Here is a 72,089-nt window from a genome sequence, read left to right as displayed (position 1 = left end):
CAATTTTAAATATAGATAATAATTATTTTGGGGTAAACTTTTTGTGTTAAATTTTGCTCACGACTTAAGTTTTATAAATAGTGGTTCAAACCAATTTATCTCTTATGAGAATAAATATAACACTTAATGCTTATCGAACTCAACAAATTCAACTGGGATACTTGCAGATCGAAAAGGATCCAAGGGGGCTGGAAGGCGTTATACTCTTTACAAAACAAGTGCAGGAACGCAGAATTATGGGATTGGACGACCATGAAAACTTTGTTTGGTTTGCTGATCACTCCGGTGATTCTATACGGATGTGAAGTGTGGGGCGGTAGTATGTCCAAACAGAAATGGCGGCAAGTAGAAAGAATTCAAAAACACTTCATCACATGCAATCTTAAAGTCAAGACCACAGTTCCGTATGAAATCCTTTTGGCAAAGGTGGGTTCCATTCCATTAGAAGCCGTTGCATTGATCCGAATGCTAAGCTATTTAAAGAAAACCCAAGGTCTGGAAACACATCGTTGGCCCAAGTTGGTAATAGAGGAAAAATTTGTGAGGCGGAAAAGCACATGGATGAAACAAAATGAGAAATGGATGCAAAAATGGGATATCAACATCCAAACTTGCCCGGATAACATTAAAGAAATAAAGAAGTTTGTCAATGAAAAATTTCACAATATTCTGTGGACAAGACACATAGGGCGGAAAAAATCTTATTACGTTAAAAAATTTAATCCCCTTCTAGTCATGATGAAAAGGCCTATATAAGGGCACCTATTAACTGGAAAGCAAAAATGTTGATGGCACAAATTAGAACTAGTTCACATCAGCTGCGATGTGAAACTGGTAGATGGCAAGTTCCAAAGGAAGAGTAGGCAGACAGAACATATTTATTTTGCAATATAGGAACAGTTGAGACAGAGCAACACTTTGTTAAGGAATGCCTAGCTTACAACGACATCAGATCTGATTATACAAAAATTCTGCAGAACAAGGACTTCAACTTTTTATTTGAGGAAGATCAAGTGAAGAGAACAATGGATTTGATTATCAAAATTCAGAGAAGAAGAGACAAGTTAACCAAAAATTTGCAACTGACTAGTTTGGCTCCTGACTTGGGAGGGTGATTGCATGGGTCCCATAGACTACTTTAGTCTCGTGGAGGTCATTAAAATCTATCATATCATATCATATCATATTGGATTGGTGATGCTCACATCGAGACTTCTTGGGATCTCACTCATCCTAGTACTATTCTAGCTTAAGTGCACTTAGCTATGGAGTTTTCGCCATGGTTAAACCCACTCTGCTTGCAAACCCATTTGCAAAGGCACAACACTTGGTGAAGGTTTTGTAAATGGGGTTGCAAGCAAAGTGGGTTTGACCATGGAGGATAGTTTGTAGTTAAGCGCACTCAAGACAGAGTGGTATGTGGTATTGGGATGGGTGATCTCCCAAAAAGTCTCGGTGCTTCACCTCTGTGAGCATCACCTAGATCCAATGAGTGTTAAGTTTTAGTTACTACTTAACTTAAAACATTCACTAGGTCAAAAGTGTCTCACCTTAGGTCCCCATTAGCTCTAGGTCATGTCACACTTTAAAAATAATAATTTATTAAAATAATATTTTAATATTTTAAAAAAATGTAAATATATTGTTAAAATATCATATTAATTATTATATTTTATAATTAAAATGATGAATAGAAATTAATAATTCAAAAAACATAAATAAGAGCCATAGTTTCAAAAAGGGTCTGTCTAATTTACATTTTAGTATTCAATTTAAAAAAATTATTACATTTATTTATAAAAATATGTTTTCTATGATTAATTCTTTAAAGTTGTAACTAAAATATTAGATAGGATTCAATGTTTTTCCAAAAAATAGAATAAATATTAGATATAGAGTTTTAAAATATAATTATTAAATTTAAAATTTGATATCACTTATTAAAATTTAAGTTTTTCATAATAGTAAAATGAAAATTATGATCAAATTTTTAGACTAAAGTTAATAATTATTTAAAAATATTAATGAAAGATTTGTAATTTTAAATAGATAATTATCAAATTCTTATTAAAACTTGTTTAATTTATATTAAATAGAAATATATTATTAAAAACTATAAATATATAAATAATTATTAAAATTTACAATTTATAGAAGAAAGTAATAACTATATGTAAAACATAAATATTAAATTATAATTTTTTGATAGGTAATTAGCTAAAGTCTAGATTATTTATTATTGATTAATTATTATTGTTAAGATTTATTATTATTATTATTATTATTATGTGTTAATCTCTAGTAGATTTGAACCCAAGACCTCCTCGATGAAAGGCTTGTAATTCATCGATGCATTGTAGATCTTGTCTATTAAATTAGTATAATTATTTGTCTCATTTGAAGAGACTAATATTTTTCACTTCTTTTCAATAAGTTGTTAGGATTAACCATGGACATAAATAACAATTATACACAAATATAATGAATATCAAAATAATAGATCGTATATTAGAGAATACAAGACACAAAGATTTAACGTGGTTCACCCAATCTCTTGGTTGTGTCCACTAACAACAAGTCTGATATTATTATTATCTAGTGATTACAATCTGTAATCCCTTACAGGTCAATACCATCACAAAAAACTACAATCTCATCATACATTCTGAAATCTCTAACCATAAGCCATTTTATACAAGTTTTTTGCCACTTACAAAATTAGGTATAGAATAAGTCATCCAATAGAAAAATAATAGTCGACACCTTTACAATAGTCAACTCATTTTTGGCTTTAGGGACACTACCTTTGAGAACCCCTGTGGGGGTATTTCCCATCAACTCCACCCTATACTGTGACAGGGAGCGCACCTAGGGCTTTGCCCTAGAACCCCACAAGGGGCACTACCCCCAAACCCCCATAGTAATAATTTGGGGGAGAATTGTGCCAAATAAAGTGAAAAAATTAATCTTTGAGTGTGATTAGGCTCCACATCACAACATAAGTTTCTCTTTGATATTGGCACAAAAAATTATGTATTCATTTTAACCAATTTGAAGCTTATAACAAATTTAAATTGTATTTTTTTAGTATTTTCTACTATCAAATTTTTTAAAAATATTTTCAACCAATGAGAAAGAGAAATAGAATAAAATATTTTATAATATTTATTTAGAATTATTAGGGCCGAAAAGTCTTATTATATATATTTTAATATATGATAAAATATAGTGTTATTTTTAATGATACATTATTAATATGTAATATTATAAAAATAATTATTTTAAATTTAAACTCTTTAAAATGTTTTATTCATAAATGATATTTAATAAAAAGTAATCTTCTATAGATTTTAAACAATTAAATAATTATTAAAATAATAAATAATTAGTCATAAAAATTATATAAAGTGATGTATAAATTAAAAAACAATTCATAATTTTTAAGATTTTAGCTTTGACAAATATAATGCATGATTTTATTAGAAATTTGATTATTATGGATTTTGACAACTTTGATTTTGTTTAGAATCTTGAGGTAAGTCATTGGCCTCCTTATTACTCTTGAATCTAGCAGTGATCTGCTTTAGGTGTTGTTTTTTTTCCAAATAGTCCTCTTCAACTAGTCGTTATATTTTCTGAAACTTTCTCAATCTTCCCTACTCCCTTGTTTTTTTCTCATCGATAAAAGGCTAAAGCCAATATTTCATTAATCATTAATAAAAATTTACATGTTTCCTCCACTCAAATGGGCATTGGTAGGAAAGAACAGAGTCAAGAAAACCTTCAATCTTGCCCAGCGATATATGTCCACTAAAGATGCAAACAATAATATAGGGGCATACCCCTATTTACAAAATGAAATTGGAATAATTTTCCTTTGATTTACATAATATTTAACATCTCAACCTTCCTTCTATATGAACCTCTATTTTCCTTTTTATTATTTGTGTTAATTGCTTATTTTCCTTCTGAGTTCATTTGACATGCATACAATTATCTTTTGACCAAGATCATTGTTAGAATTAGTCAACAAAGTTTAAAAATTACTACTATATCTTAGTATAACTTACTAGTTGATGTATTGATAAAAAGGCTAGAAGTTTGAACAATACAAAGTAATAACTTGTTAATATTACAAGTGTATAGACTAATACGAAGAAAAATGTTATGTTCTGACAAGATCATTTTTTCTGTTATTTCTTGCAAGTCCACACACATTATCATCTAACCAAAATTGTTAGCTTTGGAATCATGAAATTTGTATAAATCTATTCGTCAGAGACATTTAACACTTTGTTGTTAAAAACATGTTTCCATGTTATACTTGACTTTTGTTAATCTTATATTTCTATTTGAATTCAATCTAAACTAACTTAGATAATAAAACTATAAGTGCACATCTTTGAGAAAATTCACATAAAGGTTATTTGTAATTTCTTATTCATAATTTGACTACATTGAATACAATTATCATCATGCAAAGCTTCCTTTTGTACCCAGCCTATAAAGATAGAGAATATTATTCTTTTGAAATAATTGATGTTGATGGAGGTTCTTTTTCCTCAACTGCTTCATCAACCTTCCTTGTTGACATCGTAGGAGCTCCAAAAAATAAAAACCCTAAAATATCTAGTAGGATATATGATGAAAAAATCCAAATCTTCACTTAAAGTTAACAACTTTTTCTATCATAGATTCAACTCACAAAATATGGACTCACATTGAGTCCTTAGTGACCTTTACTTTTAGCAAATCCCTTTGTATCTCCTAATCATGTATAATTAATGATTCAATGTTGATGTTAAATACAAGACTCATAAATTTACCTATAGCTTTGTTCCCCAACTTGAGTAAAGAACATTGAACTGTAATGATAGTTGAAAATTGGGCAAGCTAATTCACAACTATAAGGATGATTGAATTAGAAAATGAATTAGGGGTAGAATGCAAGGTGGCATCACCAAGAAAATAAATATTAGGTTATAGACCATAAAATAAAGAAAATTCTAAATTTAAATATTTCTACCAAAAAGTAAATATTCCAGTTTTTCTCAAAATCAAAAATATATTTTGTACTACAAATTTTGATGATCTGTTGATATAAGATGCAAGAGGGAAACAATGATTGTAGTCATCTGACCTATGAAAGATGTATAGCTATATCATCTACAACTCTATAAATTGAAATCTTGATTGGTAGCTTCTTCAAAAATGTTAGAAATTATAACTAACTAGGATATAACATTTGTTCCATATTCTTTTCCTTGGCTAGAAACATTCAGAGTATAAACAGCTTCAAATAGACCCAGAGAACCTCCATCTTCAATCTTGTAGTAAAACCAAGTCAAGGAGGCATTTAGCAAGCTTCACAACCTATTTTTTTTGCCACTAGGCAAGGATCCAACTCTACAGAGCTCTTGTTGATGAAGTAATTATTGAAACAAATAAATATTAATATTTAAATTTATAGTATACCCAACTTAGATTTTGAAATAATTTTATTATTCAATGAAATAATGTCCACGTATTCCCTTGATAAAATAATTAAAAAATAAATTATATGTTTCTTTTTTTACAAAATAAAACAAAATAAAAAATAATATACAAAACCTATTTTGATATCAAAAATTTTAATTTCTCTTTCTAATTTCAATGTTTAGAAGGACAAAATGGAAAGTGATTGTGTTATTTATGTATATGTTGCAAATAGTTGTGTTTAGATTTAAGAAGGCAAAAATATAAATGTGTTTGTAGACTATAGATGATATATAGGTTTGGTTAAAAGAAAGGGATTTGTAATTTATACATTCTAGAAAAATATAGAATAATGAAAGACAAATAATTTATAGTTCAAAAAAATTGACCTCTTTTATAGTTTTAAAACATTTTCTTGGAAATATGATGGAACAAAGATATCAAATTTTCACAATTCATATTATAAACTGATATTACTTTTGGATTTGATTGTTTTTAAGTTTTTACATCAAATTTTTAGATCATACTCAATGATACAAATCATTATGATGTAAATGAGTGTGATCTGAATCATTGATGAAAATATTAAACACCATCAAATCTAGAAGTAGTATCAATTTATGATATGATTGATATAAATAGATATTTTATTTAAAGGACTTGAAAATGATAGCCATATTTAATTCTTTCCTATAGGTGGTGGACTCACTATAATTTGTTTCTATTTGCAACATTATAAAATTATCCTCATCGTACTAAATTTGAAGATTTGATGACTTTGGTGAAACTTGGAAAATAGTTCAGTTGTTAATGCATAAGGAATATTAGATGAACATAATGATATATGGACATAAAGGTTCATAGAGCTCTTTGATCCTATAAAAAAAGATGTAATATTGAAGTCTTGCCATTGGTCCATGTCATTGATTAAATTCCTTTTGATAAACCTAGACATATGGTGTGTTGGTAGTTCCACCTAGTTCCAACTACTCTTCCTTAATTAGACTTATTATAAGTAGTTCCACAATTCACTCTCAAGGACTTCTCAAAGGAAAACCCAAAATGTATCTATACAATTTTACATATATTATCACATTTATCACCACAAGTTTATCTAATTTCTTTTGAATTGTGTCTTCTTAAAAGCATAAAGATTCACAATAACATAACCCATGAGAACACATTTATTACATTGATAGCTTCTCCATGGTATATGTAAACCTTCTCACAAGTTGAGAACATCTTGAGTGGGATATAACACTTTTAATATTTAAATTCTTTTATAAAATTTGGTCCAAATTTTATTCTATTAGTTATTTTTGTAGACACCCTATATTTGACTATGTGAATTAATTAGATCCAATTTTGTATTTATTTTGAGAAAAATTATATGCTTAATAACTTATTAAGCTACACTTAATTAATTCATTATATTATCCTTTATTATATAGAGGACCCCTAGTTTCTTAGTGATGGAAGAAAATTCTATTGGGTCGATAATTTGACATTTGAAAATTGCCCTTGAGTTTTAATATAGATATTTCCTCTTAGTTTCTTTCATCCTTGTTATATTTGGGTGAGCAGAAAGTCCAAACTTTTCTCCTTCCATGTCTAGTGTTCAAAGAGGATTCCTTGTTAAATGATATAAATATTGTCATATTGGATGAGCATGGAGAAGGAATACCATGGTCGTATGATATTGCCAAAATGTTTAAGTCAAGGGTAGAAGTGAAGAAGAAAGTCATTTTGTTGAATTTAAATGCACATATCTTGTGTCATAACCCTTTACTGGCATATGATTAATATAAATATATTCAAAATGTATATTATTCTAAATACAAATATATGTATTATTATTATTTTTAATATATTAATCAAATATTATTTGAGTAAATATTATTTATAATAATATTAATCAATATAATAAAATTGGTTAATAAATAATAAAATTGATACTATTATCATATGAAAAAAGGAAGAGCACCCCATGACATGGTGACTAAATAACAAAATGGATAAATAAAAGTGCAGGAAAATGATATGTAGCCACAATATTAGTGTTGATGAAGGTCAACTATGTATGTCACCATTGTCATGATTGATTAAAGGAAAGATGAAAGTTTATACATGATTAACCTATATAGATTGATAAATATGAAATGATAAGTAGCATTTAGGAGAAGGATTATATTGTTAGCACAATAAGGAGTACAAAGATTAGTTAAGATAGTGATGACATAGTGTATTGATTATCTACTTAAGGTTGCAAAGGATGGATACACTAGTTAAGTATAGAAGAAAAAGTTAGAAAAATTGAGTGTGCCAAGCTTGATCGAGTGGATAGTAGGTGCTGAGAAAATTTAGTGCAAGCCGAGAAGAAAATCAGTTGGACTCGAGTAAAGTGGAGATTAATTGTATGCCGAGTGAACTTAGTGTAATTTGAGTAAAATTTAGTTGATGCCGAGCACTAGTAAACTTTAATGTTTGTCAAGTTATCTAGTGGATGATGAGTGGAAGAATAGTATGGAAGCTAAGTGACAACATATTGATTTCAAGTGCCAGAATTCATGTTAAATTGTAGATTTGATGAATCTTAGCCAATAATTTTTCTTTCTTGAATTGTGTGAAGCATGTGGAAGATAACTATGATGAGTTGGTAGCATAGAATTCAAGGTAAACCATTTTGAGGGGAATTTATGGGAGAAGTTTCTAGAGGAACCAAATGGAAAAGTGGGTAGATTCATTGTATCCTACCTAATCCTACCTAACTCTAGAATGGATGATTGAGGTTGAGCGATAAAAGATCTTAAATTTCTATTTATAAAGATAGCTCATCAAAAAAAAAGGTTGTCATGTGCGAGAACCTAAGGAAGACAAGGAATCTAGGGTATTTACTTCATTCAATGGCCAAATAGAAGAGACTACTATTGGCATGTTAAGCAAGAAGGCTTAAGAGTATGATTGCTTGAAGGGTGAACAAGCTATCAGAGTTGAAGTGTGTGAAAGCCAATCATAATTGAGGACTAAAGCAGAGATCTATAATCTGCAAGTGAATTGTATTTTGTTATCAAATCAAGCCTTATTGTTACTCTCTAATCATCGTATTAGTATAGGGTAAATCCTTTGGATTAAGGTTGACCTAATAGTCATTTTTAAATTCTTTAATTGGGTGAAATTCCAAGTGAATGATTTAAAGTCCTCTAACAAGGCTCACTACTAACAGGGTGATTGAAGTCCTCTAACCAGGTCATGTTTAATAGTGTGTATTGTAACTTTTAATAGGGTTGGCCTTTCATAGGGAATCATTTCATAAGAGTTAGAATTAGTAGCATGTTACCAGTGGTTTTTCTCAAATTGGGTTTCCATGTAAAATCATTGTGTCAAATGTGTTATTGAATCTGTTACGTTTCATGTTTACATTTTTGCAAAGTTGTTTTGACAACAACCTACAAAGTTTAAGTACTGTATGATCTAATGAATGCATGCATGAAAATGTTTTATGGATATGGGTTCACTAAGTTGTGAAAAGTTTTATTTGTACACGTGGACCTTGGATAATTGATTCACCCCCCTTCTTAGTTATTCTAAAGAATTCCAACAATTGGTATCAAAGTTATCTTCTTAAGAGGACTAGTTTGAAGGTACTAAAAGAAAAAGATCAAGATGTCAAAAAGAGAGGTACCCAAGCTTAATAAGGATAAATTCCTTGCATGGAAAAGCTTAATGAAGTTACATCTAGGAGTTCTTGGAGATCATGTACAATCTATCATCATCACTAAGCATGTTGATCCTACTGGAGCCCTAACTCCTAGAGATCTAAAAAAGAAGAAAGAACACAACTAGGCAATGTTGGAGATTGCCTTTGCTGTAAGTTATTCAGTTTTTGATGATATCAAAGGTTGTGATAGTAAAAATAAGATGTGGGATACTCTTCACACCATTTATGGAGGATACACAAATGTTCTGAGAGCCAAATTTAAAAGTCTTAGAGGTAAGTTCGATGATATGAGAATACAAGAAGGTGAGAATGTTGCTGAATATTTCTCTAGAATAAAAGATGTTGCTAATTCTATAAGAGGATCTACTAGAAATATAGATGATGATATTACATTAAGTAAGTTTTTGAGAACATTGCTGCCCATCTATATTATTAGAGTTTCTGCCATACAAGAATTGAGATATATACTAGATTCTAATCTAACTTTGGAAGGTTTGGTAGGTAGTCTTACTACCTTTGATTTATCTAATTTTGATAATTTCAAATCTAAAAATGTTGAATCTTTTTTCAAAGCTAAGCTATCATTAAAGGAATCTAAAGAGAAGAAGAAAAAGCTAAAATATGTTTCTAGTGATAGTGAGACAGATGAGGAAGATGTAGAACAACTTGAAGCACTACTAGCAAGGAGATTTCACAGAGGCAAAGGAAAATTTCAAGGTAAGTTTCCTATTAGATGTTTTAATTACAATGAGGTTGGTGATATTGTTGCTAGATGTCTAGAGAAGAAGAACTGTAGAAGTGGAGACAAATACAAAAGTAAGAGAGATGAGGACAATAAATATTACAAAGATAAAGGCAAGAAGTCTTGCTACACTATAGAAGAGGAAACCAAAGATGGATCTGATGATCATGAAGATGAATGATTTTGATGAGGATAAGGCAACTGCACTGGTATCTTGTGTGAACAAGAATGACAGATGGATCATTGACAATGGGTGTTTATGTCACATGACTGGAGATAAAAGTAAGTTCATTACCCTGATCAAACTAGAGGTAATCTATTTTATCTTGATATGAATGATACTACTTGTCTTGTTATAGAATTTGATGATGTATGGTTATGGCACAAGAGGTTATGTCATGTTAAATTTGATAACTTGGTTAGTATAAGTAACATGAGAAGAGTCAAAGGTTTTCCTTAATTGGAGAAGCCTAACAATATCATTTGTAAACAATGTTAGTTAGGCAAGATGACAAAATCTAGTTTTAAGAGTAAGACTCACACCTCTAAACAAATTTTGGAGATTGTTCATATTGACTTATGTGGACCAATTGATGTGCAAAGCTACAAATGTGACAAGTACATTATGTTATTTTTTGATGATTATTCTAGGATGATGATAGTTATGTCTCTAAAATAGAAATCTGATGCTTTCCAAATGTTTAAGTGGTATGTAGCAAGAGTTGAGAAAGAAACAGGTAAAAGCCTGAAATGTCCAAGATTTGATAGAGGAGGAGAATTTACATCAAATGAGCTTGAGATGTATTGTAATGATAGAGGAATCAAAAGAGAAAGATCCGCACTTAGGACCCCTCCACAAAATGGAATTGCTAAAACGAGGAACACATCTGTAATAGACTGTGCTAGGACACTCATGATGGAGAAGAATGTTGCTTTGAAATATTAGAGAGAATCTATAAGTACAACTATCTATACCTTGAATCGTGTGCATGTCAAGAAAGGTACTCATTCAACACCTTTTGAATTATGGTATGGATAGTCACCCAATGTAAAATGTTTTAATGTATTTGGAAGCAAGTGCTATATTCTCAAAGATTTTAGAAATGGTAAATTAGATGCTAAAAGTGAAGAAGGTGTTGATCTCAGATTGGTTTTGACAAGTGAGTGTCAACACACTTAAACTATTTACTTAGTTTATGTCAAACTAGTAATACATGTTGAGCACAACATGTAAATGTTAGACCATGCTGAGTTGCAATGAGTGCCGAGTCACTCATGTGCCGAGTAGATAGACCATGCCAAGTGATTCAAGTGCCAATTAAATAATGGGTGCTGAGTAATGTAGGTGTTGAGTCAATAGTAAAAATACAATGTATGCCAAGCATTGGAGACTTCATATGCTAAGTGATATAGTTTGGACATATTTTTTGTAATGGCACAAACAACTATGTAAAGCATTTTAAAGCCAACTTAAGGATAGATTGTGATCTTTTGGAGATAAGGATGAATCTATATTTGGATTCCCTATGTAATTTCATGTAGCCAATTAGAAAATGGGAAGGTTTAAGCAGCAAAATAGATGAATCTCAGCGATAGATTCATACCTAACTCTAAACCAATAGAGTCTTCTTGAGGAGGATGAAGCCCTAAACTCTTTATAGTGTATGATGGGTGAATGATCAAATTAAAGAGTGAACAAGATAGTTTGTAGAGAATTCAAGGTGACTTAGAAGTAAGAGTGAATTGCAAAATCAATTAGAGAAGAACATAGGATAGAGAAGGATAGAACATTAGATACATTAGATTGTGAAGGATCAAATTGGATATTGTGTAGAGGTGATTTGTTATTAGGAAAGCTAGTGCCAATTGCAAGATCTATGCTGAGACATGTTAATAGGTGATTTCAGTTAAATTTATTAATAGAGTAGTCCTAACAGGCTGTATGAAAATTTTTAACAGGGTGCTTGCTTAATTGTAAGTTGAAGTCCTCTAACTAGGCACACTTCTAACAGGTTGTTGAAATCCTCTAATAAGGTGGGACTTAACAATCTTTGCAAGCCTTTAACAAGGCAAGCTTTTCATAGGGCAGACCATGATTCATGGTCAAACCATTGTACCCTTAATTGGATACACTTTATTGCTGTAGTACTAAAGATTTGTGGATGTCATTCCCACCCCAGTTTTACCTTCTCACTTGGAGGGTTTTTGGGCGATCATATCTGGTGTTATGTGTGTGATTGATTATATGTTTACATGATTTAGATGCATATGCTTTACATGTTATTTTAGTTTACACATTGAATGCATATGATGAATGAATGGTGAAAGTTTTATGAGTCCAAGTTTAAACTAATGATTCACCCTCCCCCCCAAGAAGTTTACTCTCTTCCCACTTGTAATTCCAACAATTTATATCGGACCCAAGTTTTCTAAAAGAGAATCTTTGCAGCTTACAGGAAAGATCTTGAAATGGAAGTCTACAAGTTGGGAAAGACTATATAGAACTAGGAGATTGAAATACATCTCATACTACATCACCTAAATGAGGCAAGAGAGGAACTAAAGAAATCCTTGAAGAGAAGGAAAGAGATTGCTATTGCAAAGAATGACACACTATACAAAGAGATAGACACCACCAAGCTATTTGTAGATGGTAACACCAATGAATTTGATGCAACAATTGTAGATCTAATGGAAAAGAATAGAATCCAAGCTAAGGAAATAAATAATCTCAAGCTAGAGCAAGAATCACAAGCTATACTACTATGTGAGGTGACTGAACAAAAGAAGAAAGCCATGGAAGAAAAAGCCATGATTGAAGAAGACAAAAGAATTTTGGCAAATAGATTAGAAGAGAAGTCAACAGAGTTAACCAAGATCTCCAACATGCAATTGGATACACTAAGTCAAATGATGAATGCCAACTATGAACTAAATGTAAAGGACATTGAGATAACTACATTGAAGTTGCAGAATGAACAATTACAGAGTGACTTGAAAAGAGAAAAGAAATTCGGTGAAAGTCTCAACAAGCCAAATAAAGCCATCAAATACTTTGAGAAATTACTGAGATCCCCCAGATCAAACAATGATACATCAAGATTAGGCTACACAAGCCTTGAAAAAGGAGAATCATCCAAAGTCACTGAAGGAACATCAAAGGAAATAACTCCAAACCCATAATTGTGGTAAGAAAGGACATACTGCTAATATGTGTAGAAGCAAGAATACAAATCAGAATGTCAAGCTCAAGGACATGACTCATTGTCACAAGTGTAACAAGCAAGGTCATCAGGCACATGAATGTAGAACTAGAACCATGCATAAAATATTTGAAGGATATTGCTACAACTGTCAAAACTATGGACATAGAGATTTTGAATGCAGATCCAAATCCATGTGGTCATCAAACAAGATAGCAAAGGTAAGAAGCCATGAAAACTTTATAATTGGGATTAAAATACAAACTACAACTATTAGTATTGTTAAGAATATGGACATATTCCTAAGAATTGTATTAGAACACACTTCAGTGGTAACTACAAAAGGTGGTTGAGTCAAACTACATATTTTAGCTATTTGAAGATTGGTCATATCAGTAAACATTGTCCAACTAGGTCAAAGGAACCAAGTTGTGAATTTGATAAAGGCAAAGGAAAGGTAGATGTTGAACACATTAGAGATGAGATGAACAAGACTTGGAAAAAGAAAGATGCTTGCAACACACCAAACAGAGAAGGGATCACTTCACCCAATGGGTTAGGTGATCACATATCATCAAATTAAACAATCAAGAGTTATGTGGGAATGATATTCAAATGTAATATCATACATCAGTTACAAAGGAGATAGCACTGAGAAGACCACATTAGCATGAATAAAGATGCAAGATATTGTTGTAAATTCAAGCTAAATCTTTGAATTTTTCATGATGCTATCGAGCACGAAAAGTTTCCTATGTATGCTGGGTGGAATGTTAGTTGATGTTGAGATGCCAGGCTATCTAGATGATGTCGAGCCTGTAGTAGTTGCCGAGTGATGGAAATATCAATAAATTCCAAGTGAATCTAAAAATGGTTGATGCCGAGCTTACAACTATGTAAGCAATAAGCATTAAATACAAGGTTTTCGAAGGGTCTATGATCAATTTTTGCTCATTATTCATCATTAAAATTTCAAGCAAGAGCGAGTAGAGAAACAGGTTATTCAAAAACTTGTTCAAGGAATTTGCAAAGAATTTGATAGCAATCTTACACCAATTCTTCAAGTTTCACAAGGTATTTATCACAAGTTGAGCTACACAGTTTAACTTTGTATAAACCGTAGTTTGATAGAATGATATCTAGTTCAAAGAATGTAGAAGGGAAAGAGGTTTTGAATGTTTAGCTTATCAATAATGAAGTGAAAAAACCTATATTTAAGGCCATACCTGACATAGCTTACAAATAGGATCCTTTTGGTGCTTTATCAATGACCCCGCCAGATGTTATTATAATGCAAGATGTTAGGACATGTTATAATTGTAAGACCGGTAGCATTGGGGACATAGAAATCAGAGAAGCATATGGTACATTATGTGAAAATGGTATTTTGAAGGAAGAGTATAAAATTATTGAGAAAAAGGGTTTAACGAGTGCCCTAGATTTTCTTAGTGCATTTAAAACTAAATGGATTAGAATTGTATTGAGTCGAATACATGATGGATCTTTATGGCTGGAGAGTGGACCAATTAAGATCACCAAAAGAGTAATTCATAAGGTTATTGGCTACCCAACCCTAGATCAGCCCAAGACTCCAAGGAGTGATTCCAAGGAAGTAATAGAGAAAAACACAGGAGAAAAATAGAATAAGAGAGGCATGACCATAGATACTATTATTGATCCACTACTAAACTTTGCTGTAAGGGTAATTTCTCATAAACTCTATCAATCAAGTAGATTGAATAGTGTACCTTGTATTGCTGTGGATGTTGGCTTCAAAATTGTGAAGAAAGATCATACTTATGATCTGGCTGAGCTTTAACTACAACAATTGATAGAAAATCTTGGAGCAATCAGGAAGACCAAGAGTGCTCAATGCAAATTTGGTTCAATACTTGTTTGTATATTCTTTTATGTGTAGAACACATTTTTTTGGTACTGTTGGATTGAAGACAAATAGGTCAATTGTAGTACAAATCAATGAGTTTATTAAATATATGGGAGAAAATTTTGAAACATTGATGACAAGTTATTTTGAAGATTTTAAGAAATCAATGAAGAAAAGAATGAGGATACCAATTTCTTTGGTTGAGAAACATTATAATGACATATGTTTTTTGGTTGATGCTGATTACAACTTTGTACAAGCTACCACACCAAGGGTTAGATGGTTAAGACCACTTGGGTATGAAATAAATGTTGATGAAGCTTCAATAACCATCACAACACTCCTAGCAGAGGAAGTAGACAAAAGTGAAAAGATATTTGGGAACTATGAAATGGTAAAATCAAAGATTACCATGGAGTTGAAGACTGCCTCCGCACTAAAGAAGAAAGATAAGCTAGTCAAGAAGCTAAAGGAAAAATCAGGTGAAGGTGCAGATGAGGAAGATGAGGAAGAAGATGAAGAGGATGAAGAGAAAAAATAAACACAAACACAAGAAACTCTTGCATTGGCTCAAGGCATGGGAGAGGATAAGGAAGAAGAGGAAACAAAAGGTGTCAAGGGAGAAGAAACCAAGGAAGCACCCACTCATGCCAAGCCAAAGAAGAGAAAGGCTAAGACATAGCTAGTGGCTAAGGAAAAGAAAACTATTAAACCAAGCCCAACCAAGCCAACAACACCTACCACTAGACCATGCACATGAAAAACAACATCTAATGCCAAGGAGAAGTCCAAGGAAATAGAGCAAGGTGGCCAAGTGAAAAAAAAACAAAGAAAAAAATATGTTGCACAACCTGATTTAGATGAAGAAAGGATTGAATCAGATGATATAAGCCAATTCAAAGTGGTAAGTCACAAACCACTCTCTGATCTTGAAAATTTGTGTGAAAATGTCAAGAATAATGCATATTTATCTAGTTTTAGACATGTAAATTTTGATGATTTGGGAAAAGAGGAGAAAAAGCTAGTGGAAGAAGCCTTATATGCTATGATGTCTAAATTTAAGAATACTCCACTAGAGTTTGCCAATGCTATACCAAAAGATTTATATGAAATTGTTGAGTAAAAGTGGCATTACTATTTAAATTTTGAAAAGAATATTAGGGAAACAACTTTAGCTCAAGTGACACTAGAGCTAACAGAGGGATAAATTTCTAGCTAAGGCTATCAAAAGATGTGATGTTAGGTTTAAACCTAAATATAGAGCTTTCAACATTCTTCAAAGTAATATTGAAGATGTGGTCAAGAAATCAACCCAAATATGGGCACTTATCTATGGGTTGACCACAATTAAATAAGGAGAAGTTGATCCCTCTAAAGGTAAATACGATGATGAAAAGGATGATGATGACAAACAATAAGATGATACTCTTGGGGAGGAAACTAAACAAAAAATTGAAGGCAAGGCAACAACTGAACAACAAGATGAACATAGTGTGCAGGACACAAAAGTGTTGGGTTCTAGTCCCCCATGTGACACAATCAATTCTACTCAAACTATTATTGTTAAGGATGTCTTTGATCTTTCAACTTAGAATGTCAATCCCCTAAGTATAGAAGACTTGAAGAAGATATTGGACCAATCTACATTGTAGGCCAAGTTATGTGATAATCCAATTTTGGTCAGTATAGATGAACTCCAAAAGGTAGTAACTAATGTCACAAGGGACAAGGTGAATCCAAAAGAACCACCTTCTATCATCCCTTCAGTTACTCAAGTACAACCTTAGACACATTAGACACATTTACTAAGGTTGATGCACTTTTGAAAATTGACATAGTTGAGCAGAAGCAAACTATAGAAAAAGAGAAAGATACTACTGGACATTATGAAGCATGACATATATATTCTTTTGCACCTAAAGCACAAGGACAAGGTACTAGTCATGTCATTGTAATAGAAAAGAGAAAATTTGAAGAACATGAGAAAACACCTGAGGTAAAGGAGCATGAAGCCATCCAAGCATTGGTAACTCTACCAACATCTAGCACTCCTCCTACACAAACTCTTCAAAAGATGAGCATGGAAGCCATACCATTGAAAATCTTAGTGTCAAGCTCGATATCTTCAAAATTTGAAAAGGTATTTCACTATGGAGATATCACTCTTGATGAAGAAATTGTCATACCAAAGTTTGATTATGATACAATGACATTAGATCAAATAGGCATTTTGCGATAAGCCTTAGAGAAGAAAAAGCATCAAGAAATGCTTAGGAGAGAAGATAGGAAAAAGCAAGCACTTCAAGATATAAAGGACATCTTTCTAGATGCATTTAGTGTGCCAACTCCTAAAGATACCAAGCCACTACTAGAACAACTACCAAATATAGTGGAAAAGGTCAATAATGAAGACATTGATACTAATGCTAAACTCTTAGAATGGTCTCAGAAGAAATTCTAGAGCAAGGTAAATGAAAAGATATCTAGTGATATAACACTCACTCAAGTTGATTCAAACAACATTAGACACATTTACTAAGGTTGATACACTTGTGAAAATTGACATAGTTGAGCAGAAGCAAACTATAGAAAAAGAGAAAGATACTACTGGACATTAGGAAGCAGGACATATATATTCTTTTGCACCTGAAGCACAAGGACAAGGTACTAGTCATGTCATTGTAATAGACAAGAGAAAATTTGAAGAACATGAGAAAACACCTAAGGTAAAGGAGCAGGAAGCCATCCAAGCATTGGTAACTCTACCAACATCTAGCACTCCTCCTACACAGACTCTTCAAAAGCTGAGCGTGGAAGCCATACCATTGAAAATCTTAGTGTCAAGCTCGATATCTTCAAAAGTTGAAAAGGTATTTCACTATGGAGATATCACTCTTGATGAAGAGATTGTCATACCAAAGTTTGATTATGATACAATGACATTAGATCAAATAGGCATTTTGTGATAAACCTTAGAGAAGAAAAAGCATCAAGAAATGCTTAGGAGGGAAGACAGGAAAAAGCAAGCACTTCAAGATATAAAGGACATCTTTCTAGATGCATTTAGTCTGCCAACTCCTAAAGAGACCAAGCCACTACTAGAAAAACTACCAGATATAGTGGAAAAGGTCAATAATGAAGACATTGATACTAATGCTAAACTCTTAGAATGTTCTAAGAAGAAATTCTAGAGCAAGGTAAATGAAAAGATATCTAGTGATATAACACTCACTCAAGTTGCATTAGCTACAAAGGTTGAGGATGTGAAGAAGGTACTTGAGAATATATTCTCATTGTACACTGAATTGTGTGACCCTACACTCTTCACCCAAGAAAATAGACATCATATTATGAGTCTAGAGAGAAATCTCAACATATCAGGTATAAGGTTACCTCAAAACCCTACTTAGAGTGAGAAGCATTTTCATACATTACTTCAGAAACAAAGTCAATTAGTTGTGTTAATAGTAGAATAGACTAGCATAAGATCCAAATTGACATGTATACAGGTGTCCCTTACCCCACACATGGAAATACTGAACAAGGAACTAGGTTATGTAGAAACTCTACTAAAGAAAGACCCCAATCTTTCTACCTTAGATGGGCTAGTGCACCTTGTTGCCGAGCTTTCTATCCAAATCAAGTCATTAAATGTTGGATGTGACAACTGGGATGTAGCTCTCAAAGTCATAATGGAAGTCCATAAATCCTTTTTGGACAAACACACTATACATGTATAGCCCATTTGACATAAGTGTCAAAAAGGGGGAGAGATAAAGAAAGGGGGAGAAATATAGAAAGGGAGATTAAGAAAAAGAAACATACACCATGGGGAGTATGAACAAAGGGGGAGCACAACATAAAAGAAGGGAACACAATAACAAAGAAGGAGCCTAGTAATAAATTTATATCATTGGGGTGATATACATTTTTGGAGACACATTTTTGAAAAAAGCAGTAAATAGATACAGATATCAGCTATGACAGAGCATATCAGATGAAAGAGTATCAAAAATAGAGCATTGAAGTAAAAAAGGAGCACAATACTTGGATATAAAATAGACACATTAACTTAGGGGGAGTTATAAATTTTGACTTATTTAGGTTATTGCAAAATTTTGAAATTTTGAAGTTTTGTATATAAACTGAGTCATGGATATGTTATGCTTAAGAAGTTAAGTAGAATATTGTATATTTAAGTGTTTTTGACACTCATGTCAAAGGGGGAGATTGTTGATCTTAGATTGGTTTTGACAAGTGAGTGTCAACGCAATTAAACCATTTACTTAGTTCATGCCAAACTGGTAATACATGTCGAGCACAACATGTAAATGTTAGACCATGCTGAGTTGCAATGAGTACCGAGTCACTCTAGTGCTAAGAAGATAGGCCATGTCGAGGATTCAGGTGCCAAGTAAACAATGGATGCCAAGTAATGTAGGTGTCAAGTCAGTAGCAGAAATACAATGTATGCTGGGCATCAAAGACTTCATATGCAGAGTGACATAGTTTGGACATATTTGTTTGTAATGGCACAAACAACTATGTAAACTATTTATAAAGCCAACTTAAAGATAGATTATGATCTTTTGGAGATAAGGATGAATCTATATTTGGATTCCCTATGTAATTACATGCAACCAATTAGAAAATGGAAAGGTTTAAGCTGAAAAATGGATAAATCTCAACTATAGATTCATACCTAACCCTAAGCCACTAGAGTCTTCTTAAGGAGGACAAAGCCCTAAACTATTTATAGTGTAAGATGGGTGAATGATCGAATTGAAGAGTGAACAAGATAGTTTGTAGAGTATTCAAGGTGACTTAGAAGTAAGAGTGAATTGTAGAATTAGTTAGAGAAGAACATAGGATAGAGAAGGATACAACATTGGATACATCAGATCATGAAGGATCAAATTGGACATTGTGTAGAGGTGATATGTTATTAGGCAAGCTAGTGCCAACCATAGGTTCTATGTTGAGATATTTTAATAGGTGATTTCAATTAAATCTCTTGACAGAGTAGTCCTAACAGGCTGTATGACATCCTTTAACAGGGTGCTTACTTAATTGTAAGTTGAAGTCCTCTAACTAGACACACTTTTAACAGAGTGTTGAAATCCTCTAACAAGGTGGGAGTTAATAGTATTTTTAAGCCTTTAACAGGGTAGACCATGATTCATGGTGAAACCATTGTAACCTTCATTGGATACACTTTATTGCTACAGTAGTGAAGATTTATGGGTGTCATTCCCACCCCATTTTTACCTTCTCACTTCGAGGGTTTCTAGGTTATCATATCTAGTGTTATGTGTGTGATTGATTATATGTTTACATGAATTAGATGCATATGCTTTACATGTTATTTTAGTTTACACATTGAATGCATATGATGAATGAATGGTGAAAGTTTTATGGGTCAAAGTTTAAACTACTGATTCACCCCCTCGCCCCTAGAAGTTTACTCTCTTCGCATTTGTAATTCCAATAGAAGGTATATTCCTTGGCTATTCCATAAGAAGTAAAGCTTATAAGTGTTTAAATACTAACACTATCAAAGTTGTGCAAAGTGTAAATGTGAAGTTTGATGAATATATGGAAGTACATAAGGATGAACCTATGAAGGAACCAGAGGAATACAAATCTTTTGTATACTTTTATGGAGGTATGCCTTGTAATGAAGATGTTGTAAATCAAGTTGCAAATCAACAATCAATTTTAGTGATTGCTAAGTCACAAACAATGAATGTTGAGTTGCATTCAGGAACCAAGCTACAATTAGATGCCAAGTTGCAAACTAAAGCTAAGACATTTGTTGATTCTAATATTAGTGTACTTAAAATAGATGTTCAATTACCTGATAGAGAAGTACATAGTGATTCAAAAGTTGAAAAACCTAATGTGGAAAATAGAGAAGAATCAAGATTGTTAAAATATGTCAAGAGACATCACCCTGTTGAACAAATTATTAGACATAAAGATGCTAGACCAATGAGAAGAAATAGGCTAAGAAGTGATACATGTTTTTTGAGCATGCATGAGCCTAAGATAGTGAAATATAGCTTAGACAATGCAGATTGGAGTAAAGCCATGAAATAAGAGATTGAATAGATCGAGAAAAATAAGACATGGACTCTAGTTCCTAGACCAGAAGATAAGAATGTGATTGGAACTAAGTGGGTGTATAGAAACAAGTTAGATGAGAATGATGAAGTCACAAGGAATAAGGAAAGATTAGTTTGCAAGGGGTATGCATAAGAAGAAGGGATAGACTATGGACAAACATTTTCCCCTATTGCAAGATTTGAAGGAGTAAGAACTCTACTTTCTTACTTTGCATACAAAGGTTTCAAAGTTTATCAAATGGATGTGAAATATGTATTTTTGAATAACATATTAAAAGAAGAGGTTTATATAGAACAACAAGAAGGATTTTTTGATGCTTACAACAAGAACATGGTATGTAGACTACACAAAGCTTTATATGGTTTGAAGAAAGCACCAAGAGCATGGTATGAAAGGCTTCACAATTATCTTGTGAAGATTGGATTTGAGAGGACTAATGATAATAGCAATCTATACTTGAAGACGGAAAAAGATAAAGGTATTTTACTAGCTAAAATTTTTGTTGATGATATTATATTTGGAGGACAAGATGGATTATGTAAGGCATTTGTATATCAAATGAAGAAAGAATTTGAGATGTATATATTTGGAGGGGTCAAGTTTTTTGTTGGTTTGCAAGTATATCAGATGCAATATAGTATATACTTCATTCAACCTAAGTATGTAAAGGAAATATTAAAAACTTTTGGATTGGAAGATTCCAAACTAGTTAGCACACCTATGGTGATAGGACACACGTTGTCAAAGAATGATGATTCACTTGATGTGAATAAAAAATTGTATAGGTCTATGATTGGAAAATCGTAATATGTAGTGCATAGAAGACATAACATTGCATTATTAGTTGGGATAGTTGCAAGATTCTTTGCTAGACCTAAGGAGAATCATTTGATGTCTGTTAAGAGAATTATGAGATATTTGAAAGGAACAAAAGACTATGGTTTATACTACAAAAAAAAAAAAAAGAAATTTGAGTTTAGAGCCTACATTGATGCTGATTCGGTTAGGAACATTGATGACAAAAAGAGCACTAGTGGAGGAACATTTTTCTTAGGAAAGAGGTTGGTTACCTGGATCAACAAATTTTTTTTTGCATATCTCAATCTACTACTAAAGTTGAATATGTTTTTGTTGTATTAAATTGTACAAACATTGTATGGATCAAACAACTACTCAAAGGTATGAGAATGTGCAATAAATATACCAAAGAGCCCTTTAATGCACACAAAGACTAAGCACATTGCAATCAAGTATCATTACTTGAGAGAGTTAGTTCAAGACAAAGAGGTGAAAATGGAATATATGAATACAAAAGAGTAGATAGCTAATATCTTCACAAAAGCATTACATAAAGATGCTCATGAGAATCTAAGAGGTAAAGTAGGGGTAATACCCCTATCCAAAGTTTCTTGAGAAGTACAAGTAGTACCCTACATCAACTAGAGCTGAATGTTGTATCTTACACATTGATGAAGTGGATCTTACTTTAGGAGCTACCTAAAGTAATCAAAGAGCTAGAATAGTTGATTAGTCACATCAAAGGTGATAGAGGGAGAAACTAAAATTGTTAACAAATGCATGTTGAGATGAGAAGTCTTTGGCATTATTATCAGAGGGAGAAATAACAGAGGGAGACAAACAAAATAGGGAGAAATAAATAATATCTACTCAAAGGGAGATAGTGTACCTAGTGTTTACTATAGAAGGGGAAATGACTGAAAGAAATACATCTACCTAGTAAGAGGGAGAAAATACCAAGGGAGATATAAGTCATAAGGAAGAGTTGATTGTCTCTTGATCAAAACATAATTTTGTATCCTACATAGAAGATGAAAGCTGTTGATAGAGGGGGAGATTTTAGTACAAGGATTTTTTTTTTTTGGTATTGTTGTTGGTATTGGTTTATCATCAATGCCAAAGATGGAGATTATTGAGAAAACATTGATACAAGTATGAGAATGTGTTTCAATCATTGTTTTGTCACTAATGTCAAACCTACTACTTGCTGGTAAGACAACTACTTAGTTGATTTTGAGTACTATCATTTGTTGGATTGATGAAGAGGTTTTGATAAAATGTGATAACAAGATAACCTAGAGGAAAGGTTGAGTTATGGTATGAAAAAAGAGTACAAAGATAAGTTAAGATAGTGATGACATAGTGTATTGATTATCTACTTAAGGCTGCAAAGGATGGATACACTAACTAAGTCTAGAAGAACTAGTTAGAAGAATTGAGTTTGCCAAGCATGACCAAGTGGATAGTAGGTTCTGAAAAAAGTCAATGCAAGTTGAGAAGAAAATTAATTGGAGCTGAGTAAAGTGGAGATTCAATGTATGCTAAGTGAACTTAGTGTAAGCTGAGTAAAGTTTAGTTGATGTCGAGCACTAAAAAAATTTATTGTTTACCACATTATCTAGTGGATGATGAGTGGAAGAACAGTATGGAAGCCAAGTGACAACATATTGATGTTGAGTGCTAGTATTCATGTTAAATTGTAGATTTGATGAATCTAAGCCAACTATTTTGTTTTCTTAAATTGTGTGAAGCGTGTGGAAGATAACTATGATAAGCTAGTGGCACAAAATTCAAGGTAAACTATTTAGAGGTGAATTCAAGGAAGAAGTTTCTAGAGGAACCAAAAGGAAAAGTGGGTAGATTCATTGTATCTTACCTAAGCCTACCTAACCCTAAAATGGACGATTGAGGTTGAATGATAAAAGATCTTAAATCTCTATTTATAGAGAGAGCTAGTCAAAAGAAAAGATTATCATGTACGAGAACCTAAGGAAGACAAAGAGTCTACGGTATTTGCTTCATTTAGTTGCCAAACAAAAGAGACTACTATTGGCATGTAAGGAAAGAAGGCTTAAGAGTATAAATGCTTGAAGGGTGAACAAGCTATCTAAGCTTAGGTGTGTGAAAGCCAAGTATAATGTAGGGCTAAAACAAAGATCTATAATCTACAAGTGAGTTGTATTTTGTTATCAGATCAAGTCTTACTATTATTCTCTAATAATTATATCAGTCTAGTGTAAATCCTTTGAATTAAGGTTGACCTAACAGTCATTTGTAAATGCTTTAATTGGGTGACATTCCAAGTGAATGATCTAAAGTCCTCTAACAAGGCTCACTCCTAATAGGTTTATTGAAATCCTCTAACCAGGTCACATTTAACAATGTGTATTGTAACCTTTAACAGGTTGGCCTTTCACAGGGCATCACTTCAAAAGAGTGAGAATTAGTAGCATGTTACTGGTGGTTTTTCCCAAATTGGGTTTCCACAAAAAATCATTGTGTGAAATGTGTTATTAAATCTATTATGTTTCATGATTACATTTCTACAAAGTTGTTTTGACAATAACTTAGAAAGTTTAAGTATTGTGTGATCTAATGGATGCATGCATGAAAATGTTTTATGAATATGGGCTCACTAAGCTATGAAATTTTTTATTTGTACATATGAACCTTGGATAATTGATTCACCTCCCTAGTTATTCTAAAGAATTCCAACTTTATATATATAATAAAAAGCACAATAATGATCTCAAAGTGTGTATGTGTGATCATCTATATTATACTATTATAGTTTGCTTTACTAATATTATGAATAATGTTAGAAGAATCATTTCAAATATAAAAGGTACAGTATATTTGAAATGATTCTTTTAACATTATTCATAATATTGGTAAAGCAAACTATAATGGTATAATATAAATGATAACACACACACACACACACACACACACACACACACACACACACACGCACACACGCACGCACGCACGCACGCACGCACACACGCACACACGCACGCACGCACGCACGCACGCATCGAGATCATTATGAAATTTGTTAAAGATATAATATATAGATTATGTTTTGGTTATTAATTCAATATTTAATATTTCATGAAGAGATCAATAGAGTTCCCTATGAAGAGAAGAGAGTGATCTTGAACTCTTTGGTGTTAGTATCACAGATTGGTGAAAATCCCATTTGGTTGACAGAATAGAGATGGAACTTATATACCAATGATAGGTGTAATTTTCCATTTGAATGACATGATAGAGATGAATCTTTAGTATTGGTATTAGAGATAGGCATAATTACCATTTGGTTAACACCATGTAGATGGATATAATCTCTATAATGTTGGTATGTGAGAGTTGTCTCCATCTGATAGACATGAATGAGATTGATATAATGGCCAAAATATTCTGACGATTCAACATATACATATATGTGATAAGGCCTTGGATAGGGAAATTTCTTTCAAGAAGAAACCTTAGGGGTTGAATTCTAAAAAAGACAATAGAATAACAAAAGATTTGGCAACCTAATTTTAAGACGTCCTTAAGATTTGGACTAGAAATTTGGGTATAGTATTATATTTAGATTTATCTTTTAAATTCTATTTATTTATTTTGGAAGTACTACTCATCCCAAGCTACCTCCAATAGAGAGGACATTACATCTTGGCTCAACATCAATACTAGGTGGCTTTTGGTCATGCATTACTTTTGTGGGTGATAGGAATTTAGATTTGGTATAGTTTGGTATGGGTAGAAAAAAATTCCAAAGTTATTAACTCCAAGGAATTCTATAAGGGTGACTCAGATTTGGTAATGTTTTTGAGGACCCTTTTTGGATATGAATTGGTTTCTCTTGTTACTATTTTCATTTTGAAACAATACAACCATATGGATTGGCATGTGCTTCACTATCAAAATCTCCCTCTAGTTAAGGATGTTTACATTTTTGGAAAATATGACCACTTTTCATAATGGGTTGGTGAATTTTTTTAATCACTTGTTAATATAGAGTGGTTAGTTTGGAGCTTGTGTTTGAATAGTGGTGCAAATGAGGGAATGAAATAACTAGGGCCAAGGGTACACCTAGCTATCCAAACCACCTTAAAAAGTAAACACAACAAAAGCAAACAACAGAGAACTACACCAAGGAGAGAGAGAACAAAATACTTTATTGATTCATCAAGTAAGCAACATACATGCCCAACTATAAGGCCTTCTAGGTTATGATCATAAATGAAATACAACTTCCTGATCCATAATCTAGCTTCAAATTCACATTTCTAGTCACATGTGCATTCCACCTTCAAAACCCTCTAAGTTCTACCTTTAACCTAAGCCTAAGCACTCTATTTATACTTGCCACAATGACTTACAAAAGATTCTATAACATTACATAATAGAAAGGCCAAATTCAAAATAGTCAATACTCATCCTTAAACAAGATCCTATCATTAAATTCATGATCAAAATTAAATACAAAAGTCAACTCCAACTAAGAACCAAAACATAGATAACTCAGCTAAAGAAGGAACCAAGCATCAACAAATTACAGGCCCACTTAGCACATGAAGGAACACTCAACCAATACTAGATAACTTGGCACACACTGGTTAACTTGCTAGCAATTGAAACTCAACAGCAATTGGAACTTGATAGCAACTGGAAACTTGAACTCAACAATAACTAGAAACTGAACAAAAAGTGCAAGATTACAAGGCAACCCAGGATCTTCCTGCATTAGAGATATAGGGTTGAAAGAAATGATTCTCCTAAATCATGCAAGTGTCACAACCTAAGCTAAATACAACTTATATTAAGAAATCCATGTAGCATCTTCAACTGGTCTATTCTTCCACTTCACCAAATACTCATAGTAATATTTTCATCTTATACTTTTACCAACTCTTTGATCCAATACCTTTTAAATTTCTTCGATCTACTTCTTAGGATAATAATTTGATACAACAACATCATCATTTGACTCATGATACTTATACAAATCAGCAACATTGAATATATGAGATATATCCATGTCATTATGTAACTCAACTTCATAAGCATTACCACTGTCAAATTTTCTCAAGATCTTACAAGGTCCAAACTTATTCATCTCCAACTAGCTATATGTTCTAATAGGAAATTTTTCTTTTTTTAAATGAACCATCACCTCATCACCAACTTCAAAAATATGATGTCTTTTAGACTTATCAACATTCTCCTTATACTTTTGATTACTTTTTTCCAACCTCAACCTTACTTCCTTATGCAAAGACTCCATGAAATCATAAAATTCTTCCCTTGTAAAACTTCTCTTTTCTTCACCAGCAACATCCCTCAAATCTAATATTCATCTAGGTTGTATCTTGTAACAATGCCAAAAGATATTTTCCCTATACTCCTATTCACAAAATTATTATATGCAAACTCAGCTTGTGCCAATATCATCTCCTAATTAGGTGGTTTGTCTCCAACTAAACATCTCAATAAATTACCCAAGTTTCTATTCACAACCTTTGTCTATCCATCTGTCTATGGATGGAATGTAGAACTAAGCTTCAACTCAGTACCCATCTTCTTCCACAAAGTCTTCCAAAAATAACCAATAAACTTACTGTCTCTATCAAAAATAATACCTCTTGGTAATCTATGCAATCTCACAATCTCTTTGAAGGAAAGTTTAGCAACATGCTCAACATTTGATGTCTTCTTATATGGTATGAAATGAGCCATCTTGGAAAATCTATCCACAACAACAAATATAGAATCATAGCCCTTCACTATCTTAGGAAATCTAGGAACAAAATCCATACTAATGTCACTCCAAGGTTTCTCAAGAATAACAATAGGTGTATACAAATCAGTATTCTGACTTACTCCTTTTGTAACTTGACAAACTCCACAACTTTTCACAAATTTATGAACATCCTTATACATTTGTGGCTAGTAATACTTATCCTTCAACAAACTCAATGTCTTATCAATTCCAAAATATCTAGCCAATCCACCACTATGCTTTTCCTCAATAAAATTTAACCTCATATAACTTCTAGGGATACATAACCAAATTACCTTAAACAACATACCTTCTTGAATGAAATATTCATTATACTTACTTATGTGATATGTTATATTTGGTGCTCTACACTCTCTCCACACCTAAGAAAAGTTAGGGTCAGTATCATACAACTCTTTCATTTCATCAAAACCAAGAACTTCAACCTTCATCTCTATCAATTAGAATGCCTTCTACTCAATGCATCAACAACTATATTAGTAACTCCACTCTTATGCTTGATAACAAATGTGAAACTTTGCAAGTACTCAACCGACTTTATATGTCTTTGATTCAATTTATGTTGACTTTCCAAGTATTGTAAAATTTTATGATTAGTATACAACACAAACTCGTTAGGAATCACATAATGTCTCCACTTCTTCAAGGCTTGAAAAATATCATAAAACTACTGATCATACAAAAAATTCTTCCCTTTAACATCATTCAACTTCTTAATAAAGAAAGAAACATGTTTACCTTCTTGACTCAACACAACTCCTATTATACTACCACTTGCATCACATTTAATTTGGAATACCTTATTGAAACTAGGCAAAGCCAATATAGGTAATTGAACAACCTTTTATTTCAAAGTCCCAAAATTGTTATCAGCTTCCTGTGTCCATTTGAATTCCTTTTTATCTCCTCTCATTGTCTCAATCATAGCATTACAAAAATAACTAAAATTCCTTATAAACTTGTTGTAAAAACTAGCCAAACCATAAAATGATCTTACGTCACCCACATTCTTAGGTGTATGCCATTCCAAAATTACTTTTACTTCTTAGAACCCATCTTAAAACCATTAGCTGAAATCCCAAATCCCAAATACACAATCTCTTCTTTCATAAAAGAACACGTTTACAGATTAATCATCAACTTCTCCTCTTTCAATCTCTAGAATACTTTTCTAACATGCTCAAGATGTTCTTCATTAGTCTTATTGAATGTCAAAATGTCATTTAAATAAATAATCACAAACTTACCCAAGAATCTCTTGAGAACTTCATTCATCAACCTCATGAAAGTACTAGGTGCATTAGTCAAACCAAAAGACATTACCAACCATTAATGCAAACCATCTTTTTTCTTGAAAGTAGTCTTCCATTCATCACCTTCTTTGATTCTGACATAACAATAGTCACTCTTAAATTAATCTTGGTAAAATACTTTGCTCTACTTAAACAATCCATTATGTCATCCATCCTTGGCATAAGAAACCTATATTTCACTATGATCTTGTTAATAGCTCTAGAATCAATACACATTCTCCATTCTCCATTCTTCTTAGGTCCTAATATGAAAGGTACAACACACGGTCTCAAAATTTCTCTAATCAAACCTTTCTATAAAAATTCATGCACTTGTTTATTAAGTTCTTCATTCTCTGTAGGTGTTAATCTATATGGTGCTTGATTTAGAAAACTAGCTCCAGGAATCAAATCCATACAATGACTTATACTCCTTATTGGAGGTAAACCATTAGATATATCCTCTACAACAACATCTTTACACAGATTCAACAAGTTTTCAATTTATACTAGTAATCAACCTTTACTAGTTTCTACCATCACTCAATCATTACTAGCTTCTATTGTCACTTGGTCATTACCAACTTCTGTTGTTACTCGGTCACTACTACCAAAACTTGGTCCTCTAGGAATTATAGCAAAATAAACTTGGTTCTTTTTCATTTCTTTTTCAAATTGTTTCCCATCGACCATGCAAATTTTCATAGTAGTACAATTAACCTCATCTAGACTTTCAATCAAAGGCAATAATATTTTCTTTTTCCCATTCACCCAAAGAGTATATTGATTCAATATTCCATCATGTATAGCATATCTATCATATTGCCAAGGTATACCCAACAAAATATGACAAAAATCCATAGGCATAATATTACACAAAATTTCATCAAAGTAATGTCCAATCTTGAACTTCACAATACATTGCTCACTTACCAATATCTTATGCCCATCCTTGATCCATGAAACATGATAGGGTTTATAATACTTTAGCCTTTGCAACTACAACTTTGTAACCAACTCTTCTGATGCCAAATTTGTAGAACTTCCATTGTCAATGATTACCTGAGAACATTTTCCAACCATCTTACATCTAGTTTTGAAAAGACTTCTCCTATGGATAGGTTCCTCATCACTTCCTTTATTACATAAGGTTGTTCTCAGCATCAGATTTTCTCCAGCCTCAGGTCCACTTGCTGAACCCTCAATGTTTCCTTGAATCAAATCATTTCTATTACCTTGCCCACTTTCAGAGGATCTACATTCAAAGGATATATGCCCTTCTTTACCACATCTAAAATAATTACCACAAAATCCACCTCTAGAATAAGAATTATCTCTTCCTCGATAAGAACTAGGATCTCCTCGGTAAGAATCACCACTTTTTGACCTAACCTTTCCTTTCTCATAATTCTTCCATTTAGATTCTCCCTTATCTTGCACAAAATTGTTAGATCTACCACCTTCTCCATAAGATCTACCTCTACCTCTCTAGAATCTACCACCTCTACCTCTTTTTCTTTGCTCATGCTTCTTCATCAAGATCTCCTCAAATTTCAAGGCATATTTGTATGCTTCTTCCACACTTTCCAATTTCATCATAAATTTGATATGTCAATCCATTTGTGTGTTGGCTCCTAATTTAACAGATTTGAAAATAACCAAGAAACTAGACCAATACATCTAAGGTTAGCAACTTCCTATAATGGATGCACTTGACTGCTAATCTTGGGCCAAGTATAAGGTTTATTCCTTCTTCTTCTTCAAGCTCTACAAGACTTGGATAGATGGACCTCGGATTCTTTATATGGTACTAGTGTAAAGGCATATAACTAAATCTCTATAACAGATAAAATCCCTTAATCTTCTATGTTTATGCAAGCATTCATGAGTGTGAAATAGCTAATAATAGAGCTCATGAACCTGATAAACTAAGTGAGGGAAAACTCTTTCAGTTCTTAAACATAAAGGTTAAGATATTCGATTGATAATTTGGATCTCAACATAACCTAGGTATGCAACAACAGAGGACATGCAATCTCTAAGCTGACCAGTCCCTTATCCATTGGGCATCAATTAAACCTTAACACATAGATGAATATCCTAATATACTTGTATATCCAGACATTTGATCTATCTATCTAACTTGTAAATAGACATCAATCTTGATAAAAACTATCATACTTATAGTGAAATCCTCTTGGTGTAACTTACAATCCTGTCAATGTAAACAAGCGTTTACATGGATATTTGTTCCACTAGCAATTTTATCCAGACATACAACCTTAAGGGATTACAAAAGAGTTTAAGTTCTTCATTCTCAAACACAAAAGATTGTAGATAATAGAGGAAGGATATGAGAATCAAAATGAAACTAAAAGAAATGAAGCTCTTGTATTAATTTCCTTGAAATCAATACATCATCTGTATATCAAAACTTAGAAAATATACAAAAAGATGACTATATAATATGAATGCTTCAAAAGAAAATTACACTAATGCTATTCATAATAGAAGAACACTAAGAATGGTATCACAACAGTTGGGAAATTCTCTAACTCTCGAACCTATCTGGTCTCACAATCCTAAGAAAATCTCAAAAAATTGGAACCCTTACAATGATCAAAGAGGAAGAATATATAGAAAATAAGATATTTTTGGGTTTGTAATATGAAATTGACATCTATCCCCCTATAAATGTCTTCAATCTGATGTTGTTGAAATTGAACTTCTTCATCTGCCTATAAGCAAAAACCATAAATGATGTAGAAAATATCTGATATATCTCATTAAAACAATTAGAAAAATATCTTATGAAGAAAATATTAGATACACATCAAATCTATGTTGAAGATTGAAATTTGATCTTGGCACGTCACTTTTGTCTTTGTCGTGAAATTTAAATGTATTGTTGCCAAAAGCATCATTTTGCAACCAACCACATTTAAAACCATCTAATCACCCTTAAATTTCTCAATGAAATCACATCTAATAAAAAATTGATTATATCTAATATCACTTTCATCTGAAAACATAAATTTGCATTTTTCATTGAGAAGCTCTTAGAATTACAAATCTGCATGTAGCTACTTTTGGTTAATACTTGTGCAAGAACTAATTGTAGAAATGGATAGTTCATTTCTTCCTGGTTCCAATGGTATGTTACATTGCACATTTTATACAAAAAAGTGCCCCTGAGATCAATTCAAATTTTTGGCTCCTAGGCCATGAATAGAGCTTTAGAATGGAAAAAATTTAAAAATGACTTAGTCAAAACTATATAAAATCTTAAATAATTCAAACCTTTCAACTTTGAAATTTATGTGCATTGAAAACTTCTTAGAATTTTGATTTTGATTTTATTCATCATTTCCCTTACTCAATGGATGCCAAGTGTTGAATTCTAATTTGACATCTTACCAGGCAGGCCCCACATTTAAACCATTTGAAATACTCAATTTTCATATCCCATAGCATCTAACATTTTCAATTTTGGCATTCTAACCATATGATTCTTACTTATTTCATGACATCGTAGCAGCCTTAATTTCTTCCTTTGATCTCTCAACAACTTCCCATTTTGAAGCATCACAAATGCTTGAAAATCACTCTACGATCTCTCGATGAAGGTTAGCATACCATCAAAGCTCATCAATGTTCTTGTCCTGATCTCTTGACATCCCTATCATACCATCGAAGACCTCCATTTTCCATGCCCCAATGTCATGAAAAAGTCCATTTTGTAACATCGTAGGCCTTTTAAACTCATCTCGTGATCACACAACAACCTGATGTCACAACAAAGCTTTCCTTGGCATAAAATTGCAATGTTTGAAACTCCTCCTCTTGACCTCCCAACATACTCCTAGAATTCACCACATGGCACTATTTGTTTGGGCATGTTTAATCAAAATTTACACTATCCTTTCCTCCATCTAGCATAGGCGGGCTTGCTTGAGCAACAAGCTTGATGTCTTACAAGACATGTGTCTTTGAAGACACTTATTAGCTATGTCTCTTGGCTTATAAACAAAAAAAGTAACCATTGTATTCCCTATGTGGGATAAAAGGAAATGGATTCCTCTCTACCATATTGCAGCCTCTTCTTCACATGGATGTGGGCCTCTTTCCACTGGGAATATTCTACCATGGATGTGGATAGGTGGATCTTTATGCAACAAATTTCAATATAAGCTACAACTTTCATCTTTTTTTTAGACATGAATGCCCCCTTTCATTTTTCTTGCTGCCACCTCCCTCCTTTGTGTGAACTACCTAGTATCCCTATTTCTTTGGTGTGGATTTCTTTGCCTTCAATGTGGAGACCCTGCATTTATGCAATAGCTTCCTTTCATATTGTCGCCTGAAGCTATGCTCTAATGTGGGTGTTCTTCTTTCATGGCATGGAGATGGCTATAAGCTATGGCTCTCTCTTCATGCATGTGCATGGTCTTCTCCTTTATTTTTGTGAGCTACTTTCTATGGTCTCTCCTTTGCCCTGCACATTTTACTCCTAGTCATGGGCCTTCTAGTTTGCTCCTCATGTGCACCCCTACCATCCTTGCTCCTTGCTTAGCCGTAGACCTTTCCTTTCATGTGGCTTTCTCAACTATGGACATGAAGCCCTTTGCTCAACCACCCTAGCACATTCAAACTCTACCTCCTTTGCTAACCCAGATTTCTCTACATGTTATGCCCTACCTTGTCATGCATCTCCACACACTTCATTGGTGCCCCTAATTCAACATCTTAATTGTATTTGTTATGGTCTTTGGGCTCTTGAGTAGAAACTTTTCTAAGTCCTAACCTTCACTGTGGTTGTCGTCATGAAGATTGCTCCTCCTTTGGAGTGCCTTGAAACAAAATTCTCCCTTCAATCATTATTATTATGTTTCCTTGCAAATTGAATTCATAGAAATATCAAATTGGATATATCAAGCCTCCCAAACCAGTTCAATTGTTGGGATTCACTCATGCCCCTGATTGATTGGATCCCACATTGATGGTAATCCATTCACCCTCTAAAATGCAACACACTATTATCCTCTCAAAAAATTATCATTAATATTTCTACTAATGGAAATACATAGTTTTGATATTAATGTGGTAGAAGAACCACATTGGCATGCTAATTTTGTAGATCCCACTTGAACTCAAAAGACTTGTCAAACACAATTAATTATCATATCACTATCCTCTTTGAAAACTCTAACATTTTCTATCTCATTATCTTGTCGATTTGGCAAAAGCAGTTGGGCCCCAAGGTGGGTCCAGCTAATTTTTTTTGGAGCTAAAATAATTGATCCTTCTAATTATTCTATTGATACCTTAGTATTGACTGGAATCAAATTCAAAACCCTGAATGAAACTTTAAAACACATTTCACACCCTTCTACAAACTGTGATAATCTGCTGATAGGGCCTGTTGGCTAGCTTTAAAAACTGATGAAAACACCTGGTCGAACTTTGAAACTCTAGATATAATGTCTCTCTGACATATTCAATAGGCCTACCAAATCTTTTCACATGAAGACATCAGGGTGAAAATATATCGACCTCCAAAGTTGCTCACTTACAATCACCTACAAATAAACATGTTAGAAAACCACAAAGTGGATTTGGATTTGACCTTGAAAATCAAGCAAACGAGCACTTGCGGTTTTGGAAACTGGGGCATTGATAGAAATTGACATAGAGAGTATAAATCTTCAATTTGGGCTCATTAAAAATGATTGGGAAAATTTGGTGAAGGTCTGAAGTTGGCTACTTGGATTTGTAGGACTAGAAACATTAGTAAAAATGTGTTTTTTGGAAATGGAATGGCCCTGGGAAAGTGTGCATACGAATTCGTAAAAGTTTAAAAACTAGAACACTTGAAGCATTTTTGGAGTAGAATGCAGGGGTATAATCCATTTGATCCAGACAATCATGGATTCAACATTATAATATCCCGAATAGGGCTACCGATCAATCTACATTTTATGACACCAATCAAAAGTTATAAATTACATTTAGAATAATGTTTGAAAACTAATCAAATGGATTTTTCATAAGCTCAAATCTAGAGCATAGCAAGTCTCTGACCTCTAGAATATGATGCAAAAATAATTTTCTTATTTGGGTCAATTGGTCAAAAGTTATAACTTGTCAAATAGGCTAGCCAAAAATATGAACAATATGTAGATTTACAACAAAGGCAACTGACCGACTTTGAAACATTCAAAACCTAGTCAAATTTTTTTGAAACAACTTGAAACTTGGAACATAGGCTCTATGGTATGCATAATAAACATCCTCAAACTGGTGAGTCATGAATCTTAACTAGGTGAAAGATATTCAAAGGCAAATTGGGCTACTGTACACTGTTTGACACGTAAAATTGCAAAATGACACTAGCTCAAAATGAGACTTCACAGAATCACTCGGGATGAAAAAAAAAGAAAAGAAATACATGCATATGTCAAATGAAGGGTGTGAAACAATTGAAACACCACCTAGGCCTTGAAATGATAACTGGTTACATATGCACAAAAAACATTCATAGGGCTCAAAGTAACTCAAAATTTGGAATGGACACTCAAAATGGGAATGCAATTTTGAGTTCTATCATTATGTACCTTGAAATTTTTTGAAAATAATCATCCACATGTCTAGATTTGATGTCCAATCTGTAGAATTCCTCAGTATACTCCTTTCACAGTTATGTCTCTTAGTCTCAAATTTTGCATCTTTCTCAACAAACCAACTTGGTAATTAGAAGGAAGGAATTTATTCTTTATGTTGTTCACCATTTTCACCCAAGTTCTGATCTTTTCTTTTCCTCTCCTTTGTCTATTAGTTTACAAATGCTCCCACCACAGTGAGGTATGTCCTTTCAACCTAGTAATTGCAATCTTCACCTTCTTATTATCAGGAGTGTTTTCATACTCAAAGAACTTCTCCATTTTAGATATTCAATCCAACACAAAATTGGTATCCAATTTCTCATCATAAGGAACAACTTCTACAATAGGCTTTGAATTTTCCCTAGATAATACTCTCAACAACCTTGCCTCATCTTGATCTTCTTCATGTTCTAGATTAGGGTTTGGTGCTACTGCTTCATCATCACTCACATCATCAAGATGTGCTCCTCTCCTCTAGGTTGTCTCCACAACATCTAATCTGGCTGCAATCTATCTCAATGTATCCAATACTGCATTATCAATATTTCCTCTACCTTGAACCATCTTTTCAATCAGGTTCCTACAAAATTGTAACCCTATGCAATTTCTACGTAAAATCCTTAGATCTACTACCCCACAACCAAATTCACTTAGGGTTCTACATAATTGAATCTCCACAAGGACAAACCTTGAGCTCTGATACCACCTAGTGCAAAGGAGGGAATGAAATAAATAAGGACAAGGATACACCCAACTATCCAAACCACCTTCAAAGTAAACACAATAGAAGCAAACAACAAAGAACAACACCAAGGAGAGAGAGAGAGAACAAAATACTTTATTGATTCATCAAGTAGTCAACATAATGCCCAGCTATAAGGCCTTCTAGGTTATAGCCAGATACAAAATACAACTTCTGGATCCATGATCCAACTTCAAATTTGCATTTCTAAACACATATCCATTGCACCTTCAAAACCCTATAAGTTCTACCTTTAACCTAAGCCTAAGCACTCTATTTATACTTGCCAAAATGACTTATAGAAGATTCTAGAACATTACATAATAGAAAAGATGACCTCAAAATGGTCAACACTCATCCCTAAACAAGATCCTATCATTAAATTCATAATCAAAATTAAATATGAAAGTTGGCTCCAACTACGAACCAAAACACAAGCATCTCGACTAAAGAAGGAATCAAGCATCAACAAATAACCGGCTCACTTAGCACATGAAGGAACACTTGACCAATACTAGATAACTCAACACACACTGGATAGCTCAACACAAATTGGATAACTTAGCACACACTGGATAACTCGGCAACAACTAGAAACTAGAACTCGATAGTAACTAGAAATTGGAACTTGACAATAATTGGAAACTGAACCAAAGGTGCAGGATTACAAGGGAACCTAGAATGCTTCTGCATCAAATAGCCACCATATCTACTATAAATCATTTTTTAAAATATAATTTATATAGTTCATGTAACCTCAATTATATATTATGAATAAAAAATTATTATTACTATCCTATATGTCATTAAATTTAAAAAAAATTATGACTATTTCTAAGATTTAATTAATCTTAATTAATTAAACTTAATCATAGCCTAATATTTAATTTCTTCTAAATTGAATTACTTCATTAATTAACTAGCCTACTTGATTCTCAATCTCATTAACATTTTACCTTATTTTTAATTCATCTCTTTGACATATGTGATTATCTCTTTTAATTTTGTATTCTCCTCTTACAAACATGTGACATGTATATGTCACTTTCTCCCAACTTTCAAATCAACATGTGACCAAATATTTTACCACCTTTCCTCTCTTACACCTCTTCTATTTTCCTTTTTTTCTCTACATGTCATCCTTGTATTCTTCTTAATATTTTCTTATAAATGTGTGAGCACATCTTATCACCTCCCCCCTTGAAAATTATTATTCCTAATGCTATGAAACTTGTCACAAGGTTTTAAGACTTTAATCCAATTCATCTCCTTGCACTCAATTATATCCCTTTGTAACACTTTCAATATTAACCATCCATTTTAACTCTATAAATTGGATCCTTCTCCCTTGAGAATTCCATTACTTTCTATTATATCTGCATTATGCATGAATTCCCTTAGAGATGTAATTCTCATGTTTCTTAGAAAGTAACCTACATATATTTACACAATCTAAAGAAAAAATCAAGTGAACATGGGTGAATATACTCTTATCTCAGCAAGTGTGTTCAGGTAATATAGGTCATCTAAGATTGAACTATTGTTCTATTATCTTTTTTACGCCTTTATCTTCCCATCCTTCCTTTATCCTCTATGATGCATAATTATTAGAATACACATGTGCAAAGAGTTCAGATGTCCTACATTATGTGAAAAAATCATGTACCCATGATATGCAAATATAATATCTTAAGGATAATTATGTAAAACTATTAATAAAATAAGTGGTAATTAAAAGATGATTGGGTTGAATTTTTTTAACTACCTCACCAAACAAAGAAATACTTCTTTACATTAAAATTAGATTCCAATTAAAAATTAGATTATAGCCCATTTATTTCACTCATCGAGAGTATAATACATTATAAAACATCATTACAATAGATTTGATAAATTTTAGATACAATAGAATATTTCCATGACCTCCTCCAAAATAGTCATGACTGGTTTATCTAATAATTGTAACCATTAAAGCTCAAAGAACTAACACAACGTTAGTTTAAGATTGTCTTCTAGTCTAAAGAATTTTATCTTATACACATGTTAAAAATTGATTTCATTATAATAATGTATGAATCTAAGGGGTTTCATCCTTAGATTTAGATGCTTGAACTTGTAATGTATAAAATGGTGATCCAATGTGATAGACTGCCAAATTATATCTACATCAAGAAAATGGGCTCCTAAAATGTGATCCCTTAGAGGAACTAAATTAGATTAGCACAAAACCAAATGAATATAAGAATGTCAATAAAAGATTCAAGCCCCTTTAGAGATGTTAATTCTAAGGTCCCATTTTTCCTATTGAAATGTGATGATGTTAGGATGATGAAAAATAGCAATGTGCAAATGTAAAAACAATCATACAAAGCTAAGCAATGTGAAATCTAATCTATTGTACATCAAAGTAAGTTTTATGGAATGAAAAAGAGGAAAATATACTCACCTTGAGGAATAGTAGAGGATGTAAATTTAGATATACAAAACCACTATTAGACTGTGTCAAAACTAAGAATGAAGATGGATTTGGATCCCATGAAGTTGAAGTTGTAAATAATAAAAAATTGAGAGTCCTAGGAACAAGTTGAAACTTTTTGGGTATATGTCAACTTGGAGTATAGGTTGACTTTGAACTATACCTAAGAGGTTAAAAACTTAAAAATCTCATATCTACAAGAGAAATTTTAGATTTACATATATAAAATCTAAATTTAAAAGTTTGTTGATCTGCACGTACACATAAGAAAAAGTGAAATTATTAGTGATGCAGGAGCATCTTAGATGTAAGAGCAATCTTGTATCACCCCAAAAATATTTTTATTTCAATATTTTCTATTTTAATAAGAACTAGTAGACATGGTGGTTACTATTTATGGCAACTTTCTATTTTTAGTAACTTTGTCATATGAGCTAGGAATGTTCTCATTTTCTATAGGAAGGTTCATTTTAGAGTTGTAAGCCTACCATAAAAATCACACTACTCAAGCATAAGTATCAAAGAAGTTACTATGGATTTTTAGTGGAAAAATTTGTAGAAAAATCTTTAGGCTCACCATTAGAGGCCTTAGAGTGCTCGAATGAGGTTTGACAACTTGATGGAAGGGTGTTAACGCCATTCCAAGCCTTTAGATCAGGAGCTAGTGTTTCTAAAAAATAGTTATAATGGCCAATTGGAGCAATAGTTCATGAGTTATGGCCTTTAAAAGTTGGGCTACCTGAAATATCTAAAATAATTGTCAAAGATGTATTTGGTCGACTCTACATGTGTTGTTAGGGTTAGTCAGCCAAAGGTATTAAGTTTCAATGTCTAGAACCTTCTTGAGTGGCATAAAATTTCCTATTTATGAAAGGCTCGAGCATTTTCTAGGATAGCTCTAGGTGATAGTTTGCAACTTGTCTTGCATATTTTTGTAATGAAGGTGCCCATGTGGGTTAGCATATTGAACTTGAGAATTTTGTAATTCTACATTTACAACGCAAATAAGAAGTCCATATTTTGTTCTTGTATTGGCAATTATTTTTTTGTTTCTCTTATGAGTTTATGGTTTTAAGGGGAGCACCCTTCATCAAGTGGTATCAAAGCTAAGGTTCTTGAGTGTGTAGAAAGATTGCCGATTGTGAGGCAGTTCACACTAGGACTGTGGTTGGGCTGAGTGTGTAGATAGATTGTAGATTGTGAGGCAATTTGCATTAGGGTTTCAACCTCCATGAAGAGAGCATGGTGAGAGAGCTATAGGTGTTACACCTAAGGGTTTCTAAGCCCTCTAAAGGAAAATGGAAGCATTAGAAGAACAAATGTGAAGTGGAATAAATCTTCCTATGAGAGATGAAAGAAAGGATGAGGACAAAGTAGAAGAAAATGTTGGAGCAGAGGCAGTTCTAAATCTAGAGGAAGAGAGGCTTTTAGGGCCATCTCCAATATTGGAAAAGGACCTAGGTTTGAGGTTCCCACATTTTTAGTAAATCTTAACCTAGAAGAGGTGATCGATTGGATCAATGAACTAGAGGAGTACTTTGAGTATGAAGATATTGAGGACTCAGATAGGGTCAAGTTTGCAAAGGAAAAACTGAAGGGACATACAAATATTTGGTGGCAAGAGGTTCAGTTGGAGTGAAATAGAAAGGGAATGGACAAAATCACTAGATGGGATAGAATGATAGTTAAAATATAGCAACAATTCATTCCTATGGATTATGAGCTTGATCTATTGAAGAAGATGCAAGGAATGAAGCAAGTGGGAAAATCTATTCAAGAGTATACCGAAGAGTTCCACTGAGTTCTCATTAGAACTAGCCATGTAGAAGCTAATAAGGAGAAAGTCACCCATTATCTTAATGGGTTAAGGCCAAGCATTCAGGATGAGTTGATTCTGGTTCAAATGAATAGTATTAAGGAGTCATACCAGTTTTCCCTAAGAGTTAAGGAGAAACTGAGCAAGAAGTTTGACAATAAGAATAGTGTAAGAGGTCGTGGTGGAAGATCTAGCGAACGATCTTATGGAGGCCATAATGATGATCAGAAGAACAAGGATGAGGTTGGAAGTAGTAATCAGAACTAAAGGGGAAATAGTTCTAATCATCTCCATGATCAAAACAATAGAGATCAAAGAGGAAGATGTAGCAAACAAGGATCTGGAAGAGGAGGCTTCCATGGGAAACATTTTCACTATGAAGAAGAAGGGCATAAAGAATTTGAATGTACCATACACCAAGGAAGGATAGATCAAAGAACTAAAGGACCTACTAGAGTTGCACATGTTGATGAAGATGCCAGATCCTCACATTCTAAAGATGCTAAAGGAGGAGAAGTCCTAGTTAATAGAAGAATCCTGCTGAGTGGTGAGAATGAACCTGATCAAAGAAAGAGTTTGTTTTGCACAAGATGTGAATGTGAAGATGAGTAATTTGATGTGATCATTGATGATGGAAGTATTAACAATTTGGTGTTAGAAAACATGGTCACCAAGTTGAAGCTGAAGAGATATAAATACCCATGTCCATACCATATTGCTTGGGTGCAAGATGAACACAAGGTTATGGTCATTGAGCAGTGCTCAGTGAAGTTGAAGATTGGAAGCTACCAAGATGAAGTCCCATGTGATATCATAACTATGGACATATGTCATATTTTCTAGGTAGACCATGGCAGTTTGACAAGCATGTTATACATGATGGGCAAGCAAATAACTACACTCCAACCAAGGATGGAGTGGAACATAAGTTGAAACCATTGAGGGATAAAGAAGAAAGGTATGTAGTGCTACTAGAATATGTTTTTTTGATGGAAAAGAGTTTCTTAAAGGTATGAAGTGTGAGCATGTGTGTTTTTCTATAATTCCAAAAGATAGTAAAGAAGAAGTAGAGGAGGTACCTACAACAGTTGCAAATATGCTAGGAGAATTTTTTGATATCGTATCAAATAATGTACTTGATGGATTACATCCAATAAGGAAGACCAATCACCACATGGATTTGGTTCTAGAAGCTAGTTTTCCAAACAAAGCAATGCATAGAATGACACCAATAGGAAGTTAAGAGTTGAAAAGACAAGTTCATGAGTTCTTATAGAAGGGGTTGATTCGAGAGAGTCTAAGTCCATGTGTTGTACCAGCAGTATTAGCGCTAAATATAAATAAAGAATGGAGAATGTGCACAAATTCTCACACTATCAACAAGATCACAATCAAGTATACCCATTGCCAAGGATAGATGATATTATGGACTATTTGAGTGGAGCTAAGTATTTCACAAAGATAGATCTGAAGAGTGGATACCATCAGATTCATAATAGAGAAGGTGATGAGTGGAAGATTGCTTTCAAGACAAGGGAAGGATTGTATGAGTGGTTAGTCATGCCTTTTGGGCTAACCAATGCATTGAGCACTTTCATGAGGCTCATGAATGAGGCACTAAAGGAATTTCTAGGTAAGTTTTTCATTGTTTACCTAGATGATATATTGATCTTTAGTAAGATATTGGAGGAGCATTTGGTCCATATTCACAAGGTGTTTGATAAGTTGAGGGAAGAAAAGTTGTTGATAAACATGAAAAAGTGCAGTTTTGTAAAGGAGTTGGTGTACTTAGGATTTGTTGTCTCAATAGAAGGTCTAAAAATGGATCCAAAGAAAGTGAAAGCTATCCTTGAATGGTCTACTCCAAGAAGTGCGATAGAGGTAAGATCTTTTCATGGATTGGGTACATTTTACAGAAGGTTCATAATAAGTATTAGCAGTATTTGTGGACCCTTGACTGAAACAATGAGAGGGGATATGAAAGAATTTAAGTGGACTATAGGAGCAGATAAGAGTTTTCATTTGTTGAAATGGAAAGTTATTGAGTAGCCTATTTTAGCACTTCCTAATTTTAACAAGGTGTTTCAAGTAGACTGTGATGGTAGTGGTCCTGCAATAGGAGCTATTTTGAGCCAAGAATGTAGACCTATTGCTTATTTTAGTGAGAAGTTGAATGACACAAAAAGAAAATATTTTGTTTATGATCAAGAATTTTATGCTACATTTCAAGCATTGAAGAAATGGATTGAGCCAAGAAAGTAGACCTATTGCTTATTTCAGTGAGAATTTGAATGACGCAAAAAGAAAACATTCTGTTTATGATCAAGAATTTTATGCTATAGTTCAAGCATTGAAGAAATGGAGGCACCATCTTCTTCCTAAGAATTTTTTTTTTGTATACTGATCACCAAGCTTTGAAATATTTGAATAGTCAAGGAAAATTGAACCAAAGGCATTTAAAGTGGGTTTATTTTTTGAGTTATACATTTAATTTAAAATATGGGAGTGGGAAGTCTAACAGAGTTGTAGATGCTCTAAGTAGAAGACAACTTTTGCTAACAAAAATGCAGATAGAGGTGGTTATGTTCAAGGAACTCAGTACTTTGTATCCAAATGATCCTAATTTTGGTGAAGCATGGAAGGCTTGTACAAAACCTGTTACATTTTATAGGACAAGGTGGTTGGATTAGGATAGTATGTTGTTCAAAGGAAGCCAATTGTGCATTCCTAGAAGTTCAATGAGAGAGAATCTCATCAAGGAGAAGCATAGTGGAGGATTTTCTGGACATTTTGGCAAGGATAAAACCATAGCTTTGGTTCCTAAGAATTATTACTAGCCATAGTATCAACAAGATGTGAATAATTTTGTACAAAGTTGTAGAGTATGTCAGATGGTGAAAGGAGTGAAGCGGAATACATGATTGTATCAGCCATTACCTACACTAGAGAAGTCGTGGGAGGATGTCCACATGGATTTTGTTCTTGGATTACCGAGGATTCAATGTGGGCATGCTTATATTTTTGTGGTGGTTGACAGGTTTTCAAAGATGGCACATTTTAATCCTTGCAAGAAGACTAGTGATGTTGTTCATGTAGTATAATTATTTTTTAGAGAAGTGGTGTGACTACATGGCCTACCAAAGAGTATAGTTTCATATCGATATACCAATTTTTTGGGATATTTCTAGCATACATTATGGAAGAAGTTGAAGACAGATTTAAAGTTTAGTTCATCACATCATCCACAAACTAATGGACGTACAAAAGTTATGAATTGCAGTTTGGGAAACTTGTTGAGATGTTTGGTTAGAGACAAACCAAAAGGGTGGGATCCGATTTTACCACAGGAAGAATTTGCATATAATAATTCTATAAACAAGAGTTCTAGTAAATCACCATTCCAAATTGTATATGGGAGTAGTCCTAAAAATGCTTCTAAATTGAGGCAGTTGGATAAAGAAGAGATAAGTAGTGCTGAAGCAGAAGATTTTGCTGAACATTCAAAGAACATCCATGAGGAGGTGAGGAAACACATCATAAAGATAAATACATAGTATAAGGCTAAGGTAGATGTGAAAAGGAGGTATAAGGAATTTCAAATTGGAGATGATGTCATGGTTCATTTGAGGAAGGAGTGTTTTCTAGTGGGTACATATAATAAGTTGAAGATGAAGAAGTTTGGCCTATGTAAGATAGTGAAAGGCATGATTCTGGAAATGCTTATGAAGTGGAGTTGCCCGCTGAATTGAATATTTTACCAATATTTAATATTTCAAATTTGACAAAGTACTATGAAGGAGGTGATGGAGATAAAGTTACAAAAGCGTAGTGGAGTATTCCAATGGCTAGTTTGACTACAAAGGAGATTGAGGAGATACTGGAAAATCATGTTGGCAAAAGTACAAGGAACAAAAAATTTATGAGGAATACCTGGTCAAATGGAAAGGAAGGTCAGTAGAGGATTCATCATGGCTAGCAAAGGAGGAGGTTAACCATCTTAGTTTTCCTCTAAACACCTGAGACATAATGGAGTCACTTCTCAAATTTCCCTAGGTGTCTGATGCAGGAGCATCATGGGTGTAAGAGAAATCTTGCATCACCCCAAAAATATTTGTATTTTAGTCTTTTCTATTTTTATAAGGACTAGTAGATAGGGTGGTTACTATATATGGGAACTTGCTATTTTTGGTAAGTTTTTCATATGAGCTTGGAATGATATCATTTTCTACAAGAAGGTTCATTTTAGAGTTGTAAGCCTACAATAAAAATCTCATTGCTCAAGAATAAGTATCGGAGAAGTTATTGCAGATTTTTGGTGGAAACATTTGCAAAAAAATATTCAGGCTCACCATTGGAGGCCTTACAATGCCTGGATGAGGTCTGAAAGCTCGATAGAAGGGCACTAGCATGGTTTCGAGCTTGTAGATCAGTAGCTGGCATTTTTGAAAAGTGGTTATAATAGCCAATCAAAGAAATAGTTCATGAGTTATGGCCTTTGAAAGTCAGGCTACCCAAACTATGTAAAATAATTTTCAAAGATGTATTTGGTTGAATCTACATGTATTTTTAGGGTTTGTCAGCCCTAGGTATTAAATTTCAATGTCTAGAACCTTCCTGAGCAACATACAATTACCTATTTAAGAAAGGTTCGAACATTGTCTAGGATAGCTCTCAGTGATAGTGCGTAGCTTGTCTTTCAAATTATTGTAATGAAGGCGCCGATGTGGGTTAGCATATTGTACTTGAGAATTCTATAATTCCACATTTGTGGCACAAATAAGAAGTCCATAGTTTGTTCTTGCATTGGTGGTTATTTCTTTGTTTCTATTATGAGTTTATGGTTTTAAGGGGAGCACCTTCATCAATTTGTGGGAAGGGGATTACCTTGATCGAGCCCCTATTCAGGAATTAACCATGAGATTAAATAAGTAAACCATTTAAAACAAGATAAATATTTGAATTCACTTTTCTTGTCAATCCTTCATGAATGGTTATGGCTTCTCTATATCCACAAATATGTATGAATGGTTATTTGTATAGAATATAGAATTTAAGATGTGTTAATAAATGCAATGGATCTACACTCATCAAATCATATGCATGCTTGATGTGTAATACCTCGCCCAAGAATTCTTGTTAATAAGGATCAATGATAGAGTAGCATTTTTTTTAAAGATAGAATTATGCAACATATAGACATATCACAAGTGAAAGACTAAAACATAACCAAAGATTCTCAAGCCATAAAAAAAGATTCAAATGATCAATTACCAAATCAGTGATTAGCATGCAAGGTTCATTCATATTACTATGTTGACATACCATTTGATGTTTATTTCAAACCCCAAATACAAATTCCTATGTGGTTAATCATACAAGCTCATTTTTTGAATTAACTTGCATAATTTTAAATGAGACATTACATCTAGCTACTCCAATGATAATTGATATTTGATATGTTCTAATTTGGAAAGATGCATCTTCCAAAAGGGTATCTAAATATTAAACTTAAATTTTATGATCATGCCCTTTATCAAAGGTACAAAGATTAACTATATAATATCATGTTATACAACTCTATAATAGAAATGATGAACTACATTGTGACATAATGGAACACTTTAAAGCCACACAATAAAATAGTCTTTGTGCAATGGAAAACCAAAAAATATATTTTGAAGTGATTTTCATATGATAAAACTCCAAGCTCTATGTGATGAAATGCACTATTCTATAATGAAATACTTCATTATATGATCTAGAAAATTAGTGTTCTAAGGAAATAAGTGAAAAAAAAAGTCTGACATGAAAACCTTCACACTAGGTAGTGCCAAAAACAAGAAATAAAGGAGGCCATCACTTAATCTCTTCGTAAACATAAAAAACATTAACATAAGTATCTAGATCATCTATCATATTTGATTTTTTTTCAGCTCTGATGCCATTGAAACTACATCAAGAAGTAAAAATACAATTAAAAATAGGACAAGAGAAGAGAGAGAAGGTCAAGAAAGGTTTAGCATTGACCTTTCCTATTCTTAAATGCTGATTAATGGTATATGTAGGAGTTCCTCCTAGCCATGTGGAAGTTATAGGCCCACCTTATCATGCCCATGGATATAATGACCCAGCCATAGTTACAAAAGGAAAAACCATCAAAAGGGTTTACACAAACACCAATAAATGCATGACAAGTACACATATAATAATAAATGCAATGCATCATTTTAGGTCACTAGTAAAAATACTCTATAGGATAAATATGTAGGAAATCTAGTCAAGTGTAATCATTGGCCTCATATTAGCACAAGATAACAAAGGTATGGTAAATAAATTCCCTCAAGAGGCCTCATACCATATTCTGGTACCAAATTCTACTAAATTATGGTGATTTTATAGACACCAAACCCTCACTTTAGCCTCCTTGGGATGCTTAACAATCATACCATTCTATAGATCAGTTATCTTTTATTATCCCATGTGTTTAGTTTGGTTATCACTTTTAAGAGACTTCTTATGTTACATTGCTAGTCACTTTTGGGCTAGAATAACCATCAGAGGTCACTCCACCTTGCTACCCTACATAACCTTCTCACCATAAAATGAGTACCATAAGGAAACTTTCCTAATCGAACCCCCAAATGAACAAACACTAAAATGGCCTAAATCCTAGAGTTTGGGTCTTTTAAGATCCCACAATAGCATATTGATGTGTATATGGATGGGCATAAATGAGTCCATATTAAATAATGGTATAAAAATATTCAAGGGTTGGATTTGAGAAATGCAATCAAAAGATAAAAGTATAGAATACACTTACCTAGGGACTTTGTCAGGAGTAGGAACTTTCCTATGAATCCATAAGTCATAAAATAATATAATGAGATAAATAGAAACAAGGGGGACAGTTAAATTCCATCATCCAAAATTATACCATGAAATCCATTCTCAGTCCTAGGTAGCACATAAAATGGGGCACATGAAAAATGCACCAAAACCAAACATCTTAGAACCTGATGAAGTCAAAACCCCACTTCTAAAATGTTCTCAAACTCCCAAAAATCAAATAATAATCCCATTCTAGGTACCTGTGTAAAATTTGGTAGCACAACAACACAAAAAATTATATTTTCATTACCAATTTTATAAACAACCTTACCAATTCAATTGGGTCATAGAATTGAATGAAAATGGAGGGGAGCCCTGATTATTAGCTTCCAACCATTTAGTAATCAAAGAAATGAAATAAATTTAACTAAAATAAATTAAATTTGAGCGATCTCCACCTTACTCCAAAAGCTTGAAACTAGGAAATGAAATAAATAAATGGAGAGATCTCCAAAGACAATGAAAACCTCAAAGAAGATGGAGGTTCCTACTATAGATCTAATGAGACCAATCCCTCAAAGATATGATAATCCAATCTCTCACAACAAAAAAAAACTCTACAAAATTCAAAGAGAGTTTTGGAGAAAGTTCTCAAATTTGACAATCCGAAAATAATAAGTGAGTAAAATTAACCCACTTCTTTCCTAATAAAAGGACTTTGACTAAAAGCATATTCTAAATTAGAATATTAACCACTTAATAAAATAATTGGCCCTTTTCCTAAATAAAATAAATTAATTCCACTCATTTGGTATTCAGTTATGACAAATTTTCTAGTAAATTAAATATATAATTGAAATCCCTAATATTCAATTATATCAACATTTTATTTAATATTTTTGATTACAACTATGAAACTTTAATTACATATGCTCACTAGTCTAATCACTTAATGCATTATGAATCCAGATTTACTAAAATAACTCAAGAGTTGATACTAATAACAATATTACATATATGTTTCACATACACTTGGGAAATATTAGCTTGACATGAAAGGTAAAGATCACCATCTTTTGGTGCTACTATAGAGGATATTAGTACATAATTATATGTTGTACTAGGGTGAATGCATCTAGTACCTATTCAATAATAATAATAATAATAAAAAAACATCAAGTGCAAATGCTCGATATACAAATAACCAAATCACAAAAAAAGCATCTAGTCATATTAAATGAAAATGGAATACCTTGCAGATCCCACAAGAAAGTGACTATGGATTCATTCCCACTTTGTATGAGCACCAATAGGAAAAAATACATGGCAGTAGTGTAGTACAACATAACAAGGTATAATCACATGATATAGCATTTAAATAATTATTTATAGTCTTATGAGCATATATATGTTGAAGGTAAAAGATAAATATCCACAATATTAAAGCATGATAGCATTGAATCCAATAACATCCATTTGATAAAATATAAACCATAATCCAAGTTTAGATACAAAATAAACCAGGTATCATCATAAAAAATCATGTCACATCACTAGAATATTCATCATGTGGTATGATGAAACTAATATCAACACTATTTACCATCTAAAAACTATGATAACAATAATAAAAATAATGTATAGTCATCAAAGGATCTCATTATGCAAATAAAAAATTAATAATAATAATAAAAGTATCGCTCAAGTCAAAATAATCATGCAACATAATGCAAATATGGGAGGAACAATATCCTTCCCCATTAGGTATATGCTTACTCCTAGAAGCCTACAAAATGATATGGGTAAAAATCTTTCAATCACTTGTTATACTCTTATGTACTGAAGTCTTGTCATTTTAGGCCCATTGGACCCTTATCTACTTTATTTCTTGACCTCTAAGAGTCAACCTCCAGTGATGGAGAATATGGATGGGCTCCTACAAAAGATGTATGTCCTCTAACTATAAGCACCCCAATCAAGAACATGGATCATATTTGAAATATATATTCTCAAAATATAAAGATGAAAAATTTCATGGATGCCTAAGAGAACTCTACTACCCATTATTATAGATAGACTCAACCAGGTACAAATATTCCTTCCATCTCTCTTGTCGATCCATCATGTACATGTGAAGAATGTCCTCAAGAACCTAATTGTCCTACTCTATCTATCCATTTGTCTCTAGTTGACAAGAAAAAATAAAATTGATATGTGTACCCAAAGCATGCTAAAATGATGTCCATAGTTTCATGGTGAAAATTGGGTCTCTATCCAAGATTATCCCACAAGGATTCCCATGAAACTCAACATTCACTAAGATAAAATGCATGACAAAAGCAATAGTATATGATGCTCTCATGGGTGAAAAATGAGCTACCTTGGACAAATTTTTCATTTCCACCATAATATAATTGTGACAACATGATGACATAGAAAACCCTATAATAGAATCAATGGGTATAGTATCCCACTTACACTTGAGAATACAACGCGGATGCAAAAGGACTGTAGGACGATGCTCTACCTTTTCTCTCTAACACTCAAGGTATTGAGAAAAAAGAAGCAACATCATGCTTCATCCCTATCTAGAACAACGACTTCCTAAGGTTGGAATGCATCTTCTTGACACTAGGATGTGAAGAATGTAGTTCATAATGTGTCTTTGAAAAAACCAAAGAGAAAAGATCTGCTGACATTGGAACGTAAATTCTCTCAATGTTCTATAATGGCCCATAAAAATCTAAAGAGTAATCTATAAATTTCCACTCAAGGGTATGTCTAATCTTAATCTCCAATATAAATTTCTAATACCAAGTGTCACTAGACAAAGCTACACCCAATAACAAAAATTGAGATCTCATGTCTCTTTCTCAAAGAATCCATGACAACATTCTCACTCCCCTTAATGTAATGAACTTAAAAAATAATACAAACAATAGAACTCCATCCAATGATGCTAGATCATGCATTCATGTTTGATTGAGAAAATATATTTTGCAAGTCACAATGGTCGATATCTAGCTCAAACCTGTGACCCAAAAATAAAATGTCTCCAATTCATGGATAATTGTTGCTAACTCCAAATGATCAATATCCTTTGTATGGTCTATGAGCTTCTAACACTCATATGAAATCACACATCTCTCTTGCATAAGAACTACCCCCATACTCTCCAATGATGCATCAATACACACCATGATGTAATAACCCCAAAATAAACATATATATGCAATTTCTTAAATAAATAGAGGTAATTTTCTTTTATATTATCTTTGCACAATAATTTGAATAGATCACATTATTATAATATAGTAAATACCTAAGTGAATAGATAAATAAAATAAATTAAAGAATACTATCAATATTAAATATTATAAAATGTTTAATAAATAAACTAATCATATTATTATATACCAATTTAGGAAAGCTCCTTTAGTCTCCTTGTACAAATAAATCTAATATATGTGATTAAGAATTGTATTGAATATTATTAAAGAATTAATATCAAACCAACAATATAAGTATAAACTATATACAATGAAGTAATAAAACAAGAGATGTGGCTGGTTAAATTGAAGTCATCGCATATATATGATGATTAGCAAGTCAGGAAAGGGCATCATTGAACATTAGAAAGAAAAAATAATAATCTCAACACCAAATCAATAAGTAGAAACATACTCAGGAGTTCAAGTAGGGAGAAAAGACACGAATCCATGTAAGCTAGTAAATCCATGGAGAAAGTAGAAAGAAACAAAGTCCCTAAGTTAACGAAAGATCGTCAGTAGAGCATTTGTACACAAGGAGCTCCATCCAACTTAAACAAACAAGAAAAATATTAGTATATGTTTGTTAAACATGGAAAATATTCACTATAATTTATGTTAGAGTAAATAATTAATTTAATTTAATTGATTAAATTATCTTTTCTTCCTTCTTAGGATTCCCTTTGTGCACTTGTATTAGCCATTTAATAAGTAATATTTAATTATTACATTCCTTTTACCTCTTAGGGTTTTCGTTTTAGGTTTTTAATCTCCTTCTATAAGGATTGATCTCTTGTATTTTCTACTTTTTTTTTGGATAAATATATTCTTCCATATTTTCTAAGCCAAACCATCACCTTCTATTGTCTTTACTTCTCTATGATAGGTTCTTGCATGTAGGTTTTATATGGGATCTGTGAATTTGTATTGCTCAAATCTAACATGGTATCAAAGTCGAATCTCTTGCAACTTTTTTGAGTAGATAAGATCTATGATTTTAAGGCTTTTAATTGAAATAGGGGGTCACCAATTTTTGGTGCACTTTGAGAAAAAAATGGACCTCATTGTTGAGCTTGCAATGCCCAAAAATCCTTATTTTCATATAAGGAACGTCTAGTTTGGACAAAGTTGGAATTTGAGGAGAAAATAATTGCTCCTAGATTAGTTACACTTCCTAAGGTGGAGATTTATTTATTTTATTAAGAAAATTCACAAAAAAGGCTTTGTTGAGAAAAAAACTCATGATTTTTTTTCAAAAAGCATATGTTGGTTTAAAAAAAAATTGTTTCAAAGAGTTTTTCCTTTTTTTTTTTTATACTTCTCAAAAGGAGGCGATCAAAAAATTACTAATGCAGGTGTTGGTGTCATCATTTTTTGAGCCAAAATTTGACAACAATTCAACCATCATGGAATTGATTTTTCCCTCATAAAATATAGTTGATGGTTTTTTTGTCATATCTTGAGCATACGATGTCAAAATTGGGAAAACAAGACATCATCAAAAAAATGGTTTTGAACCCATTGCAACCATGGAGTTTTTTGTGGAAAAAAATCAATTTGGGTAACTGTTTATTAAGTGAAAGATTGATGGTGTTTTTTGCACTCTAGAGGGCATAACTTTCTCAAAATAGCTTCATTTTTTAATCTTAAAAAGGGTCAGAAAGATCTTCTTGAGCTCCATCCATATTCTCTATTATTTTCATAAAATTTTCCTAAAGGTACACATGATACACATTTGAAATGTTTTTCTCTTGTATAAGTATTATTTCTAGCTTCTAAGTTCACTTATTTGCATTGTGGGGGTGTTTTTTTTTCTAGTTTCTATCATTTACATTAGTTTACCAGATATATATCAAAACAAATCCCTTCTAAAAAAAGGTCAAAATTTCTTCTTATCTAGAACTTCTAACTTCATTTAATTATCACATATGGAAAACCCTGATGACCCAAATTCTTCATTCAAAAAGGTTGTGACCTTGTTTAGATGTAGTACAACCAGTATTATAGAGCCATTTTGAGGTCATACAACACAAGACAAGATCGATGAGGCCACATAGTTGATTGCTTTACATGTTTTAGATAGTTTGCAGTGATGGGTGCAATACCCCTTGATAGATGTGAGCTAAGTTTGATAACTTATTTAGCACCATCAATAAGTTCAGGGAACTTTAGATTGAGGTAGATCTTACCTCTCTTTTACCTAATTACTTTCCCTCTATTGAGAACTTCCTGATGAAGTTAAAACAACATAGATCTTTTTTATAGGGTTATGGGAAGGACAAGGCTAAGACAAAGTGCATTTACTAGATTCTTTCTAAGCTTTATGGGCTTTCAAATTTTTCTTCTACCTTTTATTCCACCAAGGATTCATTGGGTCCTTCATTTACCATACCATTCTCTGAGACTTTTTTTCATCGTTTGACTCAAGAGAAAGCTATCTTAGCATGAATTCTTATGGTATTCATATGGGGGAGTATCCTAAAAGTGTTAGAGACGTGTTTCAATGATTTTGTGTTGAATTCATGATAGAGTTTATCATTAATGTTAACATACTGGTTATTCTATGAAGATGGAAAAAGTAGTAGACCAAGTTTGGTTTTGCATAGTTTGAGGATTTAAGATTAGCCAAGGCACTCGTGGAATTATGTTCTAGATTATGTCTAGATGTTACAATTGAGAGTTCATGTAGAAATATGAAATCTAGAAAAAATTATGAAGGATTTGGTGAAGACATCTTTCAAACAACATTTCTAGAAAGTAGGTATTGATGTTTGGGTTTTATCTTTTAATAGAGATGGAATTTAGTTCAACGAGATAAGATAGAGGTTGAATACATGTTAAAGATGCTTTTTTATTCACACATAATTGGATTATCAATGAGTATGAAGTTATGAAGACTGTGAGCCAACAAATTACTTGTAATTGTGAAAAAGATGTAATATTATAATGTAATATCTTAAGTTTTTGCTATATTATTATTGTAAATTGGGAAAGCCTCAAGGAAGACCAATATTTTTTAAAGGAATTGGTATAAAGTAAAGGTAATTTCCTTTTGGATTTCTATTTAGTGCAAAATTTGTAATCAGTGAGATTATTTTATGTGACATTGTATTGTGTGAATATACACATGAACATCTTTTGGATCAGAGTAGAGTTTGGTGTAGTTGGCACAAAATGAACTTACAAGCAACTATATTTGGAAAAATAATTTATTGTTAGATAGTTATTGATGTACACTTGTATTAATCAGTGAGAATAGTATTGAAGTTGTTTGAACAGTGGGTCCATTTGTCTTCCTTTCAACTGTTAATAGAGTTAGCACAACTCCTAATATTGTTGGAATCTTCTAATAGGGATTCAAATGTTGAAAACAAATTGATAAAATTATGAGAATGTTTTTCAATCATTGTTTTGTTACTAATATCAAACCTGCTACTTGTTGGTAAGATAACTTCTTAGTTGATTTTGAGTACTAACATTTGTTTTATTGATGAAGAATAAAATGAGATAACAAAAACACTTAGAGAAAAGGTTGAGTTATGGTATATAGAAGGAGTACAAAGATCAGTAAAGATAGTGATGATATAGTGCATTGATTATTTACTTAAGGTTACAAAGGTTGGATTCACTAACTATGCCTAGAAGAACAAGTAAGAAAAATTGAGTCTATAAAGCTTGACCAAGTAGATAGTAGGTTTCAAACAAAGTTTGTGCAAACCAAGCAAAAAGTCAATTGGAGCCGAGCAAAGTCAAATTTCAATGTATGCCAAGTGATACTATGTAAGCCAAGTACAATTTAGTTGATGTTGAGCACCAATAAACTTTAGTGTTTGTTGAGTGATCTAGTTGATGATGAGTGGAAGAATAGTATGGAAGCTGAGTGACAACATATTGATGCTGAGTGCTAGTATTCATGTTAAATCATGGATTTGATGAATCTGAGCCAAATATTTTGTTTTCTTGAATTTTGTGAAGTGTGTGGAAGATAACTATGATGAGTAGGTGGCATAGAATTTATGGTTAACTGTCTTGAGGTGAATTCAAAGAGGATTGAAAGAGAAGTTTTTAGAAGGGAGCTAGTATTCATTTTAAATCATGGATTTGATGAATCTGAGCCAAATATTTTGTTTTCTTGAATTTTGTGAAGTGTGTGGAAGATAACTATGATGAGTAGGTTTCAAAAAATTCATGGTTAATCATATTGAGGTGAATTAAAAGAAGATTGAAGGAGAATTTTCTAGAAGGGAGTAAACTAAAAAGATGGGTAGATTTATTGAATCCTACCTAATTCTACCTAACCCTAACATGGAGGATAGAGGATGAACAAAAAATATTGTAATTTTCTATTTATAGAGATGGCTGGTCAGAAGCAAGGTTGATCAATGTTGGAGAACCTAAGTTAGAGAAGAGGTCTAAGGTATTGCTTCATATAGTGACCAAACAAAAGAGACTGCTATTAGAAGGAAAAGATAGAAGACTTAAGGGTATGGATGCTTGAAGGGTGAACAAGCTATCAGAGCTTAAGTGTATGAGAGATAAGAAAAATGAAGGACTAAAACAAAGATTTGTAATACACAAGTGAGTTGTAAGTTGTTATTAGATCAAGCCTTACTATTACTTTCTAATCATTGTACCAGTCTAGAGTAAATCTTTGGGATTAAGGCTGATCTAAAAATAATTTATAAATCCCTTAACCAAGTGACATTCCAAGTGAATGATCTAAATTCCTCTAACAAGGCTAACTCTAACAGGGTGATTTAAATTCTCTACCCAGGTCACATTTAACAATGCGCATTGTAACTTTTAATAGGGCTGGCCTTTCATAGGGCATCACTTCAGAAGAGTGAGAATTAGCAGCATGTTACTGGTAGTTTTCCCAAATTGGGTTTCCATGTTAAATCATTGTCTCAAATGTGTTATTGAATCTGTTATGCTTCAGGGTTACATTTCTACAAAGTTGATTTGACAATAACCTACAAGTTTAAATGAATGCATGATGTAATGGATGCATTCATGTTGAATATGTTTTATGGATATGGGTTTAATAAGCTGTAAAAAGTTTTATTTGTACATCTAGAACTTGGATAAATTGTTCAACCCCCTTCTTAATTATTCTAAATAATTCCAACAATTGGTATCAAAGCCATCTACTTAAGAGGACTAGTTTGAAGGTACTAGAAGCAAAAGATCAAGATGTCAAAAAGAGAGGTACCCGAGTTTAATGGAGATAACTTTCCTGCATGGAAAAGTCAGATGAAGCTATACTTAGGAGGTCTTGGAGACCATGCACAATCTACTGTCACCACTAAGTATGTCAATCCTACTGGTGCCCTAACTACTAAAGATTTGAAAAATAAGAAAGAACACAATCAGCCAATGTTGGAGATTTCCTCTACCCTAAGTTATGCTAAGTTTGATGACATCAAGGGTTATGATAGTATAAAGAAAATGTGGGATGCTCTTCACACCATCTATGGAGGTGATGCAAATGTTTTAAGAGCCAAATCTAAAATTCTTAGAGGTAAGTTTGATTATATGAGAATGTAAGGTGAGAATGTTGCTCAATATTGCTCTAGGATAAAAGATATTGTTAATGCTATAAGAGGATTTACTGGTAAGATAGATGATGAGATGTTATTAAGAAAAGTTTTGAGAACATTGTTGCCCATTTATGCTATTAGAGTTTCTACAATACCAGAATTGAGATGTATACTAGGTTCTAATCTAACTCTTGAAGGTCCGGTAGCTAGGCTTACTAGTTTTGAGCTAGCTAATTTTGACAACTTCAAATCTCACAATATTGATTCTTCTTTCAAAGCCAAGCTATCATTAAAGGAGCCTAATGAGAAGAAGAAGAGAAAGGTAAAATATTTTTCCAGTGATAATGATATAGATGAGGAGGATGTAGAACAAATGGAAACATTATTACCAAGTAGATTTCATAGAGGTAAAGGAAAATTCAAAGGTAAGTTATCTTTCATGTGTTTTAATTGCAATGAGGTTGGTCATATTGCTACTAGATGTCTAGAGAAAAAGTACTATAGAGGTGGAGATAAATACAAGAGTAGAAGAGATGAAGACAACACAGATTACAAAGAAAAAGGTAAGAAGTCTTGCAACATTCCAAAAGAGAAAACCAAAGATGGATCTGACTATCATGATGATGAAGTGGTGTATGTTGTGATGAAGGATGATTCTAATGAGGATGAGGCAACTACACTAGTGTCTTGTGTGAACAAGAATGATAGATGGATCATTGATAGTGAGAGTTCACATTACATGACTAGAGATAAAAGTAATTTCATTACCTTGAATTATTATGATGGAAATAGTATAAGATTTGGTAATGATGCACCTTGTCTGATAAAAGGAAAAGATTCTATCAAACTAATAGAAAAGATTTTATGTGACCATTCTTATTATGTTGAAGGACTTAATTACAATTTGTTGAGTGTGTCACAACTAAATAGTTTAGGTTGTAAGGTTAAGTTTGAGAACAAGATTGCTAAGATATATGATCTCGATGGAAAAATAATGAGAAAAGGTGATCAAAGTAGAGGTAATCTATTCTATCTTGACATGGATGATGCTACTTATCTAGTTGTAGAATTTGATGATGTGTGGTTATAGAAAAAGAGATTATGTCACGTTAATTTTGATAATTTGGTTAGTATTAGTAACATGAGAAGAGTAAGAAGTTTGTGTAAGTTGAAGAAACCTGACAATATAATTTGCAAACAATGTCAGTTAAGCAAAATGACAAAGTCTACTTTCTCTAAAGAAATTTTGAAAATTTTTCATACTATCTTATGTGGAGCAATTAATGTGAAAAGCTAAAAAGGTGATAAGTACATTGTGTTATTTGTTGATGATTATTCTAGGATGATGATGGTTATGTTTTTGAAATAGAAATTTGACAATTTCCAAATATTTAAGTGATACTTAGTAAGAGTTGAGAAGGAAATAGGTAAAACTCTATAATGTTTGAGATCTGACAGAGGAGGAGAATTTACGTCAAATGAATTTGAGATGTTTTGAAATGATAGAGAAATCAAAAGACAGACATCTGCTCTTAGAACCCCTCCAAAAAATAGAATTGTTGAAAGGAGGAACAAATCTATAATGGAATGTGCTAGGACACTCATGATGGAGAAAAATGTTGCTTTGAAATATTGGAGAGAGGTTGTAAGTACAATTATCTATACTTTGAATTGTGTGCAAGTAAGGAAAGGTACTCATTCAACACCTTTTGAAGTATGATATGGATACTCACACAAAGTTAAATATTTTAAGGTATTTGGAAGCAAGTTTTATATTCTCAAAGATTTTATGAATGGTAAATCGGATACAAAAAGTGAAGAAGTTATATTCTTTGGCTGTTCTACAAGAAGTAAAGCTTATAAGTGTTTAAATACTAACACTAACAAAGATGCAAAAATTGCAAATGTGAAGTTTGATGAATATATAGAAGTACATGAGGCTGAAACTATGGAGGAACCAAAGGAATACAAATCATTTCTATACTTATATGAAGGTAGGCCTACTAATGAAGAAGATATAAATCAAGTTGCAAATCAACAACACGTTTTAGTGACTACTGAGTCGCACACTATGAATGTCGAGTTGCATCCAAGAACTGAGCTAGGTGTCAAGTTACAAAATGAAGTTGAGGCACATTCTAATTTTGAGATTATTGTGAATGAAAGAGATATTGAATTACCTAATAGAGAAGTACATATTGATTAAGAAGTTGAGAGACCAAATGAAGAAAATAGAGCATAACCAAGATTATCAAAGTATGTCAAAAGAAATCACTATGTTGCACAAATTATTAGAGATAAAAATGCAAAACCAATGATAAGGAATAGGTTGAGAAATGATACATTTTTCTTAACATGAATGAAACTAAAATAGTGAAAGATTCCTTTGAAGATATGGATTGGAGTAATGCCATGAAAGAAGAGATTGAACAGATTGAGGCAAACAAGGCATCGACTCTAGTTCCTAGACTAGAAGATAAGAATGTGATTAGCACCAAGTGGGTATACATAAAGAAGTTAGATGAAAATGGTGAAGTGACAAGGAATAAGGAAAGATTAGTTTGCAATGGGTATGCACAAGAAGAAGGGATATACTATGGATAAACATTCACTCCTACAAGATCGGAAGGAGTAATTAATAACTCTTCTTGCTTACTTTAAATACTAAGGTTTCAAAGTTTATCAAATGGATGTTAAATCTGTATTTCTGAATGGCATATTGGAAGAAGAGGTTGATATAGAATAGTCAGAAAGATTTGTTGATTCTAAAAATAAAAAACATGGTATGTAGGCTACACAAAGCTTTATGTGGTTTGAAACAAGCACCAAGAGCATGGTATGAAAGACTTTACAATTATCTTGTGAAAATTGGATTTGAGAGGACTGATAATAATAGCAATCTATACTTGAAGATAAAGAAAGGAAAAAGGTATTTAACTATTTGTTGATGGTATCATAGTTGGAGGTCAAGATACTCTATGTAAAGCTTTTGCAAATGAAATGAAGAAAGAATTTGAGATGTCTATGTTTGGAGAAATCAAGTTGTTTATGGGTTTACAAGTACATTAGATGAAATATGGTATATACATCACTTAGTCAGAGATACTAAATTTTTTTGGATTGGAAGATTCCATGATAGTAAGCACACCTATGGTGACAAGACATAAATTGTCAAAGAATGATATGATTTAGCCGAGGTGAATCAAAAATTGTACAGGTCTATGATTGGCAAATTGCAAGATCTAGTACATAGCAAAATTGATATTGCATTATCTATTGGGATAGTTGTAAGATTCTCTACTAATACTAGGGATAATCATTTGATGGATATTAAGAGAATAATGAGATATCTGAAAGGTACAGAAGACTATGGTGTATACTACAAGAAAAATGAGAAATTTGAGTTGAGGGCCTACACTGATGTTGATTGGGCTGAAAATATTGATGATAAAAAGAGCACTAGTGGAGGAGAATTTTTCTTGGGAAAAAGGCCAGTTGCATGGAATAATAAGAAAAAAAACAATATATCTCAATCTACTGCCAAAGCTAAATATGTTGCTGCTACAATAAATTGTATAAAAATTGTATGGATCAAACATCTACTCAAAGGTATGAAGGAGGAAATCATTGAACTTGTGATACTTTATTGTGATAATAAAAGTTATATAAATATAATAAAGAACCTTTTGATGCATACAAATACTAAGCACATTGCAATCAAGTATCATTACTTGAGAGAGTTAGTTCAAGAGAAAGAGGTGAAGATGGAATATGTGAATACAAAAGAGCAAATAGTTGATATCTTCAAAACACGTTACCTAAGGATGCTCATGAGTATCTAAGAGATAAACTAGGGGTAATACCCCTATCTAAGGATATTTAAAAGGGATGAGAAGTGTCTTGCATCAACTGAGATGATTGACACATGTTACACATTGATGGAGTGGATCTTACTTTAGGAGCTGCCTAAAGAAACCAAAGAGCTAGAGTTATAGATCAATCACAAGTTAGGTTATAGAAGGAGAAACTAAAAATGTTCATATTTGCATGATAAGATGACAAGTTTTTGACATTGTTGTCAAAGAGGGAGAGAGTGATAGTGATATTATGCAAAAAGGGAGAAACACAAAAAGAAATATCTACTCAAAGGGAGATAGTGTACTTGATGATTAAAATACATAAATCTACCTAGTAAGAGGGAGATAGTACTGAGGGAGATATAAGGAGTCATAAGGAGAGAAAGTGATCAAGGTGGAGTTATAAGGATGAGTTGATTTTCTATTGATTAGAACAAAATTTTATATTGTAACCCATACAAAAGATGAAAGATACTAATAGAGGGAGGGATTTCAATACAAGAAATTATTTTCTTTTTGGTATTATTGTTGGTTTTACTAGTTTTTCATCATTTCCAAAGAGGGAGATTGTTGAAAACAAATTGATACAAGTATGAGAATATGTTTTAATCATTTTTTTTTCACTAATGTCAAACTTGCTACTTGTTGGTAAGATAACTGCTTAGTTGATTTTGAGTACTATCATTTATTTGATTGATGAAGAGGATTTGATCAAATGAGATAAAAAAAACACCTAGAGAAAAGGATGAGTTATGATATATAAAAGGAGTACAAGATCAATTAAGACAATGATGATATAGTGCATTGATTATTTTCTTAAGGTTGCAAAGGTTGGATAGACTAAGTCTAGAAGAACAAGTAAGAAAAATTGAGTCCATCAAGCTTGAGTAAGTAGATAGTAGGTGTCGATCAAAGTTAGTGTAAGCCAAGAATAAAATCATTTGGAGCTGAGAAAAGTCAAATTTCAGTGAATGTCAAGTCATACAGTGTAACCTGAGTAAAGTTTAGTTAATGCCGATCACCAATAAACTTTAGTGTTTGTTGAGTGATCTAGTTGATAATAAGTGGAAGAATAGTATGGAAGCTGAGTGACAACATATTGATGTTGAGTATTAGTATTCATGTTAAATTATGGATTTGATGAATCTAAGCTTACTATTTTATTTTCTTGACTTTTGTGAATTGTGTGGAAGATAATTATGATGAGTAGCTAGCATAGAATTCATGGTAAACCATTTTGAGGAAAATTGAAAGAGGATTAAGGAGAAGTTTCTAGAAGGGAATAAAATGGAAAGATGAGTAGATTTATTGAATCCTACCTAATTCTACCTAACCCTAAAATGAAAGATAGAGGATGAATGATAAAATATCTTAATTTTCTATTTATAGAGATGGCTAGTTGGAAGAAAGGTTGATTAATTTTGGAGAACCTAAGTTACAAAAGAGGTCTAAAGTATTGCTTCATATAGTGACTAAACAAAAGACACTACTATTGGCAAGCAAAGAAAGAAGGCTTAAGGGTATGGATGCTTGAAGGATGAACAAGCTATTAGAGCTGAAGTGTGTGAAAGCCAAGTAGAATAGAGGACTGAAATAAAGATTTGTAATCTGCAAGAGAGTTGTAATTTTTTTTGAAATTAAAAGCAACCAAAACAAGGGGGTCGACCCTTATAAGCAAAAAGCTGGTAACCAACACATTACCAGCAGAAACCACCGATAGACAAAAGACTAGCTAAACATCAACATAGTTCCAAATGTCTTTGAAAACTAATAGAGATTAAGAGAAACTAAGCTAAAACCAAACAGAGATACCTAGCAAACTAAAAAAGTTCAACATAACCAAAATTGGCATAACAGGCGAACCCGAGTCTTAATAATAGTTGTATACTAGCAAAACCTTAACCAACAATAAAACATAAAAAGTCTTGGATCTAAGGATCCCAATAAACTAAAAAAAAAAAATTTCTTTTTTCCCCTTCCCCTTCCCATCTAGCAAGATTTGGGCCCAGTCATTAGCAAGGAACTTAAAGAGCAACTTGTGGTCCTCCATATCCATACCTGTGTCCTTTTCTTGTGCTAATAACTGAAGGGTGGTGGCTACAACATGTGTGACTTTGAGGCCAAATTTGGATAAGGTAAAAAACCCTTTCTCCAAAGTTTTAACCCTCCTTTCCAATTTAGCATACCATTCCTCCAGCACCTTAGTCCCTTCCTTAGTCTCTGCTTCCACCTTTAATGCTTCCTCCTTAGCTTTCTGCGCCTAAATATCATCTTGCAAAACCCCCAGGTTAGAGGAAACCTTAGAATTATCCTTCACTAGGGATGAAATAGTTATGGGGGAGGTGTCCATCTAGCTGCTCTCTTCAGAAAAGGTAATTGATTTTAGGGAAAAGCATGTAGACACATGGGTGATCTCCTATTCATAGCATTACTAGCAAATGCATGGGTCTGAGCATTATCCACTAAGTTATCCCCTGAGTTAAAAATTTTCTCCCCCTCCTCCTTTCCATCATCCTTCTTTGAGTTAGAATTATCTTCCCCCCCCCCTCTTCCTTCATTATATTTTTTAGAACTATCTTCCTCAACCTCCTCAACTGGATCTCTGATGGATTTCTATTTGCACCTAGCCTGAGATTGTGCAAGCTACCATATCTCCTCCTAGCCTTACCCCTAGTCTCCTCCTCTAAGTCCTCTCCATTAACCTCAACCAGTTTTTCAATTTTTATCTTCTTGTTTCCCTTTTGTTCCACTATTATATAAAGTTTTTTCTTTTTCTTGTTTTCCCTACTAGGGGAGGGTTGGGGGGTGTGAATTTTAGTGCCCATACTAGAGCTTGGGAGTGAATTCTAGCAGTGGCACTAATTATCCACCACCACCACCCTAGGGGGCACATGGAAAGGTGAAAATGATAGAGGTGGAAGATTAAACCTTGATGAATTATGGTAAAATTTAAACCTTTACTCCTTTTTTCTCTAACATCAGCAAACATATCCTCAAGGGAATGTAGAAGATAAAAATGGATAGAAATTAAATCCCTATTCCTAAAATGATTTAATAAAAGGAAATGATAGTAATAGTAGACATCAAACCTACCTTCTAGCGTTAGATACCTCATGAGGACTAGGCACACATCATCCCATGGGGTGGGTAGCTTATCTCTTTTAAACCCTCCTTTGTAATGAATCAACTCCTCATCTTCCATGAAGAAGCTATTCATACTGGCCTCATGAGTAATTTTGGTTACCTTTCTCCATTTTTTCCCCTTCATTGAGAGGCTAGTCACCATGGCAATCAATTCCTCAGTGACTTGAAAGGTGATTCCATTAATGGTTACCTTTCTATCATTCCAACGATTCAAAAATTGGAGCACACAATTCTCGTCGTACCTTGCCATCGACTACATGTAGGGAAAAAAACCCCTTTCTTTTAGAAAAAACCAGGTGGCCATCCTATCTTTAAAATTCTCAATTTTTGTGGGTTTTAGCCAATTCAAGTCCTCACCCATCTCTATTTCACCAATTTCTGGCTCCCCTTCTTTAGTAATATGCATTTGAACTTTCTTAATTACAATCTCTCTACAACTACTCTCCACCTTAAACCCTTTAACAACATGCAAATAAAATTTGCAGACCTATGCTTGATGAGCTCCAAAATCCCATGTGATATTATTATGGGATTCATGAATGTATAAAATCATAATTTTCACACCCTGACATTTTTTGACAGCCTGATTAATGATATCTAATTTACTTCCAATTGGGAAGTAATTTGAAACTTGCAGTGGGTTACCATTATTATGAACTGACATCTCTCTTAATTTTTAATCACTCTGATTACTATTTGTACGGCCATATCTTCCCTTTATTTCCAAAAAGCCATTGTTAACTTTAGTGAACATTATGACCATGTTACCAAATTTGGCCCTACTTTTAAAATTTATAGTCATCATCATATATTATTCCCACCTCTTTCCTTGATTATCAATGACTTAATATCTTCATTGAGATCAACCCAATTCCTCCAGCACATGATTGCCCTTGCATTAAACCCCATGGCTATTGCTGCATTTTCCACCTTATTACCTTCCCTATAGATGTGCTGTAGGTGGACACTTTCCATTCCGTTCAAGACTTTCTTGATATCAATAATGGTGTTTTGAATATTTCAACTCAGTCTAGCCACTCCCTTAACCAAGTCAATGATTAATTTGGAGTCCCCCTCAATTGTTAACTCCTTAATTTGCATTTCCCTAGTAAGATGAAGGTCCCATAATAGTGTCATGGCCTTAGCCAAGTTATTGCTTCCAATTCCCACCTTTCCTGCATACATGAACAACACGTCACCATTCTTATCTTGTAGCACTCCTCCCGCCATCCCTAATCCTCCATTTGTACCACCATCAAAGTTCAGTTTATACTATGTTAGGGTGGGGGGTCTCCATCTTGTATGCTGTCTCATCATAATTTTTGAGTTATCAAAGACGAAAAAATCCTCATGACAACCCCATCTTTTAGCAACTAGGCCTTCATGTCTAACTGGTTCCTCCTTTTGCATTTTACATTTAACCACTCTTAAATTTTCCTTCAACAATTTTTCCATAATTCCAAAAACCACATCTTTCGATTTACTCTCCTCCCTAAATAATCTATTATTTCTTTCTTTCCATATGTGCTAGCAAACATATGGTGGAACAATTTTCCATAGAAAAACTAATCTAGGGTGATAAAAGGGATAGCACCAATTCTTCACAAACTGTCCTAGATTATCTTTCATAATCCAATCCAAGCCAAATCTTTCCTAGACCTTAGTAAAAATCCCTGAAACATACCGGCATTCTAAGAAAAGGTGGGAAATACTTTCTTTCTTTTCTTTACAAAGAAATCGACAATTTGTTATATAAAAACCCCTTCTTTTCAAGTTGTCCAAAGTTAAGATTTTAACATGTTGATCCGTCCACCAAAAGAAATTAATTTTAGGAATAAGGTTTGTAATCCATACCTTCTACCATAATGTTGGACAGGGGTCCTTAATAAACATGAATGTGTATACTGATTTGACAGTGAAGTTACCACTTGGAGTTAGGTCCCAAGCCGTAGTGTCCTCCTGAGGTAATAAGGAGAGTCTCTATTCCTTTAACAACTCTTCCAATTCCTTAAGGAGAAGAATATCCTCTTGGGAGTAATCTTCCTTATAAAGCTTCTTCCACCTCCTCCCTTGATGAATATAGTCTTTGACCTTTCCCCCCACATCTTCTTTAAGTAATTCCATTAATCTTCTGAATTTATTGAAGACCAACAGTTTCCCACCCATCCACCTATCTTCCCAAAATTTGATATTAAAACCATTCCCCACAATCCACCTCAAACCTTCTCTTAATAAACCTCTATTTCTAACAATATTCTACTAGATTTTTGAACCTCTTGGAAGGTCACTACTAAATAGATTCCACTTAAAGAAGGTATAAGCCTAATAATTAGCTTTCATGATATTGCCCCAATCCATATTCTCTTTAGCCAGTCTCCAGCCAATTTTTGTAAGGAGAGCTTTTTAAAGGTCCCAAAGCCTTCTTACACCCAATCCCCCCTAAATCTTTGGTTTACACACCTCCTCCTAATTAACTAAACTCAATTTATTTTTCTTCTCTATCCCTGAACAAAGGAAATTCCTTTGTATTCTCTCAATTTTCTCTACCATGATTTGATTAATTTTGAAAATGGATAAGAAGTAAATAGAGATTCCTGAAGAGTAGGAAAAAGCATTTGTAATTTTCTAGCATTTATTAATATCTTCCCTTTCCACCTTGCAAGCTTCCTCTAAAATCTCTCCACTATGATATTCTAGAAGTCATTAGTCACTTCCTTAGTAGTAAGTGGTAATCCAAGATAAGTATTCGAGAGGCTAGCAGATTGGCATTCCAGAATGCTCCTTATCCTCCTTTGTAATGAGGCTTTAGTTTTAAAGAAATAAATCTTACTCTTGTGTTAATTCACTCTCTACACCGAACTTTCTTCATAATTATGTAATATCATCTTCCAAGCTTCTGCCTCCATTACTGAAGATTCTCCAAATAGGAAAGTGTCATCAACAAACTGCTATATGACCTTAGCTTCAATAGTAGTAGTACATTTAACCCATTTGACATAGCTTGTACTCACTAATTTATAGAATGACCTCCCTAAGACTTTAGCAACCATAATAAAGAGGTAGGGGGAAAGTGGATCACCTTGTCTTAAACCTTTCTCCATAGAAAAGTTGCCCTAGGGGGAACCATTAAGTAGGATAGAATATTGCATTGAGCCAACTATCTAGCCAATCTAATACCTTTTTAGCTATAGGATTAGACATCCTTCACTACCAGAGTACTATGCTGATCTCCATTAAATGTCAATCTAGGAGCGTGAACTTGAGATGATGTCTACAAAGTATATGCTCTAATTTCCACTAAAAGCCACTACTACTTTGAATGCAAATACTACTAAGGAAATCTATTTTACCAATAGAAAAGGCAATTACCAAATGCTTAGAAAGAGATCCTAACTACTTAATCATTCATCTATGCACCTATTACTGTAGGAATAGTAACTGGTTCTATTTCCAGTGGCTGCAGGAACAACAGTTTTACACTTAACTTAGGAAGCTAAATAACTTTTGAAACTGAATAACTCCTAATAACTAAATAAAATCCACCTTTCGTGTGGGCCCCCATGAAAGAATGAAGGAAAGATAAGCTCAGATAAAAGTGTAAGAACTCAACAAAATCATATATTCATTCAAACATGCAGTGGTAAATAGATTTGGAAAAAGACTAGATAACTAGCAATCTATCCTTCTATTATTCTCCTATCTTCTCTCTTGACCTTTCGAATATAGACAGGGTCTTATTTAAAGAGAAGGAATAAAAAAATCCTAAATTTATGAATTCCTCATGAAGGATAGTCTGTTACAACATGCAAAAGCATTAACTATTCCCTTGAATTCTCATAAATATAAAGCACAACAAATGCTAGATTTTCTCCTCTTTTTGACTTAAACCATCCTCTAGGAATCTAGGTATCCATAAAGCTCCATGCATATTTAACTAACCACTTCAATGCTTACTTTCTCACTTGTTTTCTGTACCAAGTCCCACTTATCATCCATGAAAACAAGTCCCTTCTGGTTTTTGCCACCGAGTCTCATTAACACTAGCACTTCCTCAACACGAGTCTTTCATGGTCATTCAGTTGATTCTCACCCAGCTTAGATTCCTACAGACATTAATGATACTTACAAAACTTTCGACAACATCTATTCATATTTATTAATTTATAAGAAAAACATCAATTATTCAACTAATGGTTTCACAATCTTTTTGACTGTAGGAAAACCTACCCATGTTAAGCATACATGAAGAAAGACTTAACAAAATGAACCCTTTTTAAACATAATATCAACTATCATTTTCGTGTCGCAAGTTCACGCTTTATACATTAAAAGGTTCAAAATACTAGGCTTAAAAGATGATAAGTTTCAACAAGATATAGACAAATGTTCATAAAAAGGGTCAAAAATCATCTATTGTTCTGTGCCATCATTTTTCCCCCAACCACTTTAATGTTGGTCCCTTCAGCATTCACAAGTTCCTAATCTACATCTGTATCCTTAGGTCACTGGGAACCTTCTCTCCTGACTCGTGAGCCCTGTAGTTGAAGTATCCATGGTTTTGTTTCAATCTTTCCCATTTGTGTTCCTCATGGTTCAAGTTGTAATTAGCAAATGATTCAATTTTTCCAAGAATGGGATGTAGCAGAATAGGTGGTTTAAAGTGAAGAGGAACCCAATAGCTTTTCTTATTCCTAGCCATTGTCACATACCTAGGCATTCTGTAAGTGGACAATTCCAAGTTTTGAGTTGAGTGTAACTCCCTTGTCTTCAGATCTTTTGATAGCCGAATCGACCTCTGAGTAGAGGCTCTTATGTCTTTAGGAGAAATGGTAGAACAATGCTACTTCCAGTCTAGGAATGCATGTTCTTGAATGGGATGAATTTTATCAGCACTGCTTGGGTTATTGTTAATAGAGAGCTAGTCAAAGAAAACTCTATGAGTATTCTACACCTCAAGATAAATGTATAAGGGTTCCAACATTTCCTTTTCCCTGTATGGAGTAGCCTGACTTTCTTGATTGATTTCATTTTGCATCCATGACATAATGGCTCTGAACTACACATCTCCCACATACAACAATGAATTCTAATCTTTGTTATCTAGTACTACAAGATTATGGATGTACAATTCACAAAGAAGATTTTGGAGAGCCATTGGAACTGATTTAAATGCTACATAAAATTCTTGGGGTGTGTTCAAGGAAGGATTCAACCCCCAAATAACTTGAGACAATTAAAAATTGACCATTTGCTCTTTTAAAAATAATGTATAAATAGGAGACGATGATCTGCAACTCAAAAGTTCTAGAATGAGGTCTGTTACCTTAGTAACATGTTGCTATAGGACCTTAATTTCATTATCTTTGTCTTCAATTTTCCATGCCTATTCTTTAATGGTTTTGAGCAATTGTTTCCTTTCTAGATCCCAATTTTCTTTTTCCCACTAAAATTGCTGATAAACATTAAAGTTGGCTGATAGTGGAGTGAAAATATTAGGTAGCAAATGATGCTGAACAGCTAGATGATTGTCATCATTGTGACTAGTGGAAGGGTTGGCACTTGGTCTAGCAACATTGCTATCATCTTCAGGTGGTTGATGAGCAACAAGACTATCAATTCTTTCTTGTGGCACAATGGCTACAAGGGAAGACACAATAGTCGATTTAACTTGGAACGTTTCCACAATTTCCTAAATTATTTCCTAAGTAGTCGACGGGTATTCTTTTGAAGGTAAATCATCATTGTCCTCCATTCATTGCTCAAACCTAGACATTGTTCTTTTCAAGGAATCCATATCACTACCAATATTGATAGGACTAACTGGTCTTTAGGGAATTTCCTCAAGATCACTATCATGTTCAAGAGTAGGTGTTGTGTGCTCTGGTGACTGTGCAGGTGTAGGTACTGGAGTTTCAACATCAACGAGTGTCACAAGAGGTTTAGTTCTCAAATTTACTCTAGAAATTTTGGTGACTCATCATGGAGTAGAAATTGGGGTAGAAATTGGTTTCTTACCCTTATCAACAGCTTTCCCCTTTTCAGAATTAAGCATAGTTTTGTGTGATAGGGGAGATACCTCCTCTGAACTTTCTTCTATAGCAGCTGGGCGGTTCCACTTATTGGAGGCAGAGGCATTCATGGGAGGAACTTTCCTTTTCATAGCTTTTGGTTGGGATGCAGAAGCCAAAGCTTCTAAAGCTATTTTATATACCACTTTCCTAACTCCTACAAAAATCTTCTCACGTGTCCCCATTCCTTGCCCTCTAGGTCCACTACTCTAAGGTCCCATTGGTTTTAATTTAACAAAATCCTCCCATGTACCCAGGTGCTGCCTAGTCAATTCCTTTTCAACTATGGTCCTAATTAAACAATAGTGGGACACTGATTGGGCTTTTCCTTGCTAGACATAACAAGCTTATCTTTTAACAATATTGTAGAGAATGATTGGAAGGTTCACAGGGTGATCACCATGTCGTAACCTAGTTAAAATTTTAAAATGCACATCATGTAGATAAGAGTATCTTCCTTCACAAGTAAAATATCTTATAATGAATTCAGCAAGCTGGATAAATTATAGAGGGAGAGATTACCACAAAGTACCTTGCTTTTTATTCTCCTCCAATTGAGGGTCTCCATGCACTGAGAATTGTTCTTTTTCTATCCATGCATCCATGTCTTTCGTCCATCGTTCCCCATTTTTGGGTACTCAGTGACTTCTGCAACCACTTCTTTGGTGAATTCTATGTGAATTCCTTTAATAGTAGCATACCCATCCCTCAACATGTTGTGAAACTGAAGTGCAATTTCCTGGTCGAATTGCTTCAAACTGAGACAATACACCAGCCAGCCTCATTGTTGAAATAGATTGCATGATGCAGGGTTCACCAACAAAACTCTATGGTCTGCTGGTTCATGCTGTTGGGGTTCTCCACCCATTTTAAAAAAAAAACTGTTGCAACTTTACTGAAAGGGATTGAAAATGACTGAAAGTGGGGGTGGAGGTTGCTATAGGGTTTCAACAATGGCTACAATGGTGTTTGAAAATAAAATAATAGTCTTAAAACACACTTTTTAAACATCACACCACATCTCCTTCAGTATTGCATGACGACATTACCATAATGGGGGTGTTAATAAGAAGTTATGTGTTAAGGAAATCATAAAATAATGACCACACTTACTTTCACACATACAAAGGAATTAAAAAGTGATGCCAGCGCATCCCTGAGATGACCTACCTCGTACATTTTTTGTGCCAACATAAGATTTCCTTTGATTTCCATTTATGGCTTCAAGTCACTTAATTTTGGTTTATTTATGACTTCAATTTCCCATTCCCGCCCCCCAAACCTATCATGGACTAGGTCCCACTAGGTCTTAAAGATTGCAAATTTTGAAAATCAAAATAATTATGCCATTCTAAATAAATAATAAAATGAATAAATGAAGAGAATTTGAGTGTCACTTGACCTAGAGTGTGATAGGAAGCGTGCTCAGAAGATTACCATACCATAGAATTATGATGGGATGGAGTGATGATGGAAAGATAAGAAGGTGAGATGGAATGAAATGGAAAAGAAATGAATTCTTCATAAAATGTGAAATTTTTATTATGAAGACCTTGAAATAAATTAAAGGGGCTGCAGACATCTGAGTGGAAGACTCAGATGTAGAGGTTGTAGGAAGAGATGTTTATGTTGTTTTGAACCATTGAAGAAATTCCTCTTGGGTGACTGGTTTATGATATAGCTTCAAATGATGTCCATTAACTAGGAGTTTAAACTTGACTGGATCAATTATAGATAATTGAACTGCTCCATTACTAAAAATTGCAAAATTTTCATATGGTCTAAGCCATCTGGTCTGAAATTTTCCTTGATGGTGCTAATAGTGTGAATCATACAGTAGTGCTCAATCACCATCTGAGAATTCTCTTTCTTTAATAAATTTATCATGCCATTGTTTTCTCTGACTCTGTATCAACTCTGTATTATGAAGAACTAACTTGCACCATTCATCCAGCTCATTGAGATACAATATACGGTCTTGTTGTGTTGTAGAAAGAGTGATATTTATTTCTAGGGCTATTCGCAGAGTCTTGTGTTCAAATTCAATGGGCATAAGAGCTATTTTTCCATATAGGAGCTCAAAAGGGGTGAACTCAGTAGTAGACTTCCATGCTATTCGATATGCCCATAAGGCTTCAGGAAGTTGGGCTACCCAATCCTTCTTATGTAAGGACACTATTTTAGTGAGTATATTTTCCAACTCCTTGTTTGTCACTTCAACTTGTCCATTAGCTTGTGGATGGTACAGGGAAGATTTACCATGTTGAATTTTATACTCCTCCATAAGTGCAACTATTAGATTAGATGTAAATTGAGGCCCTTGATCTGACTGCAATTCTCTTGGAACACCATATCTAGTGAAAATACATTCATACTGGAACCTTGCAACATTGTTATCCCGAGGGTGCTTCATAGGCTTTGCTTCTGCCCATTTAATAACATAGTCAGTGCATACCAGGATGTAACTTTTTCCTTCCGATGGTGGTTCAATGGGACCAACAAAGTCAATTCCCCATTTTTCAAATGGTGCTACTACTATCTATGGTTGCAGGGGCATTTCATCCGTCCTTGTCAGGTGACCCATTCTTTGGCATTTGTCACATCTTTTTGTATACTGAGCTGCATCCTTGTGAAGT

This window comes from Cupressus sempervirens, chromosome 6 (genome assembly GCF_028749045.1).
Source record: "Cupressus sempervirens isolate cs-2001-9-10 chromosome 6, ASM2874904v1, whole genome shotgun sequence".
Taxonomy (NCBI): Eukaryota; Viridiplantae; Streptophyta; class Pinopsida; order Cupressales; family Cupressaceae; genus Cupressus; species Cupressus sempervirens.
This window is presented reverse-complemented; position numbering follows the sequence as displayed.